Here is a 71,866-nt window from a genome sequence, read left to right on the forward strand (position 1 = left end):
GCTTTGACCCTTTCTCCTTCTGTACCATAATTCCCGGGGAGCCTAGTAAGCTATGTGTTGAATACTTAAATTTCCCTTTAAGTAATTACACACTTTTTCAAAAATGACTTATCTTTTTGGCTAGGGGGAAGCAAGGGAAGTCGACAGAATAGATCCTCAATTGATGTGGACTCCATTTCTTGCTGGAATTTGCAAAGCCGATTTAAATATGATCTTAATTGTCAGAAGACTGTTTTTTAAAAATATAGAACTTCAAGAAGACAGCACTTGAGAAGGCAAATTTGGAAGAACTTAGAAGCTTTCTCATTTCAAATGTAATATTAACCAACCACAGAGCTCGTCTAACTGGATATCACAGTCTGTACAACAAAAGGAAATCATCATAATAAAACCGCTTCCTGCCCTTGCCGGTGTTTGGTGCTATCTATGCCCTACACCATTTTTGCGTGTTATATTGGTTAGAAAAATAGCAGCATATGCAACAGATCTGAAGGGTGAATAATTAAATTATGATGACTAGTGAAGGAGCGATGAATGAATTTCAGCAGATGAAGTATTATGACTTGCAATATGGAAATGGTTCTTCTAAAACTTTTCAAAGTTGTTTGCCTCACTGCTGGGGACAAAGGAAGGTTTATGTGAGAAAAAAATACATAAGAAGGCCCAAGAGTCACCCACCGAGCAATTAAGACAAAAATTCAAAGCAGTTCAGAGGCAGGGATAAAGTTGTCAGGAAGGCAGGCTCTGAACTGGAGTGATTAGTGTGTGGAGGGTGGAGGACTCGGTGGGAGATGGGCAGGAAAGAACATTAGGGTTTATTCCAACACTGGCTTTCTTCTCAATCCGTTTGATGTAGACAGGCAGGGGGTCCATGGCCCAGAGGCTAGGGATTGACTTCCTTAATCAACTGTATAACCAGATGGGCTTGGGAGCTCCATGCCTTGTATCTCTGATTTTAGAAACAAGGCTGATTTTAGAAACAAGTAGATTCCGGAGCCTCTCAGTCTCCAGGTGCTGGAACCATACCTAGAGAGAGGGGACATGATTGGAGATTGTGAACAGCCCACCAGAACGTGTCCCGTAGGGCAAAGGGCTGGAACTTGGCTTCTCTGAGTGCTCAGCACTAGGCTTTGTGGGGGCAGGTGGTGCTACACAAATTCCCCAAGTCCTTGCAGCCTCCTGCAGTTCAGAGGAAAGGGAAGAAGGTAGATTGTTTGCTGGATATCCCTATTTCCCTCATCCAACACGGCAACCCTCCTGTATAACTGCCCCCACCAGCCACACCTTCAGTTGTATCACTGCTCACCCACACCAAAATAGATTCCTGTTTCCTGGTGAAAGAACATTTCTTTCTTACTTTCTTTTTGGTGTCAGTAATGATAATTTTTTTATGCTCCAGAAACAATGATAAGAGTAATAAAAAGGTTTTTGTCAACCACACTCCTCCTCCAATGATTGAACATTAATAGTGGGGTCGAAGGAAAGAAACTTCATGAAAAAGACAGGCTGCTGCCTCGGCACCTGTAGCACAGTGGTTATGGCACCAGCCACAATCACCGAAGTTGGCAGGTTTGAACCCAGCCAGGGCCAACTAAACAACAATGACAACTGCAACAAAAAACAGCCGGGTGTTGCGGCAGGCGAATGTAGTCCCAGCTACTTGGGAGCCTGAGGCAGGAGAAGCGCTTAAGCCCAAGAGTTCGAGATAGCTGTGAGCTGTGATGCCATGACACTCTCCCGAGGGCAACATCGTGGGACTCTGTCTCACACACACAAAAAAAAGATGTAGAAAAAGACAGGCTGGCAAGCAGCTCTCCAAGGCTTCACCCGAACTCTCTGATAGCAAAGTGCCTTGGTGATGAATTGGGGAGCAGGAGAACCACCCCATGATGCAGACTCCCTGAGACTTGGGAAGCACAGAGGCTTCCCAGTGGTCATGTTTCTTTATTTTGGTGGGGGGGGGGTCTCCACACTGGATATCGTAGGCACTTGATAAATGGCTGAACACGAGTTTTTAGGGCACTCACATCCCTCTCTTTTAGTATTTATTTTCCCAAGCCTATCCTCTAACACCTTAATTCCACTCCCAGTAAACAGTTCAGCTGTCATTACTTTCAACCAAGTTCTGTCAGAGGAATTTGTGTTATTGGTGACTACTCCTCAGAAACACCACGACTCTTGAGATGTGGAATGAAGCCCGCATACTATGAAAAACTGTGCATACGTTGAAAGAATGAGGTGAGCTGGTCTTCAGTTCAGGGATGGACCCAGCTTTGTGGGAAGCATATACCTGTTAGTAGGAAGAAGCTCTCCGGGCTCCTCATCAACTTTTACCCACGCACACGACTTTTTTCTTTTGATATTTTAAAGAAATAGTTTTCTCTATCTCAATGCCCAAAACACAGATTATCACAGTTATTTGGAAACTTAGAAATCATGTAGTCCAATTCTCTTATATAATCGATAAAGGAATAGAATGTTGGAGTATTCGGAGTAGCTTAATGATTGCTCAAGGTCTCACTTGTAGTTAGAATTGCTACAGCCAAAAACAAACATCCACGGCTCCACGCTGTAGCTCAATAGTTGGGTGCCGGCCACATGCACCAGGGGTGGTGGGTTCGAACTCAGCCAGGGCCTGCTAGACAACAATGACAACTGCAACAAAAAAATAGCTGGGTGTTGTGGCGGACGCCTGTAGTCCCAGCTAGTGGGAGGCTGAGGCAGGAGAATCGCTTAACCTCAATCGCTGGAGGTTGCTGTGAGCTGTGAGGCACTCTTCCACAGGTGACATAGTGGGACTCTGTCTCAAAAAAAAAAAAATCCAGTATCTCAGGCCGGTGACATTGTGACATTTCTCCTATAAAGGAATGACTTCTGGAACAGACGTCTAGAGGGGACAAGGGACAGATGCTCATCAGTTGTTTAGAAACTTAGAAATCATGTAGCCAATTCTCTGTGTAATAGATAAAGGGATAGAATTTTGGAGTATTTGGAGTAGCTTAATGATTGCTGCTGAAGCAATTCATTATGGTTAGTGCGGATAGACACCAGTTTTAAAAACGAATAATCATGTGGATACATCTCCAGACATTATTGAATTAAAAAAAGCAGTTGCAAAATACACAGTGTCCCAAAAGTTGCCCCTACTATAGTCACCACACTTAGGGAAAATGAGTAACTGTACCTAAATGTACCTTTATTTGCAAAATATTCATTATAAATTTTTACAAAAAGGTGGCCAACATGTAGAGAATATTTTGTAAAAATAGTATGTAGGATATGAGTCCATTTTTGCAAACCGAAATTAATAGGTATGCTTTTCTAGGACAAGGCATGGAAGGATGGAGTCCACTCTAAGCACAGTGCTCACCTCTGGGGAAGGCTTGAGGATCAAGACGGTGGCCAAAGGAGTTTGTCCTTATCTGCATTGTTTGAATTTTTATAAAGAGAATCTATCCATGCATTAAGAATTAATTTAAAAGAGTCAATTTATGTTTCTTGTTGTGCTCTGTGTCACTTCGATGGCTTCGTACTGAGGACTCAGCCTGTTATCTGAATCCCAGTAGGAATGTCTAGGTCACTTCCACAGCTCTCAGGGTCCGGGTCTGACCTAGAAGGAAAGGAAAGAGGGTGTTTGTGGGCTTATCTTCCCAAAAAGGTGCTCGTTGCTCACTTCTTCAAGTTGATTGATTGTTCATATCTTGAATATAATAAGGATAATAATAATAGTCCAATGTGTAAATACTGTCAGGAATGAATGACAACAGCTGTCCTCTTTAAGCACTAACTACCCCATCCGCTCTCCTCAGCATTTTCATGCATTACCATTTACACTTAATCTTTGTAATCGCTCTGTGAGGTGAGTACTATTATTAACACCATTTTAGAGATGAAAAACTGAGGCTTAAAGAAACCAGTGAGCCTGATTTTATGGTAGGCAGAAGAAGCTGGGTCTGAGCCAGTGTCTTAACTCCAGAGTCTGTCAGGCATAGGAGTCGGCAGTCCCAAGCGTGGGCACACACTGACGGTCCTGTTTGTAGAGTGCATCAGGCTGGAAAGCACAATTTTCTTAAACCAGAAAGTGCTACCTTGGCAGAGAACTCCTGTCTAATCTGCTTCCCTACTGCTTCCTCCAGAGCTCCTTTGAGCCTTTTCACTTAAGGTCTCAAATGCCCCTGGGTTAATGCTATCAGATGAAGGGAAAATATTCTCCTTTGGAGAGTGAAAAGGTGTCTCCTATCATGTAGTTAGCCTCAGGACAATTTCTCAATTACCAGTTCTTTTGTTTTGAGACAGAATCTCACTCTGTTGCCCAGGCTAGAGTGCCAGGGCATCAGCCTAACTCACAGTAGCCTCAAATTCCTGGGTTCAAGTGATCCTCCAGCCTCAGCCTTTGAGTAGCTAGGACTGCAGGCACCTGCCTCAATGCCCGGCTAATTTTAAGGGTCTCACTCTTGTCCAGGGTGGTCTTAAAATCCCGAGCTCAGCTTCCCAGAGTGTTCATTTCATTTAAAACAACAATCACCATAAACAGCAAAGAAACTGCTTTTGAAAGAGATAAGGGCTGGCCTGCCAGGAGCCAGTGAATAATCCCTTTTCTTGTGTTAACGTTAACTTTGGATGTGTCAGTTTTCTTCCTTAAAAATATGGAAAGCATAAAGTGGTGAATTTTGAAATGATTTTTATAGTTTATCTAGAGAAAGGTACTTTTCAGGGAGCTGGTTATCTTATGCTAAATGAAACTTGTCTCCCTGCCACTCCCCCACCTCTGTCCAATCTTGGGGAATTATTTTGTAATTTCTCTATTCCTAACCAAAGCATCTCTGAAAGTTTGAGTCAGACTGCAGAAATCTTTGTTACGTAGTACACATATACTTACGTGTATGTGTGTATGTATCATATATGTATATTAATGTATCTACATATCTGTAACATGTCTGTCATAAGCATACACCCATGTATACAATACAGCTTTAACTGGGAAAATTTCCAGTACTTGGGAGCCACTGAATGGAGGATTTTAAAATACTTCTCCTGTAGGCCAGGCATGGTGGTTCATGCCTGTAACCCTAGCACTCTAGGAGGCTGAAGTGGGTGGATTGCCGGAGCTCACAGGTTGGAGACCAGCCTGAGCCAGAGTGAGACCTTGTCTCTAAAAATAGCCAGGCATGGTGGCGGGCACCTCTAGTCCCAGCTTCTCCAGAGGCTGAGGCAAGAGAATTTCTTGAGCCCAACTGTTTGAGGTTGCTGTGAGCTAGGACACCACAGTACTCTATAGGGTGACAAAGTGAGGCTCTGTCATAAAATAAAATAAAATAAATTCTTCTCCTGTTCTCCAGTAATGTCAAGCTTTTGCCTAGAGATAAATTGCCTTTTTTTTTTTTTTTTTGACTCCTGCTGAATCCTGCCTTGAGAAACCGCTGGTAGCTTCAAAGTTGCATTAATATATTTCCATATCCTTGTTTTATCATTCACGTGGGTGTGCAGTTGTTTACATATTAGTGTTTGGTTTCATATTAGTATTGAGTACATTGGATTTTTGTTTTCCGTTTTTGAGATACTTTACTAAGAAGAATCTGTGTCAGCTCTACGCCCCATGGGTGAAAGGCCCAACTACAACTTGAATTTTACCTTAGAATTGAAAACAATGTAAGCTAGAAATTTGTACCCTCGTATTAATTTGAAAAAAAAAAAAAATATTTCCAGGGTGGTGCCTGTGGCTCAAAGGAGTAGGGCACTGGCCCCATATACCGAAGGTGGCAGGTTCAAACCCTGCCCTGGCAAAAAAAAAAATGAAGAAAAAACAATGAAAAAAAAATTTCCATATACTTTGGGGATGCTTTTCCTGTTGGAAAGAATGACTTTGCCTGTCCTTCTTCCCACATGTACACATGGAAGTGAAGCTGGGACCTGCCTTCCTTCTTAGCCCTGGGCTCAGGACCTGGTGCTGGTGCTGTTTCAGACTGGTAAATAAGCAAATGGGAAATGAATTTTTCAAGTGCCTGCTCTGTGCCCACCCTGTTCCTGGCATTGAGATGGGGTTAGTGACACAGCAATGTGAGCCCTGCCGTCTCGGGGCTTGTGTCACTCCCTGCCCACCTGCAGGACTCAGGCTCTCTGAGCTCCCCAATTACCAAGACTACAGCACTTTCACATGGGTGAGGAGTTCTGACAAACGTGTGGTACACGTTTCTGCAAACAAAGCCATTTATTTTAGGCTGAAGCATTTACAGCAAAATTTAAATAATTTATTTAGAATGTGTCAAATGGAATGCTTTGGTTATGTCTTTTTGGATGTCTTTGGTAGAGTGTTTGTGAAGTAAAAGCCTCATTATCATAGATTTCTCAACTAACTCTCTGCCATTAACTGCAAACAAGCTGCATGGGCCAAACGCAGAGGCAGTCTCAGGGATCTGAGCCTGTCTCAAAGAAACATTTTAGGTCATTACTGAAGTGAATCAGGGCCTTGAGGGTCCTTTACTCAATGCTCTAATGTCTTGGGACAGAAAAAAAAAATTTTTTTTTTTTTTTGTTGGGCCACAGCTGCCTCTAAATGGCATCCATGATGTTATGAGCCAAAGACATCTCCAATCCCACTCTCTACCACCGAAAAGAAAATACTGGTTCCTAAAATTCCCATGCAAATGAACACTTTTGGTTGGACTGGCATGGCTCCTAGAAGGCCAGTCCACCTAGGAGGGCTAGCCTAGACTTGTACTTGGCATTAGCCTTTAGCAGAACTCATCTGTTCAGGGCCTGGCCGGTGGAATTAGCACATGAGAATCAACGCTGAAAAGGGGGACAAGGGGAAGAGAGAGACCCAGTCTTGCCCTGCAGAAGCCTGGAGAGCCCAGGGTACAAACGGTCAGTTTCTGAGCACAGAGATCTAGAGACATGTTGCTCACCTAACTCTGTAGAAGGCCAACTCTTATTTGCCCCTGAGTGATTTCTGACATATTTTAAAGCATAAAATAAAATTTTCTTTTTAAGAATCTGGTGAATGTCCTGTATGTGTCCTAGATTTTTATACGATAAGGACATTTTTGGACATGTCCTTGTCTGAGCCCCCAAGACTGGCTGCACACCATGTCCCCCCTCTCCCAGTATGGTGACCTATGGGCCCAGAAGGGCCCCTGCCAGACCACATTTTGCTGGGCAGTCATGGGTGGCAGAAACTGCTGGGCTCTCTTTCGACAACCCACAGGAAACATTTGCACCTCTAGCATTTTCTGCACAAAGCACTGCACCAGAGCAACACCCGTGCGTGGTTTAGAGGCCATTCGCTACACTGCTTTGTAATTCATCTCTCTATATGGGCTCCAGGAGTCCAGTGAGAGTTCCAAACCTTCCTGCTGTCCACGTTCGGTAAGCAAAATGTTAACGTTTTAGAAATTCCTTGCTTGAACTCTATTTGAAACTAAAATAGTCATTAGCAGAAGCAAGCATTCGCTTCTTTGTGTTAATGAAAGAGCAATGAAGTTTTTATTTATAACTTGCGTTATAAGTTACCAAACTTAATCAATTTACTCTGCTGAAAAATTAAAGTTGAAAAAATAACATGTTAAAGAAGCACAGATTAGTTATACTTTTGTTTCTAGATTGAATGACAACACAGATAATTTAGTCAAAACATATCTTTAAACTTTTTTGTGTGTGTGATTAATCTATGAGTCTCTGATTACAGCTAGCTGAGTGTTCTCCCCATGTCCCCCACCCCATAACTGGTTTTAAGTATTAATAATAGGCCTCTATTTGTTGATGACAATTACTATGATTTTATTCATACTCAACAAAGCCCTTTAACAGATCACACAATTAACTTTATGTAGTTCAAAGAAGTGAAATATAAATGGTTTTGGAGGAATTCAACTGGAATTAAGTTAGAGCATGTTGATCTTTTTATAGGTCTGGACCATATGGTAATAGTTTATATGTATTTTTTATTATTTGATACCTTTTCTCCTAGCATGTAATTATGGTGGGAGAATTAAATAACGGTGAAAATTCTGGAAATGAGGAGAAACAGACTAAAACTATAGGCACTAGAAGACTGATGAGAGAGAAGAGTCCTTTAGGTAAGCCTCGGGTTAGACATAACTTCACTAGGCTCTGCTTGAGAAAGGGGGCAGGTGGTCTCCGTGGGGATCATATGGCTGCATTCACGTCACTCTGAAATGGCACAGTTCTTCTGAGCGGATGGTCTCAATTAAGTAAAATGGGAAGTTAAAAAAGTGAGCAAAGAAAATCAAACAACATTTGCCCTTTTACATAGCAATGTTCTAGAAAAATCTTAATTGATTTCACTAATTTAAATGTCACAAAGCGGTTAACTTTGTTTTTCCATCTTTCTCTTCTAGAGTCTGGGTGAATCCTAATTTTAAAAAATGGCATTGACTATTTCACACACACACAATTAGTATTATAATTACCACAGCTGTGGGTAAGAGTGTCATTTCCTGTTTATTTTTTGACATTGTTACTTGTAAATGGTGGAATATGAGGTAGGGGGCTGTTTAGGAAGGGAGGAAAAGTTAGAAGCCCAAACCAAGAAGCCTGTTTCACAGAAAGGGCACCTTACTACACATTAAACGTTCACTATCTGATTAAGAGCATCAGCACTGGGGAACTCAACCCCAAGTAAGTTTCCTAGTGAGAATTCTTACAACACTTTTAGAAGATATGTGGATGAGGCTGTTAGGTTATTTGTTACAGTCTTAACCCCCAAAGTTTTATTCAAATCTTCCCAGGAGCTCTACTGGGCTCAGAAGCCATCATGGGCTAGAATGTAAAACTTCGGAGCTACAGAAAGAAAAAACTAATGAATCTTCCTCTTTGATTAAAAAAAAAAAAAAAGTAGAACAAAAATCCCAAGTTGCATTTGTCCCATTTAAGAGGAAAGTTTCTCCAAAGACAAAAACACATTTTGGAAATAGTGAAAGAACCTGAATGAGGACTAGCTCTCAGATTATATCAGAGAATTAGTAATACTTTCAGGAGGGAAAATGGCATGGCAGTTTTAAAGGGGAAATATTAGAAGCTATGTGCTGAAGGAGTAAACTGTTAGGATGCTTACAACTTATTTTCCACATTTTCTGAAAATACACATATACACAGAGAGAGCAAATATGGTAAATATTAGAAGTACTTAAATTTAGACATTGTGCATATGGGGAGTTATTGAACCAGTAATGAAAAAAGGTCTATGTATCAGCTAGAAATGCTTCTGGCTGCAAATAAAAAAATAAAACCTCAATGGCAAGAGTTTAGATTTTAAGAACATTCATTCTTTACTAAACAGAGTAGTAGGCGTCCACTCAGGGTCCGCGTAGCCACTCGGGGGTGCCATCAGAACCTCATCTTGTCTGTCCATCTGCCGTGTTGTTCTCAGCACAGGGATTTCTGACACTGTCAGTTCATGATTGCACAACAGCTGGTGCAGCATGAGGCATCATGGTCACATTCAAAAGCAGGATGTGGGTACACAAAGCAAAAAAAAAGCAAAAGCAAACTTTCCTCTCTTGATTGATTTGCCAGAAAGCAAAATCTTCCCCCAGAAGCCCCCGGAGGCATCTGCTTACACCTCTAAGACCAGAACAGTTGTAGGGCCAATCCGAACCACGTAGGAGTCTGGGAAATGAAATCACTGCAGAGGTGATCCATTGTGACTCCTCCCCTTGGCTTATGGCTGCATTGCCACCCTGAACAAACCGGGTGCTCTGTTAGCAAGAAAAAGGCAGCTGCTTGTCATTTGCTAAACAGATGCCCTTTTTGTCTAGAAGAGAAATTGTTCTGTTTCACTAGCTAGCCTCAATTGCTTCACTAGATAACAGAAATGATTTTTAAATGAAATTAAAACTAAAATTCACTCTGCACCATACTATATTGATGTTTAACAGACAGACAAATAGTGCCCAGAAGGAGATTTTAGTTTTCTTGTCCTTTTTTAGCCCAATGAAATAGAAACTTTTTAACCATCTCTGAAAACTATTTTTTGTTTCACTTTCAGTTTTGGTGATACATTTCAATAGGCAATTTACTTTTAAAGACTGTTGCTGTTGTGATAGACATTATGAGGCAAAATGGGATACATATTACTCCTTCTCACAGTATTAGGCACAGTTGTGGAGTGTCCATCACATACAGGGCATTATAACAGTTGGGTTACATGTTCTCTCCTTCATTCAAGGAGGATGTGCCTGGCTGTTTACAAAAAGCTTCAAATTAAGCCTGTGTTGTTAGACTTAATAAAGAAAGAGAAAACTGAAACCATTAAACAACTGTTCTTATTTCTGCTTCCTCCCCAGCCTGTGTGATGCCACGATTATATAATAGGATATTCTTGACATCTGGGCTCTTAAAAGGGAAAACTTTCATTGGTTACAACAAGTAATAGTCATAACTAGAGTTCTCTCCTCTTCCTTTCACTATCCCTCAGTACAATATGAGGCCTTCTTCCAAAAAGGATGCTGCACACTCCTGTAGATGCATTGGAATGAATTCTCAGCTCATAACAGCCACCTAACCATCATCTGGGCCACAGTCTTGGGAAGACATAGGACGGCATGGCCTGTGCTCAAAAGGTCTTTGAGTGTGTAGAAGCCCCTCATCGCCCACCCATTTGTCTGATGATTTGGCTATGGTACAGGTGGTTGAGGTCTACCTTGTAACTCTGGTTGACTGCTAAGAGATGCTCTGATGGGGTGGCTGTTCTCTGGAGAAAGGGAAGCATAGGTTAAAAGCAGTCTAAGGCTACCCTGTTCCTCTTGTCTTTTGGTTGTCTCAGGTAAGCCTGGTTGAAGGGATGCTCAACAGAGACAAGGTTGGTTGGGAGTCTTTGGATGAGCCAAAATCAAGAGGCTACTGAATGGTGGCTTAAAGTGACAGTAGTGGGTCCAGCATTGGGAGGCTAGATCGGGTTGTCTACACAAATGGACATGTCAAGGAGAAGGGCCAGAAGAGCATACAAGCATCCAGGTCAGGAGATGAGATTTAGATCAAGGCCCACCAAATGGGCAGAGAGCAGCCCTGGGCAGGAATGGCACTTATAAGTCTCCTAACTGCATCTCTATTCATTCATTTAGCAAGCATTTTTTGACTACATACTGTGTACCAGCAACTGTTCTTGGTACTGGGAATATGACAGTGAACAAAACAGACTAAGACCTCTCCCGTCGTGGACCACTTTCTCCATGTAATCCATAAGTTTTTTTCTCCACATACATTCTGATGGGGAGAACAAATCATAAACAAGATACACAAATAAACTGTAAATAAATTATATAGTATTTTGGTGACAAAATAGTAAAAGAGAAAAAAAAGCAGCAAAAGGAGGTAAAGGAGTACATGCACGCAGTGCTTTTTTCTTTTCTTGTTTCGTTGTTTTGTTTTCAGCCTAGCTCACAGTAACCTCAAATTCCTGGGTTCAAGTGCTCCTCTGACCTCAGCCTCCCAGAGTAGCTGGGACTATAGGGGCCCCCCACAACATCTGGCTAATTTTTCTATTTTTAGTAGAGACAGAGTCTTGCTTTGCTCAGGCTGTTCTCTAACTCCTGACCTCAAGTGACCCTCTCACTGTGGCCTCCCAGAATGCTAGGATTACATACATGAGCCACCATTCCTGGCCACAGGCTTTGCTTATAACATGGTAGCTACTAGGCTTGTGTGGCTATTGGTAATTAAATTACTTGAAATTAAAAATTCAGTTTCTCAGTCACACCAGCCACATTTCCAGTGTCGGAGAGGTGCACAGCAGCCATCCTACCAGACAGTGAGGATAGAGTTTTATCAGTGCAGACAGTTTATGGTCACTGCTGGTCTAGGGGGTGCAATTTTTAGATAAGGAGGGTAAGGAATTCCCCCCTGAAAAAATAACTCTAACATTTTTTTTAAACTTAAGTTTAAGTTTTAGAGACAGGGTCTCACTCCGTCACCCAGGCTGGGGTGTAGTGGTGTGATCACAGCTCACTGTAACCTTGAATTCCTGCCCTCAAGTGATCTTCTCAACTCAGCCTCCCAGTGTGCTGAGATTATAGGCATGAGCCATCATGCCTAGCCCCCCCAAATAACTTTTAAGTAAAGACTGGATGGAGTTGATGGGGCTGCCATGGTTCTTTCACCGGCTGTTGGGTGACTGGGTGGCACCCAGTCTGTCAAAATTCATCACACTGGTTTGTAATTTATTGTCTATTGTCTGTTATTCCTGGGACAGAAAGAAAACAATCTTGTCTAACCACTCTATCCCTAGGCAGGCAAAATATCCTAAAGATAATAAATGCCCATTAAATTCTGAGTGCCTAAATACATAAAAGAGGGCAGGTGGGAAGGAAGGAAAGAAAACAAGAAGGGGAAGGAGGGAAGGATCACAGCATAGCACCATCCTGTCCTGGATGAGGTCTGCCAAGATGGATCTGACCTGGTGGTAGCTTCCATAGACAATGTAGTGATAGAGGGAGATGGCAGGTGGTGGGAGTAGGTGAAGAGGGCTGTCACTGGGGCTCTCGAAAACCAGGAAGACACACTCGAGGTTGCAGGAGGAGACCAGGAAGGCTGGGATGTCAGTGACTGGCCCTATTGGGGTGTGATTCAGGGGTCAGGTATAATTTTGGTGAGGGAGTGAGAAAGGTGGTCAGAATGGGCGCGAGGAAGCAGGAGGGGGTTCCCAGGTGAATACCTGAGCAGGCTGTGGTTGCAGCTCCCGTGTGGATGTGCTGGCAGTGGCTGTGCTGACAGGGCAGGAGAGGAGGCCCTGAAGCTAGGAGTCCACAGAGAGCTGCGAGATCCTTGGGTACTCTGGCCCTGTCCTGCTGGGTGAAGGGGAATGTCCGTGGACTTGTTTCTGCCTGCCCTTTCTCAGCCTCCTCTAACTACTGGACTTTCCACCCCAACTTCTGGATTTTCTCATTTGCAGTATGCTTTCCCTTTCCTCTAGACCTTTGCACACACCCCTGTTCTCCCAATCTAGAGAGCCATCTCTCCTAATCCTCCTGTAACTCAGGGGAAAACTTCACTGAAAGTCCTTGTTCTGCCTGCCAGGGGGCACTGGCTGCCACCTGTGTGTCCTTCCATCACTCCCTGGGCTGCTTCCTGTAAAGCTTGTGTAGATACGCAGAGAGATGGGGGTAAAAATTGTGGCAGTGGCAATGGCTTGCTTACTTCTCTGTCTCTAGACTTGGGATAAGAGAGATGATTGAACATTTCCCCAGGGGTCACTGCAGGACAAATGATTGAAGATTGCTTTGTGGCAAAGAAAAACAAAACAAATGCCTTGTGAGTCCCTTAACTTGCCTGTATTTTTATTCAGCACTGGGCTACTCTCTAAAAGCAAATCCATGCTAAACAGCATTTTATTTACTCTGAGTTAGTGGCAAAATTTCCTTTAAATAAATGAATATATATGATATATATCGATTTACTATTTAATAATGTTTATGGTTTGAATATGTGTTTTAGGAGCAACTTTGATCTACCTCGTGAGTCCAAGATTTTTGATTTATGTAAGCTGTGCCTTATCAATATGGGTAAGATGAATCAAAATGAAGTTAAATGTTTTTGGATGGTTAAGAGAACTAGAATATTAAGGACATTAGACTATCTCAAAATATGCGTGTGTTTTTGTTTAAAGATGTTTGATTTCTCCGTCATAAATGAAACTCAGTTTAGCTGGGTACAAGATCCGGGGTTGAAAGGTATTTTGCTTGAGGAGAGTTATTTTGCTGTCCTCAAGCAAAATAACTAAGAAAATGCTATGAAAGCTATGTTAACTAGTGTGATGAAAATGTGTCAAACGATCTATGAACCAAGTGTATGGTGCCCTATGATCATATCAATGTACACAGCTATGATTTAATAAAAATAAAAAAATAAAAAATAAAAAAAAAGATGTTTGAATGATCAAATATGGAACAAACAGAAATGACTGCATAAAACGTATGTGTAGGAACAATAATAATCAATAAGTATAAAGTGAATACCATGAAACTGCCACCAGGTAAAGACCTAGGATGTAGCCAGCACCCCAGCTGTCCCTCCTGGGGCCATTCTAGTCACACCCCTTCTTCACCAACAGGAAGGAGCCATGAGCCTCATGTTAATGGGATTCACTTCCTTATTTTCGTCATAGTTTTATCATTGATATAGGCATCCTGAAACTATATTACATTATAATTAAACCCTACCATATGTAGGCTATTATGTCTTGCTTCTTTTGCTCACCATTATGTTTGTAATATCCATTTATTGCATGCAACACTGATTGGGGTACTTTTAATTGCTGTATAGTATTTCATTTTACCTCGATTTATTTTATTAGTCTTTCCAAAGAGCCAGCTTTTGACTTTAACAAGCCTTTTCATTGTGTCTTCGTTTTTCTAGTTCATTAATTTCTTCTCTTACCTTTATTACTGCCTTTCTTCTACTTTCTTTGGGTTTAATTTGCTATTCCCTTAGCTCATTAAATTCAGCCTCTCCTTTCTAATGTGTGCATTTCAGACTATACATTTCCCTTTAAGCAGTGCTTACACTACATCTGACAAGGTTTGATGCTCTTTGTTTAAAAAAATGTATAATGTCCTTTATGATTGCTAGTTTGACCTAGGTATTATTTAGAAATGTATTCTTTAATCTACATACATGATGATTTTCTTTTTATTCTTTTTTTTTTTTTTTGAGACAGAGTCTCACTATGTTGCCCTGGGTAGAGTGCCATCACAGCTCATAGCAACCTCAAATTCTTGGGCTTAAGCGATTCTCTTGCCTCAGGCTCCCAAGTAGCTGGGACTACAGGCACCTGCCACGATGCCTGGCTATTTTTTGTTGCAGTTGTCATTGTTGTTTAGCTGACCTGGGCCAGGCTCGAACCCACCAGCCTGGGTGTATATGGCCGGTGCCCTACCCACTGAGCCACAGGTGCCACCGCTTAAGGATTTTCTGATTTTCATATTACTGATTTTTAGCTTAACTGCCTTGAGGTCAGAGAACATCTTTCATATAGTTTTTACACTTTGGAATTAAGATTTGCTCTATGATCTATTATATGATCAATTTCTATAAATGTTTTATGTGCTTAAAAACCATGTGTATTATGAAGTTGTTGGGTACAATGTTTTTTATGTGACCCTTAAGTAGAATGAACACACGTGCATTCTTAATATAAATTTTAATTTTTTGCTTGTTCTATCAATTGCTAAGAGGAAGATGGTGAGTTAAAAATCTCCTACAATAATTGCCTATTTCTCCTTTCAATTCTACGTATTTTTTTGTCATATATTTTGAGCCCTTTTTATTAGGACACACAAAATTGGAATTTTTATGTCTTTCTTGTGAGTTTCAGTTTTATCATTATAAAATGTTTCTCTTTATTTCAAACAAGGCTTTTTGCCTTAAAATCTATTTTGTCTAGTATTAATTACTGGCATGAATTTCTTTTTGTTAGTGTTTGCATGGTATATCATTATCCATCCTTTATTTATTCTTTTTTTTCTTTTTAAGGAGTATATAGTTGTACTTTTAAATTCAATTTTTAAAAAATTAGATCTTGGCTCCGTGCCCATAGCTAAGTGGTTAGGGCACTGGCCACATGCACCGGGTTTGGTGGGTTCTAACCCAGCCTGGGCCTGCTAAAAACAAAAAATAGCCAGGTGTTGTGCAGGTGCCTATAGTCACAGCTACTCAGGAGGCTGAGGCAAGAGAATCACTTGAGCCCATGAGTTTAAGCTTGCTGTGAGCTGTGACGCCACAGCACTCTACTGAGGGGGACATAGTGAGACTCTGTTTCAAAAAAATAAAAGTTAGATCTCTAACCTTTAACTTGAACATACAGTCCGTTTACACTGAATGATAACTAATGATATATTTAAGCTAGATTTACCATCTTATTTTGTGTTTTCTATTTGTTTGGCCAATTATGTGTTTCTTTTCTCCTTTCTTGTCTTCCTTACTGTTCTTCTCATTTTGTCTTTCTGCGTTTTATTGTAGATGGTTTCTGCAGCCATTATCAATAGTTAACTGATTACAGATTAGATTATGTCTAATCTGCTATAAAACACAGCAAAGGAGGCTTTAATTTTAGTTTTTATTGCTATATTTTCCAGTCCTAAAATTTCTATTTAATTCTCTTTTAACTGCCCATGTCACTTCTTAGTTTCCAATTTCCTGTTTAGATTATCAGACTTGGCATTTATCTCTTTAAATATATTAAACATTATTATTTTCTGGCCAGTTTTTGATAAGATAAATATCTGAAGCCTCTGATAGATCTGTTTTGGTTATATCTTATTTATCATAGATCTTGCTCATAGCGCTTAAGTTCCTTATGTGACTACTTATCTTTGACTATATGCTGGGCATTGTTTAAAAATTATGGTAGGGATTATGCGAAGCCAAAGATAATGGTATCTTCCTTTAGAAAGAATTTAATTGGATTCTTTTAGATGCACACTGGGCACTAGTCATTTGGGAAACTTTAATCCAAGTTCAAGGCTTGAGGTTTTCTGGACCATTCAGGTGAGGTACAACTGGACTACGAGTCCATGCAAGGGTTGGTTGCTTCAAGTTCACCCTTGCTTATACTGACCTGCAGTCATGGGGCTTAGCTTAAACTGAAAACTAGTTTATCTTAGTCCCCATCTTTGGTATCAAGGACATCTATTATCTAATTATCTGAGCCCACCAAATTATTCTATCTCACTACTGTTTTTTCTTAATCAGCAGACGTCCTCAGATATCCTGGGCTTATTATTTCTTGGGATTCTTGTATTCTCTCAAGTGTTCATCTGATATTTTCTCATTAGCTTGTTGACTCTTTGATGCTCTTAGAATTTTAAAATATAATCTGTCCAACTTTTAAAATTTGTAACTATATTGCAGAAAAATAAAGTTATTGGTGTATTGCATAAAAGCATAATTTTGACATTTTGTTTTTAAATCCTACATATTGCATGTCCTTTGGAAGAAATACATCCTTCTGGATTTTAATTTTGTTCCATCTTTTAGGCCAATGATTAAAACATGCTTTGCCTCTACTGACTTACAGGGAGACCGAATGTGGCACTTTGCTATGTCTGTGTTCCTGATAGAATTATACGGACATAATCTTCTTCTATCAGCAGTATTTGGCTTAGTGGTGGCTGGATCTGTATTAATATTTGGGGTCTTAATTGGTGATTGGATCGACAGGAAACCAAGAAATAAAGGTAATGCTCTCAACTATGACATACATAATTAAGTGGTACACTATGACCTCCTAGCTTTTGTGGGGCTGTTTAGTGAAAAAAAAAAACAAAACAAAAAAACTATAGATATGAACTAAATGGCAATAGAGCATAACTGAAAAACTCCAGAAAAACAGATACTCAGCTTGATGTCATCATTCTCTGGTGCTATATTTCAAATATTTCAATACAGATTTTTACTAAGTACATGTTTTTAATTCTAAGTTACTGAAAAGCCTCCTTGTTAATATTCTGGTATTACCTGTGTATAACACATTTGTATTATTTTTATTAAAGACAATTTCTATGTGTAAAATGTATCTTTTGTACCAGGTAATTAATATCTAGACTAGTAATTAATATCTGGAAACTTATTTGTTCCAACGTAGGTCTACTTTTAGCTTTTGGCTGTATCTCCTTGAGCTTCCTTTGTCCAGTAAGAATGCCAGCTATCCTAGGTTTCTCTTTTCTCTTCGATACTAGTCAACATGATTGTTTTCATCCCCCATAGGAGACTTGGGAAGGCATTCTCTGAAGCCACATCATTGAAAAGACTAGCTTGTTTAAAGTCTAGAGGGTTGGTCCTTAAACCAAATTGATAGCTTCAGTTACAAATTCAATCCGGAAGAGTGTGATGGAATACGGAAAAAATGAAATTCCTTGATTTATCTAGAATCTAGCTTTTCATATGATCTTTCTCTGAAAGTATGCTTTCATTCCCTTGTCAAGTCCAGCTTTTTTTTTTCTTGTGGTAGCGAAGGCTTTGCTGTTCCTGTGTGCACGAGCCTGCTTTTTTACCCTGTAAGCTGGTGATCACTGAAGAAAACTTTAACTCTGGCAGCCACAAGGTTTGGCCGAATGCCGTGAGTCTGCCTTCAGCAATGATGTAGTTGTGACCTGCCTTTTCAAACCAAGAGTAAATACTGGGCTGGGGTGTTTCCATCCACAGTGGCTCACGCCTCCCTCTTCACTCAGAACGCCTCTGTCACCGCCTGCTGCGTCCTGCTGATGCTTGTCTTCTCCTACAAGAAGGAGATGGAACAAATCTGGCACGGCTGGTTCACTGTGAGTGGCTCCCCGCCCCTCCTGCGCGGGTGTCACTGAGACAGTGTCACCGAGACAGACCTGAATGTCCATCAGGGAGTGTTCTCTGGGCAGCTCTGCTCACTGGTTTTGGATTTGGCTAACCTTCTTTAGCGTTTGCCCCCTAATCTGTGAAGCCTTGCTGAAATCCCGCAGATGTGAAGACAGCAGAATAGCAGAGTCTAAGTCTGCAAGGTGCAGATTGGCATTGGCTCTGGCCTGCGGCACTGATGGGGTAGGGAAAGGAAATGCTTCACATTAACACAAAGCATTTGGCTCCAAACCTACATTGAACTTTTTTCTCACAAAGGTCTTTGTGTTCATTTAGAATAATGTCCCTCAAGCAGTCAGATAGATACCTGTATGTACCACAGTGTACGAGGAAGTCTATTCTGGGTTCCAAAATTCCTTTCCCTTCCCCGGCAGGTGGCCTGCTATGCGGTGGTGACCACGCTGGCAGCCTTGGCAAATCTGGCGGGCACTGTGCTGACCATCGCTATTCAGAAGGACTGGATTGTGAGCCTCACGGGTGGCAACAGACGCCAGCTGGCTGGTGAGCGGTACCACCAGGGCCTTGAGGTTCCTCTGATCAGCTGAGAAGCAGAGAGCTGATGAGCTATGCAGGCCTCTCAGAGGCACTATAAACGCTGAGAGAACGTTATTTGGAATAAACCAGTCTTGACTTTGAATTCAGCTAAAACCAGCTGGGCTTTTTACTAGCTGCATACTTTGGGGCACATTACCTAAGTTTTTCAAACTTGACTTTTCTCATCTGCAGTTTTGGGAAAGATTTTATGAGACACAGGGCTTGTAAAAGCACTTAACATTATAGCTGCAGTCAAGGGTGTCCAACCCGCAGCCTGTGGGGCACATGCAGATGATGGGAATTTTTCGCTTACCTGTGGTGTCAGATACCATGGAAATTACACATGGACCTTTGTTTTTGTGCTCATCAGCTTTCATTAGGGTTTGTGTGTTTCCTGTGTGGCCCAAGACAACTTTCTTTCTTCCAACGTGGCATGGAGAAGCCAAAGTGTTGGACACCCCTTTGGGTCACCGAAGTTCCTAGTCAATTTTAGACCTGGAAAACAAGTGAATTAAAAGATTTCTTAATTTGGGCCAGTGATCAGCTTCCACACACACCCCCTCCCGCTAATTCCTCAAATGTGACCATCATCTCTGAAAGCAGAGGCAGGATTTTTTTTTAAATAATGGAGCTAAATGAAAGAAGCTGGCATCTTCTTTGTTTTCCCTTCCATTTATAAAGCTCAGATTATTCACATTGCAGTATATTCAAATTGCCAACTTAAACTGAAGATTTCCTCCCATTCTATATTTGTGCAATTAGTACTCTCCTGCTAGAAAATGTGCCAAATAAAGGAATGGCCAAGATAAAGGAAGCCACTAAGGAGGAGGGTATTAAAATTACGCCCTTCAGAGAGTAGAAACCCCTTATAATCATGTTTTCTTCTGAACTGCACTTATTTGGATGTACTGCGGCTTAAATAACACCACCGAAAATAAAACAGCTATGTGAGTAAAAGCTTGGTGGCATGATGTCTTAAGTGTTCTCTGTCTTTGGGTGAAGAAAATCTTCCTATTCTCCTTTAATTAATTTTGAAGAAGTCTAAGATAAAGCATAGAATCTCTTTGAAGTTCAGGACAATTTTAAAAATGATTTTGCAAATATCTTCAATGATGGTGGAATAGTTAGGACAGTATGTTTCTGAGTCAGACTGCTTGGCTTTAAATCTCATCTCCATCTTTGTGACCTTGAGCAAACAAATTCATTGCTTTTTGCCTCAGTTTCCTAACTTGTGAAAGGAACATTGATTGCCCTCTTAGACTTGTGAGGATGGAGATGAATATATGTAGAAAGCTTAGAACTGGGCAGTGCCTGTGGCTCAGTGAGTAGGGCGCCAGCCCCATATGCCGAGGGTGGCGGGTTCAAACCCAGCCCCGGCCAAACTGCAACAAAAAAATAGCCGGGCGTTGTGGCGGGCGCCTGTAGTCCCAGCTGCTCGGGAGGCTGAGGCAGGAGAATCACGTAAGCCCAAGAGTTAGAGGTTGCTGTGAGCCGTGTGATGCCATGGCACTCTACCCGAGGGCGGTACAGTGAGACTCTGTCTCTACCAAAAAAAAAAAAAAAAAGCTTAGAACTATGTGCCTGGCACAGAGTAAGGGTAAGTATTCAACTGATTTTGTCCTCTGTCCTCCCATTGTCACCTCCCTCCCCTGTCACCAGGTTGGGTATAGTCATAACTGTTAATATTATTGTTAAAATGGTGGGTTGTGATGGGAAAGTGTGCTGAGATAGACGGGAGTTAGAATAATTAGCTTCTAGTTACCTAGTTTCTCTATGCCTCAGTTTACTTATCTGTTAATTGTGCAAGTTCCAACAGAACTGATCTCAAAGTTCTTTTCCAGGTTGAAAATGCTATGACTGATTAGTTAACCCAAAGGGAAATTTCCTGTTTTCACCATCATTTGCTCAGGGCACAGCTAGCAAATCTAGCATATGCATGATGTTGAATTCACCAGAAGGAAGGACTCACTAAGTTGCACTGTCTCCCTCCTCTCTCAGGGATGAATGCATCAGTCCGGCGGCTGGACCAGATCATCAATATATTTGCTCCCTTGTCTGTGGGCCAGGTGATGACATGGGCGTCTCATGTGATCGGTTGTGGTTTCATCCTCGGATGGAACGTGGTTTCACTTCTTGTAGAGTTTCTATTTTTGTCCAGGGTTTATCAACTAGTTCCCCAGTTGGCTGTGAAGCCTCAGCAACACACAGGGGGGCACTTCCTAGAAAGGCAACAAGAGGCTGTGAACATTCAAGGTAATGCAGACTCAGAGAGAGCTCTTACTCTTTTTTTACCCTTCATGTGTTTCATTTCTTCTCTCCAGAACTTGTGTCTGATCACAGTCTCAACATTTGGTCTGCAATGTGCCTAGAAGCAGTGATAAATGAGAAAGCTCCAGCTGTGCCATTGGTTATGTAGTTCATACCACTGATCTTAATGGTGGGGGCAGGCAGGGGTGCCTTGTGCAGTTACACAGGTTGTGCACTGCATAACTCCAGGGGTTCCATTCAGAAACACTTCAGTTTAAGTAACACCCCAGCATGCAGTATACACACTGGAGAACCTATGCCAACATCCTTGGGGCAAATTACTCCTTCCTATCTCACTAATGAACAGTCTCCCCAAAGATGCTGAGTTAGAGAGACAACTATGTTAAGGACTATGGGTGTCTCTTTGGTCAAGACAGTCTGATGAATTTGCCATCCTTGTTATCAACAGTGTTTTTTTTTTTTTTTAATCAGAAATTTCCTAACAGTATAATAGGGATAAAAGGAAGGAGGACCTGCCAGTAGACATGACCTTATTCTTCCAAAGGAAGAGCCATCCCTGCCTATTAACAATATTGCCCATCTGCTTGATACAACACAGTCTAGGAATTGCTTCTGATCATTTTTTCTCTGGGCTTCTTATAATTAATTCCCTTTTGTCTCAAGCCGTTTTGTAGCTGAAGTATACCATATCTCATTGAATAAATAAAGTATGTTTATTTGTAGAAAGAGGTAGATAGACATATTTAGATGATTAATGGGTACATAGAGTGAACTATATCTTTCCCATCTGTCACTTACTATCTGTGTGACCTTTCAGGGTTAACTTATTATACACTCTGTCTCACAGTCTGTAAAGACAAAAACAGAACTGATTTCATTAATTGTAACAAGACAGTTTATGTGAAGCCCTATTTTACTAACTAGCAGATAGCAAAACTTAAGTCAGTTTTGGGTATTTCATTGTTGTTGTTGTTATTGCTATATATTTTTTTTTTTTACTGTCCTGGCAATAAATTCATGTCTATAATTGGGAGCATCATGATGCTTTCCCTGGTTCTTGGTCAAGATGAATTTGGCCCACCTGCCCCTCTCTTTCCCCTAGAGCCTTATGTGACTCCTTTAGTTCTTTGGAGTACTAGGGGTTTTTGTTTGTTTGTTTGTTTGTTTAGACAGAGTCTTTCTCTGTTGCCCAGGCTAGAGTGCTAGAGTGCCATGGCATCAGCCTAGCTCAAACTCCTAGGCACAAGTGATCCTCCTGCCTCAGCCTCCCAAGTAGCTGCGACTACAGATGCTCACCACAACACCCAGCTAATTTTTGTATTTTTAGCAAAGACAAGGTCTCACTTTTGCTCAGGCTGGTCTTGAACTCCTGAGCTCAAATTATCTTCCTACCTCGGTCTCCTAGAGCGCTAGGATTACAGGTGTGAGCCACCATGCCTGGCCTAGAGAACTAGTCTTAATTTGTGCTAAATACGTCTCATAAGTGGTTATATATATATATATATATAACCACTGTTTATAGTCATTGTCTGTTCTGTCCTGGAAGACTGACATTATTTGCCATTGTTTCCCCATAAGTATTGGGGGGTTTTCACTCCCTAGAAAAATCACAGAGGAAATATCTACCACTGTCTTCCGGGAGCTCATGACCAAGTTTCAAGCATGTGAAATCTTGTCCTTTGTTCTCCTCTTTTTTTTTTTTTTTTTGTAGAGATAGTTTCACTTTATTGCCCTTGGTAGAGTGCCGTGGCCTCACACAGCTCATAGCAACCTGCAACTCCTGGGCTTAGGCGATTCTCCTGCCTCAGCCTCCCGAGTAGCTGGGACTACAGGCGCCTGCCACAATGCTCGGCTATTGTTTTTTTGGCAGTTTGGCTGGGGACCGGTTTCGAACCTGCCACCTTTGGTATATGGGGCCAGCAGCCTACTCACTGAGCCACAGGTGCTGCCCATCTCTGGGTTTTTTCAAGACAAGAATTTGGGGTAAAATGTAATCTCTTTGGAAGGTGATCCCAGGAAGTGGGAAATGAGACAGGGAAGAGAGAAAATCCAGCAAAGTGCATATTAATACAGGGTGTCCATAAATTTGTGTGCAATTTACCATGTTAAGCTATTTTAAATTGCATGTGAACTTTATGTCCACCCTGTACAAGGGTCACCACTGAGGGCAGTGGAGCTCAGTCCTGCTGAGGACCTTCTGAGAGACCATGTGGGACAGACCTCAGAACTGTTCCACCGAGGGCTAGGGAAACTTGGGTGTCTACCCACCAATTCTCATCCCTGATTGGTTGGAAGTTGCCCACAGGGCACCAACAGCCTGTGCCTCGTGTTGGGTGGCTGGAGAGAGCACTTCTGGCAGAGAGACAGGTGCCATCAGTGTACAGAGCAGGAAGCCATCAGTGTGTACAGGAACTGTCCAATAAAGATGAGGTTGGGGATGGGATGAGGGGATATGGGCAGGGTACTAACTTAAAGCTTATCTAGATTTTATTTTAGGTGAAATGGACTCTTGGGAAACCACTGATGGATTCACCCACAAGCCCAGGACTTTGGAAAAGCCAAATGACCACAAATCTAAATTTGAAAGACAACAGTCCACAGCCACAGGGTGTGCTCTTTGCCTCCGAAACATGCGAAGGCTTCTCCACACGTGCCGCGAAGGCTGGGAAGCCTACCGCAGGCAGACCGTCTTCCTGGCTGGCTTGGGCTTGGCCTTCCTCTACATGACAGTTCTGGGGTTTGACTGCATCACCACGGGCTTTGCCTACACCCAGGGGATCGGAGGCTCCCTGCTTAGCATCCTCATGGCCCTTTCAGCTCTATCTGGCCTCATGGGTACATTTCTCTTCACCCGGCTCCAGGGGCAATATGGTTTGGTCACCACCGGGGTCATATCCAGCTGGCTCCACTTAGGTTGTTTAATGCTCTGCGTGTTTTCTGTCTTTGCTCCCGGAAGTCCTTTTGATCTGGCTTTTTTCTCACTTCCATTAAGCAAAAACTCTTCTTCAAACCATGCGTTGCTAAAGGAAGACCTGGTAAATATTTATCCCTTTGAAAGAAACCTGAACCAACCCATCCTCCCAGACCGGTCCTCCATCCACTGGACCAACAGCACAGTTCTATTTGAAGGCCAGCGGAGCCCTGAGCACCCGGAGTCTTACACCTCTATCATTTTGCTCTTCTCAGGAGTAATCCTGGCACGAATCGGTGAGCTATGTGTGGGTCAGTAGTGGTGTGCAATTCTGTAGCATGAGATGGTGCTGAGTAATCTTAGAAGCATTTGATGGTCTCATCACTGCACCATTGTAAACCTTATCATTCATTCATCAGGAACTGTTATGTGACAAAAACTGTCCTATACGTGGGGGATAACAGAGTTATTTGGTTGGACAAAGCCCTAGTTTTGTGGAACTTACAGTCTCAGCAGGAGACCAGTAAGTTGTCAGCAATTTAGTGATAGGAGCTATGTTAGGGCAGAATGACGGATTGGGAGCACACAGGAGGAACACTAAAACCTGGTCTGGAAGGTTGAGGCTCCTTTCTAGATCCCTGGGGGACAAGCAGGTGACATAGAGAGGGAAACATCCTCCAGGTGAGGTAGCCAGTGGTCAAAGGCAAGGCAGAAAGGTGAGAACGTGGAGATTTAGGGAAGGGAAAATAGTTCTTTCCTGGGCAGCAAACAAGTAAATGCTACAGACGGCATCTATGTTAAAGGAGTATTTTGGCCTGGATCCTTGTTCGTGAATCTTGGATGAGAGAGGAAAGAGGGCTGTTTAGGTGGGGGTGGGGTGAGGGAGAAGCTTTCCTTAGCTGCTGGCGGCAGGGCAGTGCAATTCTTCCCTAAGAACAGTGTGCCTAACCCTGAGTTGACAAGCTTGTCTGCCACAAGTTCTTGGGGTTTGAACTCTGCCACCAACTATATGTCATTTCGGACCATATCGTTCATACCTGGCAGTGAGGACGTATCTCATTTGGTTAAGATGTTTATTAAAACAAATTTTAAAAAGTTTGGTCATTTGATGTCTGATGACTTCAACAGTGCCATGGTAGGGATGGACGGTGAAGCCACAGACACCACATAACAGCACACTGGCCCCAGTGTTTGGACCCAGAGGCTCAGCCTGGGAAGAAATCGGGGCAGGCTCCCTGGCGTAGAATCTCCGTCATCAGGTTTCCCCCTAGAGAATATCATTTCTTTGTACAGCCCTCCTTCTTCCCCTCCAAATCTGAAGTCACCACCTTCAAGGCCTCTCCCTGAGGGCACAGCTCAGAGCAAGGGGATTCCCCACCCCCAGGTCAGAAATAGGGAGGGGAGTGGAAATGGCAGTGGTGGGAGATCAGAGAGCAGGTGTGTCTTCCGAGGTTCATCCCAACACCCTTTCCACACACCTCCCAGTGCCCTGCATCCTCTCCTTGCTCTGAGCAGAAGGCTGAGACCCTGCCCTCCCAGGGTTCAGGCTTCATCTTCTCCTCTCTTAGGCCATGGTGAGGTAAGACCACAGGGTTGAGGGCATGTGTCCCTGACTTCTGCCACGGAGACCAGAACCCCTGGGTCTACGGAAGTTTTAGCCTATTAGAGAGGAAATGAAAGTGTGGTAGCCTCAATTAAAGAGGATATAAAACCCTGGGCTAGCCTGGGAACCTCATTCCTCTGATGTAACGTGTAGGTATGAGAAAGAAACTGTGCTCTGGAATCCAAATAACTGCCTTAGAAACCTATTCTTTCATCTAGAGATTACCACCTCTAAAATATTTTAATCTGATGGGTAGGTTATCTTTATTAGGGTTTTGCCTTGCCCTTCTAGCCTTTAATTGCAAAAATAACTGAGAGAAGAGTGACCATCTAAGACTTACACAATTTACATTATATTACAATAAAGTATTTAGTTTAAAGGGAAATAAAAAAGCCCACCAGCCACTCCTGTCTACCAGGATAACCTGGCTCTTCCTGACACAAAGGAAATGGCCACATTTGGAAAACACATAAGTTGATCAGCAGTGCCTGCAATCTGGAAAAACACTCAGTGTGAGAGAACCTTGGCCTTTCCTCCATTGTCATAACAATCTTTTTTGTTGTATCTTGAATGAGGATTCCAAGACACAGAACACTCTTGACGTTTATGAGGGGTGTAGATCAGGGCCCAGAGCCAGGCCCTGCCAATGTTGGCAAGTTACCTACGTCCCCCATGTCACTGTTTCCTTATCCCTAGGATGGAGTATTTTAGAGATAACAGTATGTACCTTTTGGCATGTCCAGAGGATGCATTGAAATAATTCCCATAAGTTGACACATGTAGCACAACACTTTCTAAAGCATAGAAACTACCCGCTGAAAAGGAGTGCGCACTCTCGCCTTCACTCCTCCTCATTGCTGGTTTAGCTGCCATTTGGTTGTTCTCATGAGTGACACTCTGTGAGGGCTGGGATGTGGGCTGGGCGGAGAGACATAGAGAACCACAGTGCTGAGTGGTGAAACGGACCCTTCGGGATGTCTTACACCCAATGCCAGCACATGCCATTTGCATTTATTCCTGCCAGGATTACAAATGACTTTGGACTTGGTGGTGAGGGGTTGAAACTGCAGGCATCAAAACCAACAGTATACACTAAGTCTTTGTCAGCATGTCAGGCCATGTGGCTGCCACGACTCGGCCCTCTCCAGGGGTGACGTGGCCTATGCCCTGCCTTAGTTTTCAACATGTAGCACCAACAACACAGTTCGTCCTAGGTATTTGCCAAGTATAAATGGCAAATTGCTTCCACTGTGATGGGCACTAAGTTACAGAACTCTGGTTACAACAATGAAGGGCAGAATGAAGAATTTGCCACATTGCTTAAAATTCACTTTGCTTTTTAAAACCTCAGAACTGTTAACTTTTTGCCCTAAACCCATTGAGCACTTCACGTTATACCACTGCAACATTTACAAATACTTCCTAATTTTGTAAGCTCAGGGCCAGGTGTGGTGGTTTTACAGGTGAGCTCTGGGTCAGAGTCTGGTGTGGAGCAAAGTCCTTGGCAGGTCAAGCCTTGATAGACTTGATAGAGGCCATTGGGGTGATCAGGACAGGTTAGGAGGATGGGAGACCTAGGCAGGGTGGTTAGCCCAGGAGGCCAGAGGGCCTGGCTGGTGCTCTGCAAGGGCAAATTCTGTAGGTTAGAACATGTTATCTCTAAGTAATTCTTGAGTCCAGAACTAAGTCCAGGGATCAAGACAGAGGCAACCAGACGGCCCTGGCAGGGCCAGAGCAGACCCCAGGGAGACTCTGGAGGCCCAGCAACCAGGAGCATGTCTCCCTGCTGTCATGGGAAGGCAGCAATGTCATCACCACAGCGGGCTTCTGCTCTAAAGGCTTCTGCACAGCAGGTCCTGACACTGCCCCTGCAATGTCACCAAATGCAGCCTCTTTATGTGGTTGAATGTGGGGATGTGGGAAAAGGAGGCCAGTTCCTCCTCTACTGAGCCAGAAGGGACAGGAAAATCTAGAATTAGAGCTGGGTTTGAAGCACGTCTTTGCTTTCTGTCCTGAACATTTCTGCAATTAAGTGAGGGCATAAATACATCCAAAATGAAGTTTACAGTGCCTCTGTGATGATGGTGATTCAAAAAGATAAATATAATGCCACAAATTATGACAGGAACTGCCACACACACATTGCCGCACACAGTGTGACCCAGTTCACAGTACCATCTCAGAATCCCCAATAAGACAGTGCTGGAAATAGTCCCATTTCACAGATGAGGAAACCGAGCACAGAAAGTTTTCTTTGCCCAAGGTGACAGTGTCAGTCAATGCCAGAGCAAAGTTCTCAGGGTGTCTTCTGATATCTCTTCCCATTTATTTCCCCCCCACACTGCTCCCCTGCAGGCCTCTGGTCCTTTGATCTCACCGTAACCCAGCTTCTCCAGGAGAACATTCCAGAAGTGGAGCGAGGGGCTGTGAACGGCGTGCAGTGCTCCCTGAACTACCTCATGGACCTCATCCACTTCGTCCTCGTCATGCTGGCCCCGCGGCCGCAGCAGTTTGGCCTGCTGGTCTTCATCTCCATACTGTTTGTGACCACAGGGCACGGGCTGTATTTTTTTTATGCAAGAAAGTGTAAGATTAAAAATGCCCATGCAAAGGAGACAATGAAGGGTACCTGGACGCCCTTAACCTGAGAGGTAGGCAGCTCCTGCAGCTTCTCAGAGCTCTAGTAACCCGGGTAGATCTCATCTTGTTTCCAGGCATCTATCCCACTCTCCTCGCTACCCTGGAGAGCAGATATGTCATTGCCTTTGGCCAACAGCATCTACCACACTAAATGTCTTTGTGGCAGTGGTGCTATCCAGGGTTTAAAAGGGAACTGACTCGTGGCACACCCATTAACTGAAGTCAAAGAGATTCTACCCCAGACAACATGGAGGGGATTGTTTTAATTTTGCTAATGTAATAATGCAATGATTCTGGGGTCTTACTGTTTATGGGTTCTAAAATTAGTCAAAATGTCCAAGCACAGTGGCTCATGCCTGTAATCCTAGCACTCTGGGAGGCTTGAGCTTGCAAGTTTGAGACCAGCCTAAACCAAAGCGAGACCCTCATCTCAACTAAAATAGAAAAAACTGAAGCAAGAGGATTGCTTGAGCCCAAGAATTGGAGGTTGCTGTGATCTATGATGCCACGCACTCTACCCTGGGCAGCAGGTTGAGACTCTGTCTCAAAAATAAATAAATAAAAATAAAATAAAAACAAAAATAAATAAAATCAATCAAAATATTCTGATCAATGTTAAAATTAGAGAGTGGAGTGGATCAGTGATGTTTGGTCTCAAGTCTTTGGGTGTGGGGTTTTCTGCTGGTTTCTGAATGTTCTTTTGATGAGCTCAGTGTCTCTAATGAGGACTGAAGCTACTGTTGGAGAAACACATCATGATAACAACTTGTGTGTGGTATATGGACCCTGGAGCCAGCTTCCCCTCCGCGATCAAGTTAAGTCCAGGTCTGATTAAGATGGCAAGTTTGTGATAAGTGCATTGTGATTTCTGGTCACTTATAAAAAATCAACACTAATGGCTAGGCATGGTGGCTCATGCCTATAATCCTAGCACTTTGGGAGGCTAAAGTAGGAGGATGGCTTAAGGTGTGACATTTAAGACCAACCTGAGCAACACAGTGAAACCCCATCTCTACAAAAATGACAAGTTAACCAGGTATAGTGGCATAAGCCTGTCTTCTATCTACTTGGGAGGGCAAGAGAGAATCACTTGAGCCCAAGAGTTGGAAGTTGCTGTGAGCTATGTCATCACGGCATTCTACCCAGGACAACAGCTTAGGACTGGCTCTCCAAAAAAAAAAAAAGTGTCTCCAGACAGCCAAATATCCCTACAGGGGGACAGGTTTGTCCCCATCCCTCACCACCCATTAAGAACTACTTACTTAAGGGACGGCGCCTGTGGCTCAGTCAGTAAGGCACCGGCCCCATATACCGAGGGTGGCGGGTTCAAACCCGGCCCCGGCTGAACTGCAACCAAAAATAGCTGGGCGTTGTGGCGGGTGCCTGTAGTCCCAGCTACTTGGGAGGCTGAGGCAAGAGAATCGCTTCAGCCCAGGAGTTGGAGGTTGCTGTGAGCTGTGTGATGCCATGGCACTCTACCGAGGGCGATAAAGTGAGACTCTGTCTCTACAAAAAAAAAAAAAAAATTACTACTTAAGAGAAATGTGAATTCTAAGGGAAGAATTCATTTATTGCTAAAAACAAAAAGACAAAAAAAAAAAAAAAAATCATTGTTAGTAGCAAGAAAACTCCCAAAGGGGATTTTACACAGACTTGCTTTTTATATCAGTTACATGAAACCAAGGTAAGGAGAGAATTTTATGGAACATTTTGCTTGGTAAGGTAGTTTTTAAAGAGAGCACTTTGGGCTGGGAGCGGTGGCTCATGCCCTTAATCCTAGCCCTTTGGGTGGCTGAGGCAGGTGCATCACCTGAGCTCTACCGTATACAAATTCTGGTAATGTTTATGGTATCATCTCCCACAATGTCTCCCTTCCATTAAAAAAAAAAGAAAAACCCTAGAAGACCCACCCCAGACCAACTAGATCAGGAAACCAGAACTTTCATCCTCAATTATTTTAATGAACATACAAATGCTCATACAGAGTAAACCCAAACAGAAAAGTCCAGATGTACTAATAGCTTAAGTGTAGACTTTATGACATCTTCTTAATGGTAATGGCTATCTACCCCTACACCTTCTGCCCTTGAAAAAAATAATTAATACTTACCGGGTGGCACCTGTGGCTCAAGGAGTAGGGCGCCGGTCCCATATGCCGGAGGTGGTGGGTTCAAACCCAGCCCCGGCCAAAAACCACAAAAAAAAAAAAAAAAAAAAAAATACTTACCTATAGATTCTTCATTTTAAGTGCTACTAATACTCTCCTTTTTTCTCAAGTTCCTATATAGAACAGCAACATCTCTCTCACTCTTGGGTAGTAGAACCACTACTTGTCTCTTTCTATGATTATTTTGATTTATTTCTCGGACTAGTGCTAACAAAAAAATATAATGCACATCATACACCATTTTAGAAATGTATTTCATTTAACCCTGCATACACAAAGTATCATTTAACTTCTAACCAATATAAAATTGGCACCTGTAGCTCGGTGGTTAGGGCACCAGCCACATACACCAAGGCTAGTGGTATATGTGAAACCTGGCCCTGGCCTGCTAAACAATGACAACTGCCAACAACAAAAAAAAATAGCTGGCGTTATGGCAGATGCCTGTAGTCCCAGCTACTTGGGAGGCTAAGGCAAGAGAATCGCTTGCCCAAGAGTTTGAGGTTGCTGTGAGCTGTGATGCCATAGAGCTCTACTGAGGATGACATAATGAGAGTCTGTCTCAAAAAGAAAGAAAAAAAAAGTATTTTATATTTTTTCGAATTGATTCCTCATATACGATGTTTTCATACCTACGGCAAATGTCAATTTGGACTAGTACTGAGCATCCATAGGTGGTTAGAAGCTACCACATTGGAGGGCAGTTTTAGACTCTGCTTCCCAAAATTCTACATATTTCCCCACTGTAAGAGGCCTATGAATGATGTGATAGGCTTCAGCCTCAAAGAGTGGGGTAACATGCCAGGGTAATTGTCCAGCTGGAAAATAAATGGCACAAGACTATTCTATCAGAAACATTTTTCAGTTCCCAGAAAGAAATCAAAAGGGACTACATCAAACTGACTTGACTGGTTTTTATCTCTTTGTTTCTGAAACAGATTGGTGTGGAGCCATCTTTCTAGAAATGCAGATGGCAATGGTGGAAGTTTTCCTCAAGACCCTTGGCCCCTGCAGTACAGAGAAACTCCACTAGGGGGCTTTGGTGGCATAATCCCAGATTGTGATTCATAACAATTTTATAATATTGGAATCAGAATTTTTCAGTTGATGAACATGAGGCAGATTTTAAAAAGGCAATCTTTATGATCATAAAATAAAAAGAAGCTTTTCAAACACACTGCTGGCTATTTATCTGTTCACTCAATCTGAGCGTGGTTTTCTGTGCTCAGGATCGTTGGTCAACAGACCTCTCTGCTTCTAGGGGAAAAAAATGTATCAATCTCTACTTTCTCTAGATTCCCATTTAGTTTTCCAGATACCTTCTGTTCTACTCCCTTCAAAGTACAGTACTCGAAACACTAAGGGGCAAAAAGAAACCTCTCCTAGAATTTGGGGAGCCTAGAATGCAAATGACCACTCCTCTCCTCCATGTGGAAGTTGTATATAACTGCCTGCCAAGTTGCTAATTTGCCAGTTGGCTCTTTACCCTTAGAAAGAGTCAAATTGCCTGGATCCTACAGCATGGGGCCTGCTGGCTTTTTTTATTCTTGCTGAACTTTTATTCCCTCTGCTAATTATTGTTATTTTTAGAGACAGAGTCTCACTTTGTCACCATCGGTAGAGTGCCGTGGCATCATAGCCCATAGCAACCTCCAGCTCTTTGGACAATTCTCTTGCCTCAGTCTCCAGAGTAGCTGAGACTTCAGGCACCCACCGCAGCGCCCAGCTATTTTTTTTGTTGCAGTTTGGCCGGGCCTGGGGTTCCAACCCACCACTCTCAGTGTATGGGGCTTGTGCCCTACTCAATGAGCCACAGACGCCACCCTCCCTCTGCCTTTACAAACCACCTCAAATTATTTTGGGAATGTGATAGGGTCTGATATGAAGAGACATGAGTCTCTTGAGAGTTTGCCTAACAATTAAATTTTTCAGATACTGCCTAGTGAAAGTATTCCTTACAACAAAAGTGGTCTAATCAGCTCCATCTCACATATTGAAATGAACAAATCACTGTGTTAGTTTTATAAAATTAGAAATTTTCTCTATCACAGGACTTCATACACACTGGGTCAATAAATATTTGCCAAATTAATATTTAAGGTTTTAGGATCCTCAAAAATACAAATATTTTAGTCTGATTTACTTTGACTAGAAATTTTTGCTGAAGCAAAATCTACTTGTACTCAAGTGCTTATAAACGCTGTAGAGTACCGTAGACAAAACGGCTCTTCTTGGCATCAAATAGACTCTGCTAAACTGACACAACAGTGACACAGTTATTATACGGAGCATGTTTTGCCATTATCTGGGAAAATTAGTAAGTGGAGTTCTCAACTAAGACTTAATATTTTCAATGAAATAACTGTTAGGATCAAAACTGTATTCAAATCGCATTTTCTTTTACCATCATAATTAAAGACTCTTTTCAGGCACAAATGCCTCACTTGGAATTAGTAAATACTCTTTGAAAACATTTCACTGAATTCCAGGCTTGCTTCACTTCCCTTCAGGGCATTTGAGCAGAAAAGAATAGTCTGGTAGTGTAAGGCACCTTCCCATCCCTGCCTTAGCTGTGCTAAATATGCAGGCATGCACTGAACTAAGGAGGGCGAGTTGGTTTTCCTTCCATTACCTTTGGTGACCCTAGACTTCTTAACCAAGGTTCTGTTTTGGATAACTCCCTATCACAGGGTGGGGGGAGGATTTGGTGGAGGTAAGGAGGGTGCAGTAAGGAATGTTATTAAACCAGAAAGCTTAAGCAGCTCTTGAAGGGCTTTGTTCATGCAGGCAAGATGGCACAACTCAGCTCATGTCAGAACTTGGATAACCCGGGCAGGGTTCAACAGGCCCTGTGGAAACAACAGCACCCACAGGAAATAACAATGACTCATTAATACTGAACATACCTCCTTTCAGAAGCATCCTTGAATATACCAAGGGAAAGAAAAAACAGAGTTCATAGGCCAGCTTTCATTCCATCATGAAGTTTACAAAGCATCATACTTGAGTTCAACCTGCAATTTACTCAGCATCTAACTTCATTTTTCTACTTTCCTGGGTAGCTAATTTGCCAAAGACATCCTACTACCCTTTGTAGTGTGAAGAGTAATGGCATGTGGTTAACAGACTTCACACCCCATTCTCTCCTACCTCATAGCCACTAGAACATGCTGTCAAGAGAGCAGGAGAAGGAAGAGCAGGGATTAGCAAGCTCTCACCTCACACCCATGTTACATGGCACACCTCCTGGGCGAAGAGCTCAGCTACAACTTGGACTTTGCCTAACAAATGCAAACAATGTGACCTAATCATCTGTACCCTTACTTATATTAATCTCAGGAAAAAAAAAGAGAGAATGAGGGGAAGTGCCATACCATGGATGAGATTTAAAATAAATGTAGTGGCTTGGCGTCCATAGCTCAGCAGTTAGAGTTCCGGCCACATGCACTGAGGCTGGTGGGTTCAAACCTGCCAGAACCTGCTAAATAAACAAACAACAACAACAAAGATAGCTGGGCACTGTGGCAAGTGCCAGTAGTCCCAGCTACTTGGGAGGCTGAGGCAAGAGAATTGCTTGAGCCCAAGAGTTTGAGGTTACTGTGAGCTGTGACACCATGACACTCTACTAAGGGTGACACAGTGAGACTGTCAAAAAATAAATAAATAGGGCGGCGCCTGTGGCTCAGCGGGTAGGGCGCCGGCCCCACATGCCGAGGGTGGTGGGTTCAAACCTGGCCCCGGCCAAACTGCAACAACAACAACAAAAAATAGCCGGGTGTTGTGGGGGGCGTCTATAATCCCAGCTACTTGGGAGGCTGAGGCAAGAGAATCGCCTAAGCCTAGGAGTTGGAGGTTGCTGTGAGCTGTGTGACGTCACGGCACTCTACCAAGGGCGATAAAGAAAAAATAAATAAATAAATAAATAAATAAATAAATAAATAAAATAAAAATAAATGTAGCTGCTAAGTATTACATAATCAAGATGTGGTAAGCAAATTTGTAGTACACAAAACATAAAACTACTTGGAAAAAAGATACACACAAACTAAATTTTAAAAAGATACTTTAATCTTAGGCAGACTGAAGCCCACCATCACCACATATATGCCAACAGTAACAGTTTATAAAGTATGTGAACCAGGACTAAAGACTTGCTCTTTGGTGTTAACATTGTAGCAAGTTTCAGACCACAGCCGGAGATAGAAAAACTACTTTAAATAATGACATTGAATTCTGTAGGAATTCTCTATAGGGCCAACTCAGCTGCAGGGCAGAGGCATAAAATTCTCAGATAAATATTCCTGTAGATAATTAGGACCACCTTAGAACTCACCATTCTACCAGACTGAAAGGGACAAAAGCCGCAAAAACCTCACTGTATTTATCAGTGATCACACACTCAAATACGTCTTTTTCACCTGAAAAACTTCAGATTCTTTGAAGCACAAGACCTGTAAAAGAAATACCACCATAGGTATTACTAAATAACACACAGTGATTCTAAATTGTTTACAAAAACTGAGCAGGTACATTGAATCCCAATGTATTATATATATATACTGCTGACTTAGTAATGTCGCATCAACAATTATTACTTAAAATCCTATCTTTTTCTTGTCTTGTCTTTTTTAATCTACAGCATAATTTTAAAAGGGATGAGTCCATTTAGCAAGTTCCTGCATAGCAAGTTGGCCTCAGGTAAATCCTTTAATCCATCAGAGCAGAATCCAATCAGATTAGAGTTCTCATCCTTAGCCAAGATTTATATTCAACTACTAACTCAAGCTGAATTACTTTCATATGGTCCATACCTTAAATTCATCACCATCTTGAACTCCATTGAACCTGGTAAAAAAGTGACATGAACAATGTTTAGAATATCATGCCCTAACTTTTTGTTAAAAAGGGTAGCCTTGGTGGAAGGGGGGTGGTTTACACTTCTACCTGTAATCCTAGCATGCTGGGAAAATTTGTAAACAAATTTGTAGTACACAAAACATAAAACCACATGGAAAAAAAAGATACAAACTAAATTTTAAAAAGTGAGATACTTTAATCTTAGGCAGAATGAAGCCCACCATTGCCACATATATGCCAACAGTAACAGTTTATAGTATGTTAAACACACTATATGAGTATGTGAACCAAGACTGATGACTGAGCAGGGAGGATCCCTTGAAATTAGAATTTGCAGACTAGCCAGAACAAGAGCAAGGCTGCATCTTTACTAAACAGAAAAATTAGCTGGGCATGGTGGCAGACACCTATAGTCCTAGCTACTCAGAAGACTGTGGCAATAGGATTGCTTGAGGCCAGGACTTTGAGGTTGCTGGGAGCTAGGCTGAGGCTATGGCACTCTATTTCTAGGGAAATAGACCTAAAAGAAAACAAACAAATCCCAACTCGAAGAGTGGCCTTTCTGTGGCTGTCTACTAGCTTCTGATCATGAATAAAATGCTACCTTTGAATAGAATTTCTGTACAAAGTTATTTTCTCCAAATTTCCTGATACTTGGGTATCCTATTTTGCAGCTAGAAGTAAAATGAAGTGAATTAAATTCTTAGATCCTAGAAACTATTTTACGTCCAGTCACCATCTTTCTGGCACCACCTCTGCTACATTAAGCTGGACTAGTATCAACTTTAGAGAAGAAACATTATTGGCAACAGTATTTACCTAGGAAGAATGGAAACAAACTTTCATAGATTTCAAAACCAAAGGAAGCTGGAAACTTGTTTACTCTGAGGCTGAGTTCAGCTGGCTGAGAATAGTTTCTAGCCCTGGGCAATAGTTCAGTTTCCACAATCCTTAAATAGACACTAGCAAAGGCTGCTTCCTAGACATGATGTCTCTCACAGACCAAACTGAACATTTAGGATCCACAGACATGCCCAACATGTAAAACCGTGGTACAGCAAAGCCACTGCATTTACTTGTAGTACAGGGGGCCTTTCGCCAGACATCAAGATATTCAGGGCTGGGGAAATTGTCTATGTGTTATGGGCCCAAATATATGGCTGACAATTGGTGCTTAGAATATAGGCAGCAACAGCATGCTTCCCCGCCCCCAACCCCCACCTTTAAAAGCGTGGTAGTGGGGCCTGGTGGCTCACGCCTGTAATCCTAGCACTCTGGGAGGTGGAGGTGGGCGAACTGCCTGAGCTCACAGATTTGAGACCAGCCTAAGCCAGAGGGAGACCTCCTATGTAAAAATAGCCGCGAATTGGTTGTGGCAGGGGCCTGTAGTCCCAGCTACTTGGGAGGCTGAGGCAAGAGAGTTAGTTACTTGAGCCCAAGAGTTTGAGGTTGCTGTGAAATATGACGCCATGGCATTCTACTGAGGGTGACAAAATGAGATTGTCTCCAAAAAATAAATAAAATAAAGGCACGGTAATTTCAGTTTCCCATTGATTTTCAAACTATTAAAAAGGCAGTAACAGTATTTCACAACTGAGGAAAACATGTTAACCACAAGCTTCATATTTTAACAGAAAACTACTAACTGGTACCATGACCATAATGATTCCTTCATTCATTCAAATCTAAATCTAGATTTTTACAAATTTTACTAAATTTGTACATCATTTGTGCAGGAAGTTGTACCAGTAACAAGCAGTTAGAGTGTTCACTGGTGCTGTCCAGAGCCAGAGAATTCTTCCCGAGACAAACTTTCTCTCAGGCAGCCTTGCCTGTTTCTACATCATAGACTTAGCCCAGCCTTGTCCGGGTCAGGAGAAACCAATGGCTCAGAATTTTTTCCCAGGCCAGAAAACCAAAACGGCCCTCTTGCCTGAAAAGATAGGTCTGGAGGAGAGTATTGCAGGCTCCCTTATTAAGGCTCACCGAGCTGTGCCTCGCGGTGGTCGTTCTCCCCGCAGGACTCACCCCCCAGACCTTTAAAATAAAAATCCAGCGGTGCCAGGTGGCAACTGGCATGTGTATCAAGGTTAGTGGCTGCGTGGGCGAAATTACCTCCATTTATTGCCAACACAACCATGATACTGCTGGCCTCGGAAACTTAAAGCGCTGCAGATCCCCGATCTCATTCGCTTTCTACACCCGAGTCTCAGGGCTGACGGGAGCCCCAGGCGCGCCAGGGAGCCCACGAGCCCCGGGTCTGCGCCTCCGCCTCGGAGTGGAGTCTGATTCTCCAAACAGAATCATTTAACTTAGAACGAAGCTACAGGCTACCCGTGCGTCCGACCCCCTGACGGGAAGCCCAGCCGCGGCAAGGCTGTCCCCACCCCACAGGGCTGAACCCCGGTCTCTGTCGCCCAGCCTGGGGCCCAGGGTCGGCGAGGGGAGCGTCTAGGAAGGGCCACGGGAGAGACCCGAAGCCATGTGGCCGATCCCAACTCACCAAGTCACGCGCCACGGCCGAAAGGGGAAGACGTCTGAGGGATCAAGTTTAAAAGAGTCTGGGCGGTCCGCACGCGGGCGGCGGCCAACCAAAAAGTTGCCCAAGGGCCCCTCCGCCCCGCACACGCCCCCCCGCCCTGCCAGCGCGCCCCCTGCTGGCGGCAGGCAAAGTGGGCCAGGGTGTCCCTTGTCCCGGGCCTCCTCTCTCCCTGAGATCCCCATCCTCCCCTGACCTGGCCTACCCTGCCCAGGCCTACCTTGCCCCTGCCTCTTATGCTCCCAGCCTCCTCTGCCTCCCTCCCCGCATCCTGTGCTCCTGTCTCTGAGCCTAAGGAATCTGTGGATTCAGGAGCATCTGCTCCCACACACCCTTGGCTGTGTTGTCCATTTACTTTGCTGAAGGTTAGAGGATGCTCCTGGCACTGGAATAATCTTAGACATCTCTGCCCTCCCCTCCCCCCTTTCTTAGTGTTTCTTAAAGTCTTCAGCCATGCCCCTTTGTGCTTATTTTAAAGACTCAGGTCTAAGATTGGCTCCTGTTAAAGGAACTATGTTAAAGGGTGTGTGGAAACTTATTGAAGAAAGGGTGATGTAAGGGGGGCACACCTGGTGCCTGGAAATCCCACCTTAGAATGATGCTTAGAATGACAGACACTGTCTGCAAATGTCTTGTCCCCAAAGCACCTCTGTGTCACTGGTGAGGGGGGCAGGGGAGTATCTTGGCTGCCCTAAAACACAGTTCTACAGGCAGCACCGTGTACAGAACATAGGTTTCGTGGATTAAACTGCACAGGGGGTGGGGGTGGAGGTACAAGGACCAAATGCAGCATGCCTTCATTTGTCTGAAAAGATCCCATCATTCCAAATGAAATTTTAGCTTTGGCAAAAAAAAATTGGATGAAAATAAAATTTGCCTACCTTATCTGCTTTCTTTGAGGAACATGATATTGAACTAGACAAAAGGATTATGATGATAATTTCTGTGAAAGAACACTTGTTCATGCTTGCAGACCAAATTTCATTGTACTTCCCAAATCTACCTGACACCCCATTTGCACTTGCCAGTAGCCCATTCACAAAGTTGAAGATGTTCCTGAGACAGCTCAAGAGGAGTTCATTGAACTTATTAACAGTGATGCAGTGAGAACTGATTTCTCTACAATGCCAGTTACAAAATTCTGGATCAAGTGTTTGCAGTCACATCCTGTTCTCTCTGAGACTGTGTTGCGCCTTCTTCTTCCACTTCCAACAACATATCTTTATGAAACAGAGTTTTCCAGCTTGTTGGTTATAGAGTCTAAATACAGAAGTAGACTTGTTGTGGAAGATGATCTTCATTGTGTTCTTGCGAAGACTGCCCCGAGAATTTCTGGCGAGAAAGATGCAATCTCAACCTTTGCACTGACGTTGGCTTTTTACACATACTGTTGCAAAATGTAGCAATGTAGTTTGTTGTTGTTATATTAAGATTGTTACCCATGCTACACCATGTTTCAAGACAAAATTTCATTTATTTGTAATTATAAATAAATATTTCACAATATATAATTACATATTGTTTTGTGATTAATCACTATGCTTTAATTATGTTCAATTTGTAACAATGAAAATACATCCTGCATATCAGATATTTACATTACGATTCATAACAGTAGTAAAATTATAGTTATGAAGTAGCAATGAAAATAATTTTATGATTGGGGGTCATCACACCATGAGGAACTGTATTAAAGGGTCGCAGCTTTGGAAGGTTGAGAACCACTGCCTTAGGGTATTCTCTAAAAGTAGAGTTGTGGATGATGGTATCTAGAATGTAAGCTCCACAAAAACTCTATTTCTTTCTTTACTGAAGCCCCAGGATCCAGCACAATGCCTGGAATATTTTTCAGTAAGGGGAAGTGAATCAGGGAAACATTTCATATTTATCCCATAGTAGTTGAGTATTCATGCCATAAGATTCTTCCACGTTCCTAATGAGACAGTGGGGGGATCTTTTCCCAGGCTGTAGATTCCTTGGGCTACCTTGAGTGTGAATTCATCCCTGTATTCCCAGTCCATGGCCTAGGGCTATGGACAGTGCAGATGTTCAATAAAATCTGTTGAATTGCCTTTCTTGGTGTCTGACATTCCCTGGCTCATCTTTCCAAAGAAGAGCAGATCTATTTGAAAGCTGTAAGCTTTCTCTTGCTTCCTTCACTGCCCAGGATCAGTGTAAGGCAATGGTGGCCCAAGGTCTAGACTGGGATGGGGAGAAGATGTTCACAACTCTTAAGACACTTTAACTTCCATTCTGTTAACACGTCTGCATCTGAGTTGGTTCCCAACATGAAGGGTGGAGGAAGCACATTATTTTTCTCTCTCTCCCAAATCCTGCAATTGCCCAATCTTTACCCCAGGGAGGATCTAAGACTCACATGTTTTCAGTGGACTAACATTGGACACAGATCTAGGACATCTGTTTCCATGAATTAATTGGCCCGTTCATTTACTCTTGGGTCTGTATTTAGTGCATATTTTAGTGTGTTGCTGCAGTGTGGAGTCAGAACATAAAGCAACAGCAGACATTATTTATAATTTAAACGATCACTCATGTTGGGTAACATTTTAATTGGGGTCACTGGACTGTTCAGTTGGTCTCTGCCCAACAGTGTGCCCTTTCCAAGCAGCTGTAGGCTTGTTTTCAAGCCAGGAGAGAAGGTCTGTCCTTGCTGCAGCACGTTGGCGTCATCTGCCTAAACAAACCCAGGTGGCTGATTCCAGCAATTAGAGGGGGTACGTGTGAATATCCCGGAAGCCCTGGCATGTGGATGCTCCCATTTCTGATCCCCACATGGGTATAAAATAGCCTGTTTTTTAAAAATCCTCCCACATGTTTGTTATTTACAATCCTCAGCATTGCTGTTCACAATACTAGGAAGTGTAGGAACACAGCATAAAACAGAATTGTTATGTACACCACGTGTCACCTTTAGATAGGAATGATTAAGTTTGTTGTAAAACAAAGTACGAACATTTTTTAACTCCTCCTGGTTCTGCAACTAACCCCTTATTTCTTTGTTTCTCTTTATTGTTCCTAATTCCTTCCCTCCACTGTCTTCTGAACTCAATCTTGTGGGGCATCTCCTCCTATTCACGCTCTTGTAAAATCCCCTCCCCTGGAGTGTGGGCTGCAGAGAAAAAATGATGGAATGGCGCATGAAAGGATGCTGAGGATCACATGCTGTTAGAAAATCGTAAACTGAAACAACACTGAGATAACTGAGATACCATTACACATCTATCAGAGGGTGAAACTCCAAAACACTGGCGATTCCAAATGTTGACCAGGATGTGGAGCAACAGCAACTCATTCACGGTGGGGGGGACTGCAAAACAGTGCAGCCTGTTTGGAAAATAGTTCAGCAATTTCTCACAAAATTAAACATACTCTTATCATCTTATCATAAGATCCAGCAAGCATGCCCCTGGGTGTTTACCAAAGGAGTTTAAAATTTGTGTCCACACTAAAACCTTACTCATAATTGCCAAAACTTGTAAGCAACCAAGATATCCTTTAGTAGGTGAATGGATATCCAAGCAACTGGGTATTATTCAGTGAAAAAGAAGGGAGTCATCAAGCCTTGAAAAAACATAGAAGGAATTTAAATGCCTGTTCTTAAGTGAAAGAAGCCAGTCTGAAGAGGCGGTATGATTCCAAATATATGACAATCTGGAAATTGTCTGTGGAGAGGCCCACTTGGCAAAGGATTAATGTCTCAGGCCAATAGGAGTTGCAGAACCTGGAAGCAGAACCTGCCCATCAAGCCTCGAGATGACCCTAGCCCCAGCCAACTCCATGACGCAGCCTTGTGGGAGACAGAAGCCCACAGAAGCTGGGACATAATAAGTGTTTCTTGCTTAAAGCTGCTAGTTTGGAGTCATTTGTTATGCAGCCATAGATAACTAATACCAATTCATCACTCTGTAAAAACAGCTCTTTTCAAGGTTGGCAGTGACTGTAGTCCTCACCTTAGTCACCTCCATCTCAGTTGTAAGTGTGTCATTCTCTCTTTCTCAAAACCCTTTTCATTTGGCTTCCAAGTTATCATACTTTCTCAGTTTTCTCCAACCTCCGGGCTGCTGCTTCTCAGTCCCTACTACTGGGTCCCTTTCACTGTGTCTCTCTTTACACTGCAGACATCTCCAGGGCTCAGTCCTTGGAGCTCAACTCTCCTTGATCTACTCCCTCCTATAGAGGTGATGCCTTTGTCCGGTCACACAGTTTTAAATACCGTTTTAATTTGATGTTCTTAAATTTATGTCACAGGCCTAGACTATTTCCGACTTCTGATAGATTCACCTACCCAACTGGCCACTCAATGTTTGCACTTGGGTTTCTAAAAGGCATCTCAAAATTAATTTATGCAAAACTGAACTGTTTTCACCTCTCAAAAACTGATCTTCCCATGAATATCCCCACTCGAGAAAATAGTGAGTTCATTCTTCAGATACCTATGTCAGAAACCTTGAAGACATCTCAGACTTCTCTCTGCCTCTCACACCCTATATCCATCCACCAGCAGCAAATCCCATCAGCGCCATCTCCAAATCTCCAATCTGACCACTTCCCAACTACCCTCATCTGAGTCTCTGTTATCTCTCTCCTGATTATTTTAGCAGCTTCAACTGCTAACTGGTGCTTTGCACACGCCGTCCATTCTCCACAGGACAGCCAGGGTGAGTGCTTTAAAATGTAAGTAAGGTTACTTCTCTGTTTAGGGATCTTACGTGCCGGGTGTGGTAGCTCATCCCTATAATCCCAGCAACTCAGGAGGCTGAGGTGGAAGTCTATCTTGAAGCCATGAGCTCAAGAGAAGCTTAGGCAACATAATGAAAACTCAACTTCTAAAAAAAAATAAGACACATCGGATGTGGAGAGAAGGGAACACTTTTACGCTGCTGGTGGGACTGCAAACTAATACAACCTTTTTGGAAGGAAGTATGGAGAAACCTCAAAGGACTCAACCTAGACCTCCCAATTGATCCTGCAATCACGTTACTGGGCATCTACCCAGAAGGAAAAAAACACTTTTTATTATAAAGACACTTATACTTGGCTGTTTATTGCAGCCCAATTTACAATTGTCAAAATGTGGAAACAACCTAAATGTCCTTCAACCCAGGAACGGATTGGTAAGCTGTGGTACACGTGTACCATGGAATATTATTCAGCCATTAAAACAATGGAGATTTTGCAGCATTTGTACTAACCTGGATGGAGGTGGGACACATTATTCTTAGTGAAGCATCACAGGAATGGAGAAGTACGAATCCTATGTATTCAATTTTGATATGAAGACAATGACAATTAATGACACACTGGGGCAGAAGGGGAGACCAGACAGAGAAGGACAGAAGGGGTGAGGGAAAGGAAAAGCAGAAAAAGAAAAAAAAAAAACCCAAGAAAAGAAAATAGTGACTAATTCTCACATAAATTAGATTTAATTTTGACCAAAGTACATTACTTAAACATTGATTTTTAATTCAACTTGTTAATATATTGTTTGGGGTACTGCATCCTCATTTATAAGTGACATATGTTTGTAATTTCCCCTTTATAATAATATAGTCTCTCCAATTTTAATATCAGGTGTACCCAGATCAAGTAGAATGATTTTGAAGTATTTCTTCTTTTTCTATTGTCTATAGATTTGGCATGATCTGTTTTTCGAAATTATCTTTTACTTTTATTTATAAATATTAGTTGTCTATTTTTTGTGACATCATGGCACTCTACTGAAGGTGGTAAAGTGAGACTCTGTCTCTACAAATATATATATATATATATATTTGATACTTAAAAAAAAAAGAAGTTAACTGATGACTCCATACTGAATCTCAGAGTCAAAGCATTCTATAATAGACATACTCTTATTTGACAATGTGAATGTTACTTTCTTTGCATTATTATTACTATTATTGCTTAACATATCGATGGAGCAATTGTCTGATTCCTTTTCTGAGTGTATTTGTTCGTTCGTTCTTTACGAGGTTTTTATTTCTAGTCCCTATCTTAAACATTGTTATTGTTATTAAATGTTAAGCCTTTTTAATTTTGTGAAGGCAAAAAAATGGAAACCTAACAAACATGTGTATATGTAAAATAAATAAATAAATAAATAAAAAGACACATTGGCCAGGCATGGTGGCACACACCTGAAGTCCCAGCAACTTGAGAGGCTGAGTAGAGCAGGAACCTTGACTAAGCACAGGAGTTTGAGGGTGCAGTGAACCGTGATCACGCCATTGCACTCCAACCTGGATGACAAAGCAATAGCCCATTGTGAGCGGCTTCTCACCTCCTCCAGTGTAAAGTCAAAGTCCTTTCAATGCCTTACATAGCTGTGTGTGATCTGGCCTCTGTTCTCTCTTCTGTCACTCTTTCCCTTGCTAACTTGCTCTGGGAACGCTGACCTCTTTGTTGTCCCTCAAACATGCCAAACACACTCCTACCACTGGTCCTTAGCACTTCCTGTCCCTCTGTCTGGAATGCTCTCCCCCCAGGTCTCATTTTGACTTACACTGTCTCTTCCCTCAGGTCACCGTTCGTAAGTCGCCTATGATGGCAGAAATATGCCCCCCCCCCCGATTGATAAATTGAAGCCCTAACCCCCAATGTAACCGTGCAGTATTTGGAGAGAGGGCCTTCAGGAAGGTTAAATGAGCCCAAGAGAGGGAGGTCCTAATCCAACAGGCTGGTGTCCTTGCAGGAAGAGGAAACCCCAGAGCTTTTTCTCTGTCCCTGTGTGTGCCTGTGTGAACAGAAGAAAGGCCATGTGAGGACAGAGTGAGGAGGGAGCTGTCTATAAGTCAGGAAGAGAAGCCTCAGTAGAAACCACCCTGTTGGTGGTTTGAGCCTCCAGAACTGCAATAACAACAACAAAAAAATTCTATTGTTGAAACCCACATCTGCCCCCATCTGTGGTGTCCCATTACAGCATCCTGAGCAGACTAAGGTGCCACACTAGAAATGAGGCCCCTCTGGCTGCCTTTTACTTCTCCCGGCAGCCTTCTTTCTTCACAGCACTTTCCCTTCCTTTCACTGTTTTTTGTTCCTCTTTCCAGAAAAGAACAGCGATGCCAGGAGGGCAAAGGCTGACACCCACAGTGCCCTGTTGTGTCTGGCCCATCTTGGGCCTCACTGGTTATCTGCTCAAGACTGAACTGGGGTGAAACTCCTCTGTGCCCGTGTTGCTTCCAGTTCCGCAGACACCTGTAGGTGCTGAAACGGAAAAAACTCTGTCAAAAAGTGAGCACCAATCCCAGTGGCCCTCTAGATTTCAGAGTCTTATCTCTCTCTCTTCAAAGCAATTAGGGCTTGCACTTGGCTGCCTAAAGTAGGACTCTAACTATAGGGGCTTAACCAAATAGTGATTTTATTTTCCTTATATAACAATTTATAACTGGTGCAAAGGGACCCTGGGTCTTTCTATCTTTCTGTTCAGCCATCCTTAAAATATAACTTCAGCTCTTCTAATTGATTCCTCATGTCACATATCCAGCATCTCATCTGCATTCCAGGGAAGAAAAGCAGGAAGGGTGAAGGGCAAAGGGCAAAGGTGAATGTCAGCTGAGGTAGTTCTTTAAAAAATTGCTTCCCCAGAAGTGCCATTTGGTGATCCCACTTACATCTCATTGGCAAGAATCATGTCACCTGCCCTCCTTCACCTGCAAGTGATACTGAGAAATACAATATAAAATGTCAGGCACATTACTACCCTGAATAAAAATGGGTGATTTTTTAGAAAAGAAGTGATGGAGAAATAAAAATCAGGGAGGTGTCCAGTAGGGTGGACACCTTCTCTGTTGTATAGGAAAAGACATTTCCCCACCTTCAGTTCTCGATAGAGTGACATGTCCTAACTGTCCACTATACTCTGGATGGGGTTCTAGGTAGTGAGACTAGGGTGTGTACAGAATTCCTGCATGGACTTGTGAAAGAGCTTCCCTGTGGCTGGATCTCAGAGCAGCCTGTAGGGTGGAAAATAATTGCAGGTAAAACTTTGTTATTTACTCATGTAATTGTTAAAATCGACATTGCCAAGTTTAAATTTAAAGAGGGTAGGGATTGTGACTGCTTAATTTCTGTATATAAAACCCAGGCTGCCTGAACCACATGCAGACAGTTGCTAATAAATCCTCTTCATAGAAATGGTGACAAATGACAGGAAGCTGCTTGATTGCACTGTCCTTTCTGATTAAGGCATATTTACGAGTCACATTTGGAAATAGCTGTGAGGCCCATCCGGATTTGTGCTGGGTAATTAAATGCAGCAATGCCACCAATGGCTTCTCCTAAATCATGCTTTTAGCTTTAGAAAACTTATAATGAAAAATGAATAATTCTTTTCTTCTTTCCAGAGAAATCCCCTATCATGTGTTTTTAGTTTCTTTTTCTTTTTTTTTTTGTTTTTGTAGAGACAGAGTCTCACTTTATGGCCCTAGGTAGAGTGCCGTGGCCTCACACAGCTCACAGCAACCTCCAACTCCTGGGCTTAAGCGATTCTCTTGCCTCAGCCTCCCGAGTAGCTGGGACTACGCCCGGCTATTTGTGTTTCTAGTTTCTAATCCTTGACATTGTTAAGCATCAGTAGGAGCACGACTTTCCACCTCCAAAAAAACAACAGGACTCATTTGGCTTCCTCTTGATACTGTCGGGTCCTGTCTGCTCTCCTAGCAAAGTGTAGCCTCCAAGTGGAGGCAGCAGTGCCACGGTGCTGTACAGAGAGCAGACTTACTCTGTACTTTTCTAGTGGTGCTCTGCTGTCCCTCCTAAGTCCCTGTTCTGGTGGATAGGGCATGAGGCACCCGGAGGGCCTTATGATTTAGTCTAGTTGAATAATTTATTTAGATTTGATCATTTAAATAGGCTTATGAGGTAAATGTTCAGTCTGTTTTGTAAAGGGCTCAGTCTCTTGGGTTTCTGCTCCCTTTCCTTTCTTCTCTCCAGATGCCATCCGGTGCTTGTGTGTCAGGCTTGGGAGGGTACTTATGATGGGGAGAGAGAACAGGGTTGCCACGTATGCCCTGCACCCTCACGGTCCTCTGCTGCAATGTAAGCTGCCCTCAGGACGGTTCCAAGTCCTAGGTCTTCTCTGGAGTTTCCCCCTGAACCCGGAGACCTGGTCGTACATGATCACACTTGCTCTTGGCTCAGGCAGGCCCTGGGAATCTGCCCTGGACTACAATGAGTATCACCAGTCCTGGCCATCCTATCTTTAAAAAGTCCTCGCCCTCCATTACTTTCTCTTTCTTTCCCTGCTTTTTTCCCACTCTGTTGCCCCAGGCTGAAGTGCCATGACATCAGCCTAGTTCACAGCAACCTCAAACCCCTAGGCTCAAGCAATCCTCCTGCCTCAGCCTCCCTAGTAGCTGGGACTACAGGTACACTACCGCCACCCCAGCTAATTTTTCTATTTTTTGTAGAGACAGAGGTCTTGCTCTTGTTCAGGCTGGACTCAAACTCCAGAGCTCAAGGGAGCACGCATGGCCTACCCTGCTTTCTTTATTGTACTTATCTGTCTATCCCTCTCTCTCTCTCTCTGAACTGGCCTCCTCTAGCAAAACTAAGTTCCTTTCAAAATCATTACTTTGTTTAGGAGTTTCCAACCCTCTAGAAAGGTAGATAGGTGTATTCTCCTCTCTCTTTCCATCCATATTTCAATCCGTATCTCCAAACTCATATCCATACCTACACCTATACTTACATATATCAATCAAATACATGGACTCTAAAATTGGATTTCCTGCATGCCAATCCCTGTTCTGTCCTCACTAGCTGTGTGGACCTGAGGAAGTCACGTAGGCTATGTATGTCTCGTGCTCTTGTTTGTAAGGTGGGGGTACTAACAGCACATACTGTGTGAGGTGCCATGAAGACGAAGTGAGTTCACACAGAGAAGGGTTAAGAAGAGCACCTGATGCACAGGAGTGCCGTGTGGGAATTTGCTGCTATGATTATTATTATTGACAGCCGACAGCAACTTTACCGTTTTTCACTCCTGCTTAGGGTTCTCCTATCCTCTAGTAAGGTGTGTACTAGGATTTAGTCTTTAATTAATTTTTCTAACTCAAAACTACTCATCCCAGGATCTCTAAGCCTGTTGGGTAACCTGGTTCTGGAGAAAGCCTCCCTTCCTCCATCTAGGGAGTTCTTCTTTCCCCATCGTTTCTGGGTGCTTCCCAACCCTACTGTCTCTCTCCTCCACCCCACCCCTTTTTTGACAGAGTCTCACTCTGTTGCCCTCAGTACAGTGCCATGGTATCATCATAGCTCACAGCAACCTCAAACTCTCGGGCTCAAGTGATCCTCCTGCATTAACCTTCTGAGCAGCTGGGAGTACAGGCGCCTACTGCAACACCTACTACCCACTACAGATAGGTAGTAGGGCTCACTCTTGCTCAGGCTGGTCTCAAACTCTTGAGCTCAAGTGATCTTCCAGCCTCAGCAGGATTGCAGGTGTGAGCCCCTATGCCCAGCCTAACACTGCTCTCTCCCACTCTGAGAACACAGTATAAGGGGGGTGGGTGGGTACTTCTTCCACTGGGGTGGGGGGGGACTTAGAGTAGCCCTGCTTTGCGTGTATGTGTGTGTGTGTTAGTGAGGGAAGGCAGATGATAATGAGCAGCTCTCACTGCTTAAAAGCAGCCATTTTCCCACCATGCTCTCCTCCCTCCTCCTGGGAGGGCCTTCCCTGTGTAGCTTGAGAGAGACTTCTGCTGATGGCACTGGCTCTCCCTGCAGCCCTGGCTCTCCCCACTGTTCCCTCCAGCCCTTGCTGCTGCATTGCTAGCTGGAGGGTTTCATGCTAACTCATCTCCCCAGATATGTCACAGCTCACCCCACTGGGGCAGGAGTCCCTGCTCACGGAGATGAGCTTTCTTCTTCAATAACAGGCTCAGAATCCAAAGCCACCCCTTAGAATTTGAGTAAGATCTGAAGTGTGATGTATGTTGTCATCTCCTGTCTGTCCTCCTTCTGCTGACTTTCCTGTCTGCCTCGGCACAGCACACCCCTTGCAGGCTTGGATTCAAGATGACTTGGCCATTTAATTTTAATCTAGAGGTTTGTAATCAGTCCACAGGGCAAAGAAGTGAGCCCCATGTGGAGCAGGGAAGGATTTGACTATTGTCTAGTCTCACCCAAGTCGAGGATTATGGCTTTATTTCTTTAGCATTAAGGGTTCTGACTCTTGAGCGGGTGCTTGCATTACCAAAGATGAGTTCACATACGGCAGTTTGGAAGGGCTCAGCAAAGTCTTGGGACATGAGGGTGTTTCCTTCTGCTGGAAGAATCACAAGCATCAGGCAACCTCTTGTTGACAGAAGACCCTCACCCCATGGCAAAGAAATGATTAAATCAGCTCCCAGTGGCGTAGGCTGGTCTGCAGGTGTTGGCTTAGTGTTTACATTTATCTGGCCAGAGAAGAGGAGAATCCTTTGTTTTATTCAAAGGCCTTTATATTATTAATTGATTGGTTGTAGTTCTTTTTATAAGGTGGTGAGGGAGGAATTCTCTCTGGGAGAAAAATAAATAAAAATTTCTGCAATTAAAAATATTTTTCTCTTCTAAGGCTGGGTGCGGCGGCTCACGCCTGTAATCCTAGCACTTTGGGAGGCTGAAGTGGGTGGATTGTCTGAGCTCAGGAGTTTGAGACCAACCTAAGCAAGAGGGAGAATCCTGACTCTAAAAAACAAAATGGCCAAGCATTGTGACAGGAGCCTGCAGTCCCAGCTACTCGGGAGGCTGAGGCAAGAGAATTGCTTGAGGCAAGAAGTTTAAGGTTGCTGTGAGTTATGACATCACAGCACTCTACCAAGGATGACAAAGTAAGACTCTGTCTCCCCCCACCCCCAAAAATACATATATTTTTTTCTCTTCTGAGAAATTATGCCTGCTTGCAACTTTGTAATACTTCCATTAGAAGATAAAGTGATGATTATTTAATAAGATGTTAACCATAATGGCTTCTTAGCCGTCTCCTAGGAAGGTTGCTTTTTTTTTTTTTCAAAACTCTGCATGGTGAAGAACAGCTCTCTCATTCTGAGCTAGTCTTAGGAGGAGCAGACAGAGGGTCTTATGTGGTGAAGTTCTGTGGATGTGACCTGGCCACTGCTTCTCAAGGGACCAGATGAAACCAACTTTCCCTTTCAAAGCCAAAGTTACTGTGTGTGATGATAGCCAATTTCAATGTTTCTTTCTTCATTTGGAGTTCTGAAAATGGAACTCCTATCTCCCAATAGAAATGTTACCCTTCAGCAAGCACAAAATTCCTTAGAAAAGTGGGAAATGCATGAGTGTTGTTGCAGAACCTTTTGTGTCTTTGTTCCTTTCCCTTATCATTTTTGTTAGAGATGGGAAAGCAGATGGGAAGTCACGTGGCAACATACACCTTGATGTGCCCTGTAGGTATCAGGAAGGTCGGTGAAACCATGGGAAAGAAGAGTGGAAATTAAGAGTGATGGGGGAAAGGGGGTTTGATAACAAGGTCAGGGGAGGCCTCTCTGAGAGGCATATATTTAAGGAGAGACCTGAAGGAAATGAGGGGCTGAGTTATATGAAGAACATTTCAGGTAGAGGGAACATAAACGCAAGACGTCTGAGGTGGGAACATGGATAGTGTGTTTGGGGTCATTGGGAAGGTGGCAACATGGTGATCCCTTCATATGATCCCCAAGGCTGGTGTCCTGAGCAGGCCCTTCTATGTCCCTGGCCAGGGCTCTGGCCTGTCTCTGGTCTCTCCCCTCCCCAGCAAACTCCCCCTAGACTCCTGGGGACGGGGGTGAGGTATCTCTTTCCTATTCTTTTCTACCCCAGATGCCACTGCGCTGGTGTTATACTCCGTTCTCTACCTCCTTCCCAAGGCTTGATATTTTAATCTCCAGAACCACTTGGGGAAACATTTTTAAAAAGCTGACCTTGACTGTTTCCATTTCTTTTCATTTCAGTTCTAACAATTCTGCTTCTCTTTGAGACAAAGCGAAGTCTACCTGACTATAGTCACAGGTACAACAGGGTGGGGGGACCTGAAACATAGTAGCTCAGCATGCGGGCTTTGCACCCTTCCCGTGGAGATCTGGTTTGTATACATTCACACCCATGAGACTGTCTTCCATTATTGTGACCTGTGACTCTCTAATTTCTAAAAGCAATGGTTTTGATTGCAGTCTTCATCACAAATTATTTATCTGCAGAATCTGGCACCACGGATCACATAATACTTCTGGAAATTAACTACCTCACCAACTCACGGACTAACTCATTAATTAAAAATGTACACACCGAGAGCCAACCACGAGCAGCACTGCTGCAGATTCTGGGTATTGAGGTGAAAACACTCCCTCCCCGTTCTGGAAGGAGCTACAACCCAAAGGCTGCCAACTACAGGGCAGGTGGACAGGAGGAAGGTGTTAGCAGAGTGCACAGCAGGGCGCCTCCCCTCCTGGGGACGGGCCAGGGCAGGGTCCCCTTCCCCTCTGAGTGTGCTCCGACTAATTTTTCTGTGGCCCTGGTCTCCACCTGCTTGTCCTTTCTGTTCCACCTGCTACCTCAGTGCTACCCTCTCAGCTGGGCATTGTATACAAGCCCTGCTCTTCCTCTATATTCCGTCCCTTGGAGGTCTCATCTTTTCTTATTCTACCCTGCACACATTCTAAACCCCCGCCTTCAGTCTCGGCTCGTCTCCAGACAGCCCTTGACTCACCTGCTCTCTCCAGTTCCTTGCTTTTGGACTTCTGGAGTCTCCTTCCTTTTGACGTAGTTCAGCCTTAGTTTGGAATCATCCCTAACTAAAGTTTCCATCCTGGTTTAACAGTGCTGTAGGGAGAGGTAATCTGCCTCCGGCACTGAGCATCCCTGCCTGTTCCTCCTGAGCATATCAAAAGTGCAAGACCCTGACTGTGCTTTGCCTGGGCCATAATTCAAGGTTGTGTCTGCAACAGGCAAGCTTCAGGGAGGAGGTAATGTCTCCAGCTAGTCAAAGAGCAGGCTTGGTTCTGCTACAGTGAAAGCAGTGAATCTGCTGTCTTAGTAGTCTTCTCTCCTAACACAGTTTTCTGTATGTACAGTCATCCTTGACAGAGCCTTTTTGTCACTGTCGTGGAACCTGGCAGGCATGGGGAGCCAACACAAAGCTCTGGCTGCTTCTTTTGCCACGTATATTATAGTAAAGTCCTTTGTCTCCAACTCAGGAGTTTCCTGTCTTTTGAAACAATCATTTGTGTTCAAAAGATAAGTTGAGGCACAATAAAATGTTTAATAGCAATTCATGAATTGGGTAGCTCCAGAAGTGGTCAGAAGCTCCACTGAAGGAATGCAAGGTGGGGTGGGGGGCTTTTATAGAATGAACACAGAAGTAAAGCAAAGAAAATATTTGATTGTTACAGTTATACACTTGCCTTATTTTGTCTATCCAGCTGAAAAGTCCCTCATCTCCACTTTGATTTACTTTAACACCTGTAGTCTTGTAAGTAGGGTAAAATTCCAGACCCTGCACAGTTATCAACAGTGTCACCTCTATGACACTAACTTAAATGCTTGCCTGATATATTAAAGTAACTATGTTGCTTCTTATGCCCTGAGAGGCTTATGAGTGCTGTTTTTTTTCCATAATACTCCGTTCACCCTCCCTTCCCCACCAATCACTGCAGCTATTGGCCTGCCTCAGTTCTTCTGTAGATTTAAGCTGAGTATTCTCCAATTATCTCCTGTCCTGGAATCTGGATCCTTAAATAGAACCCCTAATTTTCTCTTGTAAACCAAGTGTGAACTATTGCTCAGATTCCAACTGACCTACTTGCCCACCTTCTTCTCTAGGACCTAGTATGGTCCAGTGTGCCCAACTGGACTCAGCCATATTATCCCAAATGTCCCCAAGCCACACCGAATGCCTTGACCTGGAGCCATATGGTCTTGGCACTTCCCTTGACCAGTAATAAGGGCTGACATTTACAGCGCACTTAAGTAGGCACCACTCAAGACCACAATAACTTACCTGACTATACAGCTCAAGAGCTGAGAAGCCAAGGTTTGTACCTGGACAGTCTCAACTATGCTCCAGTACCTCCTGCTAGAAGGAACTTTCATGAATATACATCTCATCCTCATCTCCAACTCTTGATCTATCTAAGAAATTAAAACATTTAAAAATGCTCTTTGATCAGTTACCTGAACAACTAATCAACTTTCATAATCACCTGTCAGATCAATATCCTTTAATAACAATGTTTCTCAGAGAAGAATTTGAACTTGAAATGAGAACTTAGTACATCGATAGGCCAATGGAAAAAGTTTTGCAATTCATACTTTGGCCTTAGTAAGTCTGTTCTTTCTTTTTTCAAAATGGAATATTGGACAATATGCTGTCTATAAAGTATACTGAACTTGAATTTTAAGGACCCAAATCTACTAAGACTTCCCTTTGGTGGGTCACTTCACCTCTGGGAACTTTTTTCATCTGTAGATTGAAAACCAGAAGACTTCTGTTGTGTTCCAATACAATTTTATGCCCAACTTAACAGTGTTAACTCTCCCATGATAGTAGAGCTCCCGCTCCAAGGTTATTACTTTCCTCTCTCCCCCCTTTGCTTTCCTTTCTTTTCCCTTCCTTCTCTTTTTTCCTCTTCCTTTTCTATTTGTGTTGATAAGGTCAAAAGACAATCCCCTAACATAGCCTCTTATATTTGAATGCTTCCTTTGATAGGTCATTCATATCCTCACTTTTGCTTCCATTCCTACAACTATATTCAAGTTTGAGTATTTACCACCTGATATTTCTACCTTTACCTTTTTTTGCTTATCTGTTTTCTCTTCCAGCCTTTGCCTGTATTTATACATACAGCAGAAATTCCATAGTTGACCACTTCCCTATGCTGACCACCTCCTTAAATTGACTTAATTTTCATAGACTGGACACGCACCATACGTTTGTACGTTAGGCCTAGCTCCTTACGTTTACCAACTCTGCATGTTGACCAGTCTGTTACAGTCCATTGGATTGTCAACTTACACAGGTTCTACTGTATTTTTATACAGTTGTAATCCTTCAGCTCACAAAAGTTTGCACCGGGCCTTGTATCAGTTAATGAGCTCTTCACCCTGTCCCTACATGGTCTATGAGATGTGTGTTTTAAAAGGCTGCATGCCTGTGTGTGCCAACACTGATAATGAGCTTCTGCTGCTGGACACTGAGGTTGCTTCCAAGCTGCAAATCATGCTGCAGTGAATCTCTTGGTAAGCTATGTTCTAGATACATTCTTCAGATTTATGAAAACAACCCAAGTTACCTTCTGCCAATTGGGGAATTTTTAGTGACAACAGAGCAGGTATCACAGCCGGGGAGGAAGGACAGTGGGCCTTGGTAAAGGACTGGACTTGCGGCTTCTGGGCACTTCCCTCTGTGTGTGCTTCATTTTCATGGCCACCCAGCTTTCTCTGTTTGTGGGGCCCACAGTGGGAGATGATGGCTTCTTTACCTCTTTCAGCATTGCATCTCTTCCCTTCAAGAGCCAATTTTTTACTGAACTATAATTTTTGTCCCAATTCCAAATTCTAGGAGAAAGACGCTGGCTCTGTTTGAGTTGAGAATCTATGCTTTCCCCAATCAACCATGCCCAGTAAACGTGGGTCACACTGGACTAAGGTGCTGGGGACACATTCTTGTGGGCAAGGAAGGCATTTAGGATATTTATAGTGAACTGACACTCCCTCAATGTGTCCAAAATTTCCTTAGAGTAAATGTTGAGAAGTCAAACTCCTGGATTCAAGGGCATACCCCTCCCCTCCTTTTTTGAGACAGAGTCTCACTATGTTATCTTCAGTACAGTGCCATGGTGTCACAGCTCACAGCAACCTCAAACTCTTGGGCTTAACTGATTCTCTTGCCTCAGCCTCCCAAGTATCTGGGACTACAGGCACCTGCCACAAGGCCCTGGCTATTTTTGTTGTTATTGTTGTTGCGGTTGTCATTGTTGCTTTAGCTGGCCCGGGCTGAGTTCAAACCCGCCAGCCTCAGTGTATGTGGATGGCGCCAAGCCCCAAGGGCATAACCCTTGATGTGGTTAATATCACCTATGGTGGGCGTGGTGAACATCACAAAGATTTCAAATAATGAGGTGCTGCTGCTGCTGGGAGAGCCGGTGTCCACTTTGAGCAATCTGTGTGCAGCAAGAGCTCTGCGGGAGGAGACATGCATTATTTACAAGAAAGGTTTGAATCATTTCAAGTCCTGCGCTATACAATATTCAACAGAAAAGGTTTAGCTTGAAAAAATTAAAATGCAGGTGTTAGCAACATATTTATCTTGTTCTTGGAGAAAGTCAGTAGGCAGTTCCCTTTGAAAAAAATAATACCTTCCCTGTACTCTCCAGCCCACATGAGCCAGTGTGGGTGTGCCATTTAGCAATGGGGCATTCTGACCCACAGAAGCCAATATTTTAAATATCACCCATAAGTAAGATCTCTTTGGAATGTCTTGTTTTTAACTAAAATTGCTTCTTTATGTGTCCAAAAGGATGATTTGCCTACAAAATGGATAGAGCTATCAAACTCATACTCTATAGCTATTAAATGTACAGTCATACAGTATAGCTATTAAATGCAAATTTTTATTTATCATGATATGTGTGGCACACCTTCTGATAGTCATTAGTGATGGGATTAGAAAACAGAAGGGCCTGAGAAGTTCTTTTATTTTTAATTAAAAAGAATATGGAGTAGGGTGCAGCTCTCTTTGACATTCAAACTGAGATTGAATCCACCAGGAGATGATAACTCCTACTACCTCTGATCATAGATAGAGCATATGGATGAGAAGATGATAACTCCTACTACCTCTGATCATAGATGGAGCATCTGGATGAGGAGATGATAACTCCTACTACCTCTGATCATAGGTGGAGCATCTGGATGAGGAGATGATAACTCCTACTACCTCTGATCATAGGTGGAGCATCTGGATGAGGAGATGATAACTCCTACTACCTCCGATCATAGGTGGAGCATCTGGATGAGGAGATGATAACTCCTACTACCTCCGATCATAGGTGGAGCATCTGGATGAGGAGATGATAACTCCTACTACCTCCGATCATACGTGGAGCATCTGGATGAGGAGATGATAACTCCTACTACCTCCGATCATAGGTGGAGCATCTGGATGAGGAGATGATAACTCCTACTACCTCTGATCATAGGTGGAGCATCTGGATGAGGAGATGATAGCTCCTACTACCTCCGATCATAGATGGAGCATCTGGATGATGATCACACTTGCTGAACTCTTTATTTGCATAATGGATTCAACTTGAATGAATAACTGTTACAACATTCATTTCATGGAACCCTTAATATAATGGAGAGGTCACCAGGTGGGTAATCACAATGAGGAAACAAAGACTAGAGAACTGAGTGACATGCTCAATGTCAAAGAACCAGTGAGCCGTAGAAGTAGGATGAAAACTGGGAGCTCCTCCTCCTCTGGACATGGCTCGCCTGCTAGAATCTTTACTGTGGTTATAACCCTTAACTGTGGTGTTAAAGACTATGGCTTTAGCTTTAGAAAACCATGGACTATGGACACTGTTGTTACTTTTCAGTGCAAAGGCTATCTGAAATAGGTTGCCTCCATAGGGGGCAAGTTAAATAAAATTTTAATGGAATATACTACAGTACTGTGCATCTGCTCTTCCTTTCTTTTCCCTCCCTCCCTTCCTTTCCTTTTTCTTCCTTCCTTCTCTCACTTTGTTGCCCCAGGCTAGGGTGTCATGGTGGCATCAGCCTAGCTCACAGCAACATCAAACTCCTGGGCTCAAGAGATCTTCCTGCCTCAGCCTCCTGAGTAGCTGGGACTACAGGTGCCTGCCACAATACCTAGCTAATTTTATCTATTTTTAGTAGAGATGGGATCTCAGTCTTGCTCAGGCTGGTTTTGAACTCTTGAGCTCAAGGGATCCTCCGCCTCAGCCGCTCAGAGTGCTGGGATTATAGATGTGAATCACCACACCTGGATAGTACTTTGCATCTGCAAAAAAGGAAGCTGCGTACTGATATGAAATAATCACTAAGACATATTTATAATACTTTTTTATACAATCCTTTTTTTTTTTTTTTTTTTGAAACAGATTTTCATTATGTTGCCCTCTGGTAGAGTGCTGTAGCAATCTCAAACTCTTGGGCTTAAGCCATTCTCTTGTCTCAGCCTCCCGAGTAGCTGGGACTATAGGCGCCTACCACAATGCCTGGCTTTTTGCTGTAGTTGTCATTGTTGTTCTGCAGGCCTGGGCTGGGATTGAATCTGCCAGCCCCAGTGCATTTGGCCAGCACCCTAGCTGCTAAGCTACAGGCACGGAGCCTATACAATGCTTTTTATTTTAACATACTTTGAGACTCACCAGAAGTTCCAAAAATAGTACAGAGACTTCATGTGTGTCCTTCGCTCAGCTTCTCCCCAGTGATAATATTATAAATAATCACATATGTTGTCCAAACCAGGAAATCAACATTGGTGCAAGACTATTAATTCAAATAAAGACTGTATTTGGATTTGTAAAAATGTTTTTAAATAAAAAAGAAAGATGAGATGGTGAGTATATAGTACACTTCTTATTTATGTTAAAAAAAATGGAAGAATAGGGTGGCACCTGTGGCTCAAAGGAGTAGGGCGCCAGCCCCATATGCCGGAGGTGGCGGGTTCAGACCCAGCCCCAGCTAAAAATTGCAAAAAAAAAAAAAAAAAAAGGGGGTGGTGGTGGTGGTGGGGGAAGAATGTGTATGTGTTTATTTCCATATACCTACGATATCTCTGGAAAGATATGTAAGAAACTGGACACATTGGGTTGCTCCCGGGGAACACTGGACAGTGAGGTGCAGAAGAAGTAAACAGGGTTCAACTATGTATTCTTTTGAGCCAATCCATTTATTATAAAAAAGTAAATTAAGACTCTATGTATTTATACAAAATAATCTCTAAGTTATATTTATGAGTGAAAAATGCAAATAAGTGTGCCTGCACCTCATTTACAAAAATGATGGGAGGTGTCCAGGAGAATAATTTATGTGTATCTTTGTTTCCAAGTGCACAAATATCTCTAAAAAAATACTTAAGAAACTGGCCACATTGATTTGCCTCCAGGGAGAAAAGTAGGCAGGAGGGGACAGAGGTGGGAGGCAGCCTTTCACTATTATTTATTGTACCTTTTAAATTTAGACTATGTGAATCTATTTCTTTTTCAACAGAATAAAAAAAATTGAAAAAAATAAATCCTAAAAACGTTTTCCCTTTGTAGATGTTTTCCCTCTAAAATATTCAGCAGCTTTCCAGCTACTCTCTGGCTAAAATCCAAATTTCTTAACTTGACATTTTGGTGCTTTTTATAACTTGATCTCATTATTTCTTGCCTGGAGCTTTCTGTTCTACCTAAAGCACTTTGCTCTCTTTTTCCTGACGATGGTACACTTCCTGGCATTTCTTCCTTCTTCTGTTCCTTTTCTCTAGTCATAAAAAATCAGCTCAGGCTTACTTCTGGTTTTCCTCAAATCCTCTAGCCTTTCATGACTTGTGTCTCTTCTAAACCTCTATAACAATATACGGTCTGCCCTACACAGTGGGCCCTTATCCCATGCTGTGTGCTCTGCTCCCAAATAGGATCCTCAGGTCCTCCTGGACAGTGGTTGGGTATGACGTTTTCCTCAAACTCCCTTTTCCTAGATGAGACTGAGCCTCGGTTGATGTCCCAGAGATGCTTTTTGACTGTTCTCTTCTTTGTGGGAATTTTATTTCACGCATATGCTTGCCTGATGTGCTTAAGAATTCCAAGCTGTGGGCAGCGCCTGTGGCTCAAGGAGTAGGGCGCCGATCCCATATGCCGGAGGTGGCGGGTTCAAACCCAGCCTTGGCCAAAAACCAAAAAAAAAAAAAAAAAAGAATTCCAAGCTGTGTCATGGCAATAAGAAATTGCTTATGAGCTCAAAAATACCCTAGCAGAAAAAAGAGGACGAGGTAAGAGTTAAAACCCAAGAAAGCACATGGTGTCTGAATATTGAAGTGTTTTACAATATGTAACATTTCTAAAAAACAAGATGCGTGATAAAATTTTCCCTCTTTTTCATTTGGCTCATCTATTTGGCAGCATTTTGGAAACTAGGGCCTGTGTTCCTGGTAACCATGGAGAATTAATTAGCTTTTCTGATATGTTATCAGCTGGTTCTCAAATCCTCATTTTAAGTAAATGGCAGAATTGGACTCTAATCTTGGCAGGTCGGTCTGATTTCAGGTCCATGTGACCTCTAATCTTGTATTCTTTTCTTTGTAGCAACAAATATTTGTTGGGTCTCCTCCACTGTACATCACGGTATTAATACCTGATGGAGACAAAGTATAAAATGTAACCTTTGGGGACTATGTTCCATTATTCCTATGTTGCATATTCCATCTTCTCTCCCTTCCCCACTTTAGGGCTGTGTATGTAGTCAATGCAGCCAGTTCCTGGGAGGTTCCACATACACCGCCTTAGCACTAGGAAAAGAAAAAACTTGTGAAAAAAATTAATCTTTGAAACCAAAACTAGTAAAAATGAAGAAGCAAATAAGAAGCAATAGCTTTAGTTACATTTAATTAACTCTTTACCTAGCTAGGCACTACATCTGAGGCACATTATCTCTTTGCATTTACAATAACTAAGGGAGATGAGCATTATTATTGTCCTATTTTTCAGATAAGAATAGAGACTCAGAGAGGTTGAACAACTTTTTTTATTGAGACAGTCTCACTCTGCTGCCCTGGCTAGAGTGCTGGAGGTATCCTAGCTCATAGCAATTTCAAACTCTTTTTTTGTTTTTGAGACAGAGTCTCACTTTGTCACTGTGCGTAGAGTGCAGTGGCATCATAGCTCACAGCAACCTCAAACTCTTGGGCTCAAGTGATTCTCTTGCCTCAGCCGCCCAACTAGCTGGGACTACAGGCGCCTGCCACAACATCCACTTCATTTTTTATTTTATTTTATTATTTTTAGAGACAAAAATTTTGCTCTTGCTCTTGCTGAGGCTGATCTTGAACCTGTGAGCTCAGGCAATCCATCCACCTTGGCCTCACCAGAGGGCTAGGATTACCTGTGTGAGCCACCACATCTGTCAGAGTGCTGGTGGAGTTGATTTCTGGTGAAGCCTCTCTTCCTGGCTTGTAGAGGGCTGTCTTCTGTTGTGTCCTCACATGGCCTTTCCTCTGTGCATGTGAAAAGAGAGAGATCTTTGGTGTCTCTTCTTCTTATAAGAACACAAGCCCCATTGGATTGGGTTCCTCCATCATACATCATTTCTTTTAATTGCCTACTTTTAAGGTTTTATCTCCCAATAAGAGCTTCAGTGTATGAATTTTGAAGGGGACACAATTCAGTTTCTAACAGGTAGTTACTCTCTTCTCATTTTACGGATGTGGAAGTAGATATCAAAGGATTTGTTCCTGTTCTATGACATCCGGCTGTGCTCAGAAATATCCTCTACTTATATTTCCATGGCTTTCTTTCTTTCTTACAATCTAAACAGGTCAACCATTTAATCATTTCTAGAAGTATTTTTTTTCTAATAAAACAGAACCATAGCATCTGTTCCTTGAAAGTGCTGGTGAAATCCTGATGGTTGATTTATTTTCACCCTGGCCTCACCAGAAACCAACTCTACAGCACCTTGATCTTAGACTTGGAGCCTCCAGAACTGTGAGAAAATAAATTTTTGTTGTACAAGCCATCCAATCTTTGGTACTTTGTTGTGGTAGCCAAGTCTGACTAATATGTTACCTAACAGAGTTGTGTGTGAGAAGAATTAAATCACCTTTATGACTTCACATCTTCTTTTTTACCTCTTAAAAATTATTTTTTAATTTTATTTTTTTTAAAGTTTCTGTGCAATTTATTTAATTTAATTTATTTATTTTTGAGACAGATTTTTACTATGTTACCCTCAGTAGAGTGCTGTGTTATCACAGCTCACAGCAACCTCAAACTCTTGGGGTTAAGCGATTCTCTTGTCTTAGCCTCCTGAGTCACTGGGACTCTAGGTGCCTGCCACAATACCCAGGTATTTCAGCTATTTTTTTTTTGTTGTTGTTGTAGTTGTCATTGTTTTTTTTTTTTTTTTTAGCAGGCCCAGGCCGGTGTATGTGACTGGCATCCTAGCCACTGAGTATTGTGACCGGTGCCCTACCCACTGAGCTACCAGGGCTGAGCCAAGAAATTTTTAAATTTTAAATTTTACAATTATCTGAGACCATGGGGTTACACTGTAATTAATTAATTCTACTTTTCTGACTTGGCACCCATAGCTCAGTGGGTAGGGCGCCAGCCACATACACTGAGGCTGGCGGGTTCGACCTGGCCTGGGCCTGCCAAAAAACAACAATGACAACTACAACAAAAAAATAGCCAGGTGTTGTGGTGGGCACCTGTAGTCCCTGCTACTTGGGAGGTGAGGCAAGAGAATCACTTAAGCTAGAGAGTTTAAAGTTGTTGTGAGCTGTGACGCCACAGTGAGACATAGTGAGACTCTGTCTCAAAAAAAGAAAAAAAAATTCTACTTTTCTCATATCACAGAACAGATCATGTCACAGCTAGACTTACCAACTAGAGAGAACAAAGCTGGGGAATGTTGCACAGCACACAGTAAACTCTGGGGTGGGATTATCTTGTTGCCCTTTCATAAAAAAAGCATTTTGCTCTCCATTTTCGTGGTTTGACATCATTATAACTTAATATTCTCTGCCTCATGGTTTCTGCCTACCTGTGGCTTCCACTGCTTCGTGTCTTCTCTTCTGTCTAACTAGCTTCAGTCAAACTGTTATTTCTTTCTGTCCTAAATACAAATCTCGTTTAGAGAGCATCTGATTGGTTTGGCCAGTTAGCATCCCTGAAGATCACCGGCCAGCTTTTGGTCTATGTGTTGTTCCAGTACAGTAGGAACAGTTCTCTTATCTCTCATAGGTCAAGGAAAGTATTCTTTGAGAACACACGAGGGCTTTTCTTCTGGTACTGTGCTTACTTCTCACCTAAAGGGCAATACGATGTTTTAGTTAACATTGAGATTATGTAGAAAGACTGCCTGGGGTTAGACCCTGCCTCTATCACATGACCTTGGGCAAAAAAATTGACATTGCTTCTTCATGCTCCAGTTTTCTCATCTATAAATTGAGGATGCTAATATAGTCCCTACCTCACAGGGTTGTCAAGATTGAGTGAGTTAATGCATGTGAGCACTTAGCATAGTGAATTTATATAGTAGCAAGCACCCTGTAAGTATTAATTATTATTTATAATTGGTCACCTGATTGTTCTTGCCCACCAGGAAGGAGAATGGCAGTTCTTATGCTAAGGATATTTCTTTTTCTTTTTTTTTTTTTTTTTATTGTTGGGGATTCATTGAGGGTACAATAAGCCAGTTACACTGATTGCAATTGTTAGGTAAAGTCCCTCTTGCAATCATGTCTTGCCCAGATAAAGTGTGACACACACTAAGGCCCCACCCTCCTCCCTCCATCCCTCTTTCTGCTTCCCCGCCCCATAAACTTAATTGTCATTAATTGTCCTCATATCAAGATTGAGTACATAGGATTCATGCTTCTCCATTTTTGTGATGCTTTACTAAGAATAATGTCTTCCACTTCCATCCAGGTTAATACGAAGGATGTAAAGTCTCCATTTTTTTTAATAGCTGAATAGTATTCCATGGTATACATATACCACAGCTTGGTAATCCATTCCTGGGTTGGTGGGCATTTAGGCTGTTTCCACATTTTGGCAATGGTAAATTGAGCTGCAATAAACAGTCTAGTACAAGTGTCCTTATGATAAAAGGATTTTTTTCCTTCTGGGTAGATGCCCAGTAATGGGATTGCAGGATCGAATGGGAGGTCTAGGTTGAGTGCTTTGAGGTTTCTCCATACTTCCTTCCAGAAAGGCTGTACTAGTTTGCAGTCCCACCAGCAGTGTAAAAGTGTTCCCTTCTCTCCACATCCACGCCAGCATCTGCAGTTTTGAGGTTTTGTGATGTGGGCCATTCTCACTGGGGTTACATGATATCTCAGGGTTGTTTTGATTTGCATTTCTCTAATATATAGAGATGATGAACATTTTTTCATATGTTTGTTAGCCATTCGTCTGTCATCTTTAGAGAAAGTTCTATTCATGTCTCTTGCCCATTGATATAAGGGATTGTTGGCTTTTTTCATGTGGATTAATTTGAGTTCTCTATAGATCCTGGTTATCAAGCTTTTGTCTGACTGAAAATATGCAAATATCCTTTCCCATTGTGTAGGTTGTCTCTTTGCTTTGGTTATTGTGTCCTTAGCTGTACAGAAGCTTTTCAGTTTAATGAAGTCCCATTTGTTTATTTTTGTTGTTGTTGCAATTGCCATGGCAGTCTTCTTCATGAAGTCTTCCCCCAGGCCAATATCTTCCAGTGTTTTTCCTATGCTCTCTTTGAGGATTTTTATTGTTTCATGCCTTATATTTAAGTCCTTTATCCATCTTGAATCAATTTTTGTGAGTGGGGAAAGGGTCCAGTTTCAGTCTTTTACATGTAGACATCCAGTTCTCCCAACACCATTTATTGAATAGGGAGTCTTTCCCCCAAGGTAAGTTCTTGTTTGGTTTATCGAAGATTAGGTGGTTGTAAGATGTTAGTTTCATTTCTTGGTGTTCAATTCGATTCCAAGTGTCTATGTCTCTGTTTTTGTGCCAGTACCATGCTGTCTTGACCACTATGGCTTTGTAGTACAGACTAAAATCTGGTATGCTGATGCCCCCAGCTTTATTTTTGTTACTAAGAACTGCCTTAGCTATACGGGGTTTTTTCCGGTTCCATACAAAACGCAGAATCATTTTTTCCAAATCTTGAAAGTACGATGTAGGTACTTTGATAGGAATGGCATTGAATAGGTAGATAGCTTTGGGAAGTATAGACATTTTAACAATGTTGATTCTTCCCATCCATGAGCATGGTATGTTCTTCCATTTGTTAATATCCTCTGCTATTTCCTTTCTGAGGATTTCATAGTTTTCTTTATAGAGGTCCTTCACCTCCTTCGTTAGGTATATTCCTAGGTATTTCATTTTCTTTGAAACTATGGTGAAGGGAGTTGTGTCCTTAATTAGCTTCTCATCTTGACTGTTATTGGTGTATACAAAGGCTACTGACTTGTGGACATTGATTTTATATCCTGAAACATTACTGTATTTTTTGATGACTTCTAGGAGTCTTGTGGTTGAGTCTTTGGGGTTCTCTAAGTATAAGATCATGTCGTCAGCAAAGAGGGAGAGTTTGACCTCCTCTGCTCCCATTTGGATTCCCTTTATTTCCTTGTCTTGCCTAATTGTATTGGCTAGAACTTCCAGCACCACATTAAACAGTAAATGTGACAGAGGACAACCTTGTCTGCTTCCAGTTCTAAGAGGAAAAGCTTTCAGTTTTACTCCATTCAGTAAAATATTGGCTGTGGGTTTGTCATAGATAGCTTCAATCAGTTTTAGAAATGTGCCACCTATGCCTATACTCTTCAGTGTTCTCATTAGAAAAGGATGCTGGATTTTATCAAATGCTTTTTCTGCATCTATTGAGAGGATCATGTGATCTTTATTTTTGCCTCTGTTAACATGGTGGATAACGTTTATAGACTTGCGTATGTTAAACCAGCCTTGCATCCCTGGGATGAAGCCTACTTGATCATGATGAATGACTTTTTTGATGATAAGCTGTAATCTATTGGCTAGGATTTTGTTGAGAATTTTTGCGTCTATGTTCATGAGTGAGATTGGTCTGAAATTCTCCTTTTTGTTTGGGTCTTTTCCTGGTTTTGGTATCAGGGTGATGTTTGCTTCATAGAATGTGTTGGGGAAGATTCCTTCTTCCTCAGTTTTTTGGAATAATTTCTGCAGTACAGGAATAAGCTCTTCCTTGAAGGTTTGATAGAATTCTGGAGTGAAGCCATCTGGACCAGGGCATTTTTTAGTTGGAAGCTTTTTTATTGTTTCTTTGATCTCAGTGCTTGAAATTGGTCTGTTCAGGAGGTCTATTGCATCCTGGCTAAGTCTAGGGAGAGGGTGTGATTCCAAATATTGATCCATTTCCTTCACATTGTCAAATTTCTGGGCATAGAGTTTCTGGTAGTATTCATAGATGATCTCTTGTATCTCTGTGGGATCAGTTGTTATTTCCCCTTTATCGTTTCTGATTGACGTTATTAGAGATTTTACTTTTCTATTTCTAGTTAGTCTGGCTAATGGTTTATCTATTTTATTTATTTTTTCAAAAAACCAGCTCCTTGTTTCATTAATTTTCTGAATGATTCTTTTGTTTTCAATTTCATTGATCTCTGATTTGATTTTGGATATTTCTTTTCTTCTACTGAGTTTAGGCTTAGATTGTTCTTCTTTTTCCAATTCCATAAGATCTTTTGTGAGATTGTTGATGTGCTCTCTTTCTGTTTTTCGAATGTAGGCATCTAAAGCGATGAATTTTCCTCTCAAAACTGCTTTTGCAGTATCCCACAGGTTTTGGTAGCTTGTGTCTTCATTGTTGTTATGCTCAAGGAAGTTAATGATTTCCTGTTTTATTTCTTCCTTCACCCATCTGTTATTCAACAGAAGATTGTTTAATTTCCATGCCTTTGGGTGGGCTTGAGCATTTTTGTTAGAGTTGAGTTCCACCTTTAGTGCCTTATGGTCTGAAAAGATACAAGGTAAAATTTCAATTCTTTTGATTCTGTTGATATTTGTTTTGTGTCCCAGGATATGATCAATTTTGGAGAATGTTCCATGGGGTGATGAGAAGAAGGTATATTCTTTATCTTTGGGGTGGAGTGTTCTATATGCATCTATCAAGCATAGTTGTTCTAGGGTCTCATTTAAATCTCTTACATCTTTGTTTAATTTCTGTTTAGAGGATCTGTCCAGCTCTGTAAGAGGTGTGTTAAAGTCCCCTGTTATGATGGTATTATCAGATATCATATTGCTCAGACTGAGTAAGGTCTGCTTCAAGAATCTGGGAGCATTTAAATTGGGTGCATAAATATTTAGAATTGAAATGTCTTCTTGTTGTATTTTTCCCTTGACCAATATAAAGTGACCATCTTTGTCTTTTTTGACTTTAGTTGCTTTAAATCCACATGTATCTGAAAATAAGATTGCAACTCCTCTTTTCTTCTGAATTCCGTTTGCCTGAAAAATTGTCTTCCAACCCTTGACTCGGAGCTTTAATTTGTCTTTTGAAGCCAAGTGTGTTTCTTGCAGACAGCAAATGGATGGCTTGTGTTTTTTAATCCTGTCAGCCAATCTATGTCTCTTCGGTGGGGAATTCAAGCCATTAACATTTATTGAGATAATTGATAAGTGTGGTAGTATTCTATTCGTCTTATTTGGTGAGAGTCCATTGCTTAGTTTTATCTTTTGCATCAGTGTGGAGGTTAGGTTTTGTCCTTTGATTTCTGAGTTCTTACTTTGCTGCTGATCCATTGTGGTGGTCAGTGTGCAGAACAGGTTGAAGTATTTCCTGTAGAGCTGGTCTTGTTGTGGCGAATTTCCTCAATGTTTGTATATCCGTAAATGATTTGATTTCTCCGTCAATTTTGAAGCTTAGCTTAGCAGGGTACAGAATTCTGGGCTGAAAATTGTTCTGTTTAAGTAGATTAAAGGTAGATGACCATTGTCTTCTTGCTTGGAAAGTTTCATTAGAGAAGTCTGCGGTAACTCTGATGGATTTGCCCCTGTAGGTGAACTGGCGCTTACTCCTGGCAGCTTGCAGAATCGTTTCTTTTGTCTTGACTTTGGACAGGTTCATCACAATGTGTCTTGGAGAAGCTCGGTTAGAGTTGAGGTGACCTGGGGTCCAATATCCCTCTGAAAGCAGTGTGTCAGAATCTTTGGTGATGTTTGGGAAATTTTCTTTTATAATATTCTCTAGTATGGCTTCCATTCCTCTGGGGCATTCTTCTTCCCCTTCTGGAATTCCTATAACTCGTATGTTGGAACGCTTCATAAAGTCCCATAATTCTGACAGTGAACGTTCTGCTTTCTCTCTCTTCTTTTCTGCCTCTTTTACTGTCTGAGTTATCTCAAGAACTTTGTCTTCTACCTCTGAAATTCTTTCTTCTGCATGGTCTAACCTGTTGCTGATACTTTCCATTGTATCTTTAAGTTCCCTAATTGACTGTTTCAGTTCCTTCAGGTCTGCTATATCCTTTTTATATTCTTCATATCGTTCATCTCTTATTTGATTCTGTTTTTGGATTTCCTTTTGGTTATTTTCCACTTTATTAGCAATTTCCTTCATTGTTTCCATCATTTCTTTCATTGTTTTCAACATGTGTATTCTAAATTCCCTTTCTGTCATTCCTAACATTTCTATACTGGTGGAATCATCTGCAATAGCTACCTCATGGTCCCTTGGTGGGGTTGTTCTAGACTGGTTCTTCATGTTGCCTGGAGTTTTCTGCTGATTCTTCCTCATGAGTGATTTCTTTTATCTGTTTCCTTGCCCTAATTTTCCTTTCACTTCCTCTTGCTCTTTAAGTTCTTGTGCCTGTGGACTAAGGGTTACAGGACCAGAAGGGTGAGAAGGTTGAAGAGCAAAAAAAGGGGATGAAAGAACGGAGGACCGAGTGATAAGAAAAAAAGAAAGATAGAGAAAGGAGAGGGGGTGGTTATAAGGAATATTGATAAAAAGAAGAGAGGCACAAAAAGAGGGAGACAGGGCAATATAGGTGTACAGTAGGGTACTTTGACACAACCTTAAAAAACCCCACCTTCTGGGGGTGCCCAGTTGTGTGGTTCCCTTGAGGTCAGCAGCTCTTTGCTAACCTGATCAGACACAGTACCCCACCTCCACCAAGTAGAGAGGAAAGACAAAAATGCTGTAAATCAAACCAAAGGAAGCAAACAGAAAACTTTACGGGGATAAAATTGGGTGAAAAACCAAATTATATCGGTAGAAACACTAGCAAAAATGAAGTTGAAGTTATTAAAAAAGGCAGCAATGGGAAATTATAATTAAACTAGGAAAATTGAGAAAGAAAAAGGGATCTGTGTGGAAAAGATTGAAATTAAAAAAACAAAAGAACATCAGCAACGTCAAAATAAACAAAAAAAACAACCAAACAAAAAAAAAAAAAGAAAAAAATACACAACCAAAAACAAAGCAGTTTGTATATGTTATTGAATATTGTCTGGGCAACACGTGGTCTTCTGGTGTATGAGATGTTAGTCACAGTTCTGACACGACTGGAGGCTGCTGATTTCTCAAACCCCAGCAGGTAGACACCCTAAATCTCTCTTCAGCCTACTTAAAAGGCACTTTGAACTTGTAAACTTGCTGAGCAGAAGCTTTCCCAGCTTTCTCGCTGGAATCACTGCTGAAGTGGCTATCCACTTACCCAGTGTGCCAAAACCGGTCTCACTCTGCCCCTGAGGGTTAGGGCTGCAAGGCGGCTCAAACCCCACCCTTAGGCTACTTGGTTGCTGGGTTACCAGCTCCCACCCGTTTCTAGCTCTGCGACCCTGAGGGCGGAGCTTGCCGGGGCAGATCACTGACAATGGATCTGTGTGACCCACCGCCAAACACTGTTAGCTCCGTCTGGCTCAGCGGCTCAGACTGGGGCCCTAGACAACGGCCAAAGTTCTCCGCACTCCCGCTCAGGCCTTCCCCAAGGCAGTTCAACTCAGTGCCAAGTCCAAGGACATCAAAACAGTTCACAGGTAAGGCCTTTCTGGTTTGCAGTCTCGCTGCTACTGAACTTACAGTTGTGGGCAGGTTTAGACGGATTGAACACACGTGACCACTTGCCGGTTTTCCACTGTTTTAGTCCTCCTCTTGGGGTCCAGAAGTCTCTCGCTGACTCCCTGTATCTTCATAGGAGTGATGATAGGCAGTTCCCACCAGCCAGAGATGCCTGGAGTCCTATCTCCCCAGACTCACGGTGCCCAGATGCAAGGAAGCTGTTACTCGGCTGCCATCTTGCTCCGCCTCTTCCGCTAAGGATATTTCTAATTGTAAGTTAGAATAAGCATTTTAAGGCCAGTTGCCGTGGCTAACACCTGTAATCCTAGCACTCTGGGAGGCCGAGGAGGGTGGATTGCTTGAGCTCACTATGGTTTGAGACCAGCCTGAGCCAGAAAGAGACCCCATCTCTAAAAATAGCTGGGCGTTGTGGCAGGTGCCTGTAGTCCTAGTTATTTTGGAGCCTCAGGCAAGAGAATCATTTGAGTCTAAGAGTTTGAGGTTGCTGTGAGCTGTGACGCCACGGCACTCTACCAAGGGTGACAAAGTGAGACTCTGTCTCAAAAAATTAAAATAAAAATAAATAAAAATAAAAAATAGATATCAATAAGTATTTTAGATATTTATTTTGGGATAATTAAGTAGCATGTCAACCACAACTTTGTTTCTTCTGAAATTCATTGACCAATTCCACAAATGTTATATATACACACATTGGGGATATAAAATTAGACTGAATCTGCCTGTAGTCCTTCAGGGGAGATAGTCAAGTAAATAAATAATGTAAGCCAGCTTGAGATGGTAGCAGGAATAAGACAGAATGGGGCCACCAAGAAGGAAGGGCTCCAATTGTTCTGGGCAAGGGCAGATCAGAGGAGATTCATCGTGGAGGAGGTACTTGACTGGATCTTATAAATGAAAGAGGCATGGGAAGGCATTTCTGGCAGAGTTAACACAGAGATGAGAGACAGTATGGTGTCTTCAGGGACCATGTAGGTTATGCAATGAATATTTTATCCTTTAACCTAAAGGCAATGGGGAGGCCTTTGAGGATTTTATTTTGTTTTAAAATCTACCTTTTCTATGATGCTGAAAGAAAAATGCTCATATGCTGATTATGAAAAGTACTTAACACATTGCAGACATACGACATACATCATGGAAACTAATTTCCAACATTGTATTCCTTTATCCCCTGAGATAATCATATAACTAAGAATTTAGAGCATATTCCTCTAGCATTCTTTTTATGCCCATACTAAAAAATAGATGGTAATTATTATTATTTATAAGAGAGGAATCTTTGGCTCAGAGCCTGTAGCACAGTGGTTACGGCACAGGCTACATTCACCGAGGGTGGTGGGTTCGAACCCAGCCTAGGCCAGCCAAACAACGACAACTGTAACAAAAAAAAATAGCTGGACATTGTGGCGGGTGCCTGTAGTCCCTGTACTTGGGAGGCTGAGGCAAAAGAATCACTTAAGCCCAAGAGTTTGAGGTTGCTGTGAGCTGTGACACCATGGCACTTTACCAAGGGGCGACATAATGAGACTCTGTCTAAAAAAAAAAAAAAGAGAAGAATTTTTTATGTGTGTTTATAAAAATACCTTTTAATTATTTATTACTGAAGTTTTAAAACCAGGATATTAAGCTTGGAGGGAAAACTGGAGGGGCCAAGGCTGGAGGAAAGGAGATAGTCTCCATCTTGACAGATAAAGTTGAATTTCTGTACCTGTACACTCTCGAGAGCAGCTAAGTCCCATGCTGTCCATTCCTCTTTCTTTCTAACTAATTTAATCTATATTGGTTCCACTTATCTAGCATTTTCTAGGTACTACCTTTTATCATTAACTATGATATTAATTAATACATATCTAACATGTTAAGATTTTCAAGGACTTTTCATAAATATCACCTGCTATTTTTCACAACAATATTCTTGGAATTATACTTATTTTCAGAAAACCAAGATTTAGGGAGGTAGCCCTTGGTAATTCACTGGAGGTTTCTGAATAGGGGAGTGACATGAGCAGAACTGTGATTTAGAAGATAAATGTCCATTACAGTATGTAGATAGTGGGGGTGGAGACCAGAGGTAGGTAGACCATTTATCTTCCTACTATTGTCATAACATATTCTAGGCTATAAGGATCCAAATTAGGAGGGCACATTGAGAGTAGAAGAGAGGTTTTGAACCTTTTTCCCTTCAACAAGAAATGTATCCAAGGGACATAACACACCCCTAGCCATTATACAATACTGCCCTTATTCCAAATCTGATACAGGAACACTGGAGAGTTGACTGTACATAATTTAGACTTTGTGAAGGTCAAGGAGTGAGACTAATAACGTAATAAGTTGCACAAGCTTAAAACTGGGCAGTCATTACTACTTTTTCTACTGTGCCTTCCACATTCATTTGACCAACAAGTCATGCTGGATTTACCTTTTTTAAAAAAATGTATCTTCTTCTCCTTTTTTTTTTTGAGACAGAGTCTCACTTTATCGCCCTGGATAAGTGCCGTGGCGTCACAGCTTACAGCAACCTCCGACTCCTGGGCTTAGGCGATTCTCTTGCTTCAGCTTCCCAAGTGGCTGGGACTATAAGCACCCGCCACAATGCCCAGCTATTTTTTTTGTTGCAGTTTGGCCGGGGCTGGGTTCGAACCCACCCCTTGGTATATGGGGTCGGCGCCTTACCCACTGAGCCACAGGCACCGCACCCCAAAATTTATCTTCTTAATGGCATTTAAATTTATTCCCTCTCTCCATTTTGATGGCTATTGGTTCCTTCCAAAGTTCCTGGACTCTTGTAGGCAGTACTGGATGTCTTCTGCCTGCCTTTCTTCATACAGTCACCTTGCAACAGATATATGTGTGTGTGTGTATATATATGTGTGTGTGTGTGTGTGTGTGTATGTGTGTGTGTTTATATATGTGTGTGTGTTTATATATGTGTGTGTGTGTGTGTATATGTGTGTGTGTTTATATATGTGTGTGTATATAAATGTGTGTGTGTGTGTGTGTGTGTGTGTATATATGTGTGTGTGTTTATATGTGTGTGTGTATATAAATGTGTGTGTGTGTGTGTGTGTATATATGTGTGTGTGTTTATATATGTGTGTGTGTGTGTTTATATATGTGTGTGTGTGTATATATATGTGTGTGTGTATATATATATATATATATTTTTTTTTTTTTGAGACAGAGTCTCACTTTGATGTCCTGGGTAGAGTGCCGTGGCCTCACAGC

At 42.4% G+C, this 71,866-nt stretch overlaps 1 protein-coding gene, 2 long non-coding RNA genes and 1 other non-coding gene across 5 annotated transcripts; 1 reads left to right on the plus strand and 3 right to left on the minus strand.

The window, feature by feature from the left end:
• Window positions 1-3,119: 3,119 nt before the first annotated feature.
• On the minus strand, window positions 3,120-13,698 carry LOC128598564 (uncharacterized). The gene is made up of 3 exons (XR_008383661.1): window positions 12,671-13,698; window positions 12,413-12,567; window positions 3,120-3,610 (listed from the first exon to the last, which is right to left on the minus strand). It is a non-coding gene; the product is annotated as an uncharacterized LOC128598564 (long non-coding RNA).
• A 7-nt stretch (window positions 13,699-13,705) lies between these two features.
• LOC128598563 (uncharacterized) lies at window positions 13,706-37,839 on the minus strand. 2 transcript variants are annotated; one of them, XR_008383659.1, is made up of 7 exons: window positions 37,826-37,839; window positions 35,277-35,310; window positions 34,799-34,916; window positions 33,840-33,946; window positions 28,036-28,219; window positions 20,846-21,095; window positions 13,706-19,371 (listed from the first exon to the last, which is right to left on the minus strand). It is a non-coding gene; the product is annotated as an uncharacterized LOC128598563 (long non-coding RNA). The 2 variants fall into 2 exon arrangements; XR_008383660.1 differs by lacking the exons at window positions 33,840-33,946; window positions 35,277-35,310; window positions 37,826-37,839 and having other exon boundaries at window positions 34,799-34,893.
• LOC128598562 (solute carrier family 40 member 1-like) lies at window positions 23,149-29,090 on the plus strand. Its single transcript, XM_053609085.1, has 2 exons — window positions 23,149-24,351; window positions 28,014-29,090. The coding sequence occupies exons 1-2, from the start codon at window positions 23,646-23,648 to the stop codon at window positions 28,304-28,306; spliced, it is 999 nt and encodes a 332-aa protein (XP_053465060.1). The 5' UTR covers window positions 23,149-23,645; the 3' UTR covers window positions 28,307-29,090.
• LOC128560634 (small nucleolar RNA SNORD93) lies at window positions 35,155-35,223 on the minus strand. The gene has a single exon (XR_008373107.1). It is a non-coding gene; the product is annotated as a small nucleolar RNA SNORD93 (small nucleolar RNA).
• Window positions 37,840-71,866: the final 34,027 nt, after the last annotated feature.

Source organism: Nycticebus coucang, chromosome 11, assembly GCF_027406575.1.
Source record: "Nycticebus coucang isolate mNycCou1 chromosome 11, mNycCou1.pri, whole genome shotgun sequence".
Lineage (NCBI taxonomy): Eukaryota > Metazoa > Chordata > Mammalia > Primates > Lorisidae > Nycticebus > Nycticebus coucang.

What these genes read in the sequence shown, in the direction of transcription:
- LOC128598562 (XM_053609085.1), top strand. Translation starts at nt 23,646, where the DNA reads ATGGACTCTTGGGAAACCACTGATGGATTCACCCACAAGCCCAGGACT. An exon ending in AGTAATCCTGGCACGAATCG is followed by an intron (nt 24,352 to 28,013) that starts GTGAGCTATGTG and finishes GCTCCCCTGCAG; the next exon opens with GCCTCTGGTCCTTTGATCTC.